Genomic DNA, 71,515 nt, shown 5'->3' with positions numbered 1-71,515 from the left:
AATTGCCAGAAAGCAACATCTCAACAGATTGAGAAAATGCTCCAAAGAATGGCTGGTTTGCAGCTTATTTTATACATTACAATCCAAGGAGGAGGCATAAAAAGGTTACATGAAATCCACTTCATGATAGATTATGGGGGCAGGAGAAAGCAGGAAAAGTATCTGGGCCTGGGTACAACATAAAATGAATAGACCCATACCTTTTTACATTATTGAATATGGGGCAGATAGCAGTTAACAATGAACATTATGACAACAAAAGGTGTTGTGGTCTCTGCTCTGATGCAGTGAGGGGTCTGGAAAAGAGGAAATCACCCTGACATTCCAAAAGTATGTTATGGTAGATGCAAAAAGATGGTAGAAGGCTCAGCTAAGTTGAAGACTGACTTTTGTCAGAGTAGATATTGACCTTAGACTTCTTTTAGTTAGAAAGTTTTAATTTTACACCAATTTATGTGGTTCCCTCAGGTCTCTGAGTTTGTAAGGCCCATCATGCAGGCCTCTCCTGAGCTTTCCAGGTTTAGTATGTGGCTATTTTTTCACTCACGGTGCCCAACTGCCCAACCTTCTAAAAATGAAGGAGAGCTAGAGATAATTACCAATGGCTAATTATTTAATTAATCACACCCACAGAAAGACACTTCCATAAGAAAAACCTAAACATGGGGTCTAGAGAGCTTTATGTTGAACACATGAGGTGCTGGGAGAATGGGCCCCCAGGGAGGGTATGGAAGCCCCTCCCCCCATGCCTTGCTTAGTGAGTCTCTTTTACTAGTGGTTCCTGAGTTGTAGCCTTAAAATAAACCAGTAATAATGAGTAAAGATCTTTTCTGAGTTCAGTGAATCATTCTAGATAATTATAAAACTAAAGGATGTCATGGGAGCCCCCAGTTGATCAGGCAGAAATATGAGTAGCCTGGGCTCCCCATTTGCAACTGGCATGTGAAGTAAAGCCATCTAGTGCTAATGAGATGTAAACCTAAGGAATCTGCACACACTCCTGAAAGTTAGTGTCAAAGCTGAACTGAATGGTAGGACACCCCATTGGAGAATTGGTTATTGATGGAAAAAAGGACACTTTATCTAATTTTTTTTTAATTGTCCATTGTGATGGTAGAAGTGATTATGATAATGTATGCAGTCTACCTATATTACATGCTCAGGGAGTTTGAGAAGGCTTTACTTTTACTCCCCTCTCCTGCTAAGACCACTCAAGCCTTAAGAGTTCATTTCATTGCTTTTCCTCCTCTTTGTTCTCTCAGAGCTACACCTAATGCAGTGTTTCCCATCTTAATGAGACAGGCCAGTAAGCCAGGACAAGTGGAACAGGAAAACTGAGTCAGATAACTAAACGAACTGGCTGAGCAATTTAAAGCCCTATGCAGAAGGTCACCTCCCTAGAGATAACATCAAAGCCTCAGTTTTATATCAGCTCCAGGTCCAGAAAAGCAGCAAAACCAGGTGGGCGATGTCACCACCAGCTATAATAACGAATGATCCCTGGTGCTGGCAAGCCGGTAAAGACCACGACCCCAAAAGAGCACACCTGGAAAACTGATGAATTTTGCTGAAACCCTCCTCTGAGACCTCCCCTAAGAGTCACACCTGCAAGAGTAAGATAAAACCCTCAAGACAAAGGGCCCAGTGTACTGTCCCTCTAGGGAGCACACCATTGCCATTCCCTTCCCTCTATTCTTCTCCAACTTCTTCCTCCACAGGCATGCATCAGCTAAAGCCTATGGGACCCAAAGAGACTTGCAAGCAGGAGAGCAAAGAGCAGTGGCAGCTTGGCCCAGGCAAACTTCCTGAATTTATCTCCAAGGCCTCCTTTTCTCTGACTTCCCTGTGAGCTAAGGCAGCCCAGCCAAGGGCTTTCCTGTTGCTTCTTCTATGCCAAGCCTTTCTTTGTTTCACTGTCATCAGCTTTAACAAACACACCTTGAAATCACCTGGGCTTATGTGGTGAAATCTTTCCTACACAAAGTCAAGAGCCCAAACACTACCATCTGACCCTAGGCAGACACACTCAGGGCCAGGTTCTCTGTCCCATAACATATGGTGACCCAGGTGGGACTTTATTTCCTAGTCTATGCAACCCAGCAGGCTCCTTGCAGTGACTCAAATGGTCTTATGGTGGAGTATAGTGGCAGAATTCCAGAGAAGAGCCCACACAGGACCACCTGGTAGCCCTAGGCCCATGTTAGATACCAGCAGGGACTCACTGTACCTTACCCACTCCATTTTTTGTATCAGTTGAGCTTGGGTGAGTCACCTTCAAACTTTGAACCCCCTTGTTTTAAGAGGGGCTGATGTTCTTTGATCTTTTTTTTTTAATCCTGGAGATAGAGCTGAAGGTTAAGTGTTGAAAGACCCAGGTTAAGGCAGGAAAATTATACTTGCAAGTACTTAACAAAAACAGGGAGATTTAACTAAAAGTGATATCAACTAAAAAAAGCCAAAATGTAGCTCTTTTGACGCCTAAATCAATTTTTGCATGTAAAATTAGAAAAGTTGGCTTCAAAATTGAACAAAATAAAAGGGAAGTTTATCTTAATTACAAATTAGAAGCTCCTAGGAGGAGCACAGGTCAATATACTAACAATAGAAAAACCAGAAAAACTGGTTTCAGGTAAAAGTAAACAGGGATTGTATACATTCCTTTTTCCCACACCCTGACTGATTTGCAAAAAAATTAAATTAAGTTTTAAAGGACATAGTGCTGGCTATTCTAACCTATTTAAATTAACATACCTACTGGTATTTTGGAGCCAAACAACAAAATTACTAAATAGGATTTTCTGGTAAACTCCTGTTTTACTGTAGAAAGCCAGGTCTCCTTCGCAAGAATTACAGGAAACTGAAACAGGATTTAGAAAGAGAAAAGAAACAGAAGTAAGCGTAGGGTTGCCCTCTGGATGTACTTCCCCCTCCTTACTAATAGTTTGGAAGAAGTTGAAATCATCATAAAAGAGGAAACTTCTAATGTTACAGAACAGGGGGGCCAAAGGGTAGATGTACTATTACCGAAAGGACCTCCCACTAGGTTCGCTTGTCCACTGCCAGAGGAAAGACGTCTCTCAATACCAGAGATTTGTGAAAAGGAAAGGAAATATTTATTTTAAGCTATACAGACTTAAAGTAGTGACTTAATGTCTTCATTAAAATATCACAGTCCTTTAGGATACCCACAGATGCACACAGTCCTTCCTTCTCCCTCTGCCCTAATTTGGGGAACCGTATCTCAGGAAAAGTAGAAGTCTGTGGCTCAGGTTCTCAGCACCATCGGCTGAGGCATCGGCCAGGATCTCCAGCTTAATCCAAAGTCATGTGGCACCTTCTCATGGCCCACCAGCAAGAGTTCTTTGTGTGGTACTCCCCTGGCAAAGCTGAAGGGATCCCCACTCTACCAAAACAGCATGGCTCTCTCTGTTCCACCAACGCTGCGGAGGTCCCCACTTTGGCAAAGCCGTGTGATCCCTCTGAAAGGCTGCCATTTCCAGGTTTAAATCCCCACACCAATCTTCCTCTGCATCCCCATTTCTGACTCCTCCCACAATCGGCTACACTTGCCAGCACTCCTATATCTTTCCAGTTTTACTGGGCAGCCATAGTGAGTCTGGGCAGGTGTGGCCCCATGTCATGGAACCAGTCTTCTCCAAGTTCCCACACAAACACTATAACCAGGGGGAATTGCCTCCCAGTTATGTCTTGGGTGGAAGTCACTTCCCTCCCCCTTGCTCAAAGCATGACCACAGCTTTTTAACATTTCTGTGAAACCGTTAAAGGTTATAGATATGTTAAATGACCATGCCAGAGGTTAGCTGCAAAGCTGTTGCTGTACAAAACAGCTCTCCATGTTCCTGCTCCATGTGTCCCTTCCCCCAACTCACACCTGTGGGGGGAAGGGGTGAGGACATCCTATATATCTTTCTAATATTTCCTGGACACCTTGAGTTCTGGACCCCATTCTAAATCCCTATTTGGAGCCCCCCTCTTGGCTGCATCCTGTTACACTGAGGTCCTTACACATTCTTTATCAGTTCTTTTAAAAAATTACAGTATACATTCAATATTATTTTGTATTAGTTTCAACATAGTGATTGAATGGTCATATACTTTATTAATTGATCCCCACCATAATTCAGTTACCTTCCTGGCACTGTCCATAGTCATTATAATATTATTGACTGTATTGCTCATGCTGCATGGTATATCCTTGTTGAAACAGAACCACTCTGGGTTCTGTTCCTCTGGGTTCTATTGCCAGCTGCCAAAAAAACTGTGACTCCCAATGCCAGTCTTATGAAAAGGAAAGAAACTATTTATTCAAAAGTTATACAGGTTTAGAACAGTAGCAGAATTCTGCATTAACTCTCACTCCCTTTAGAAACACAAAAACACCCATAATCACAGAGTCCTGCCTCACCTTGCCAAACCGGGCCAGTCAGGTGTCCCGTCTCTCAGAAAAAGAAGTAGAGTCTGTAGCTTAGCTAGACTCTACCAATATTCCGATTGCTAGATTCCTACCAATATTCTCGCTTCTTCCAGTCATTTGTGCTCAGCTAGGCTCCTGCTCTTAATCCAAAACCACATGGCTCCTCCTCATGGTGAGCCAGTGGGGGTCCTTCTGCATTCTTTCAAACCAGCCTAAATGGTCTTCTCAGCTCCCAAATAACATGGTTAAGAGACCATGGCTGCTCCACACTTGGGTTTAAATCCCAGTGTGGACTTCCTCTGTAACCCCATTTCTGACTTCTCCCACACAGTGTTACACCTGCCAGCACTCTGGTTTCTTCTGCCTTTCTCAGCTGTCATTGTTAGTCTGGGCAGGCTTGGTCCCATGAAGTGGGAACCACCTCCAAGCAGCTTGCACAGGCACAGTAACCTCCCAGGTCTATTACGGGTTAGAGTCATGCCCATGTCCCTGCCTCTGAGCTCAGCAAGCACAGCTATTAGCATTACTAAATCACTGGGAAAGTTCTTTAGATATGAAAAGTAACTGTCAATGGCCCTGCTATGCTTCTTCTTCTCCCAAGGCAGGTTAGTGGCAGATTTCTCATTTTGGGGACCTCTAGCTCAGCACCCCATTATAGTTCCCCCTTTCAGACTTTGGACTCTTTATAATCTTATAAAGGACAATGGAGAAAGTCCCATTATCTTCTTGTAGCTTCTTCCTGCTGAAAATGGCCACTGTCCTACCTACACTTGGGTCCAGGGATCCCTAAAGGAGTGGGGCGTGTGGAGCAGAGGGTGGCCTTCCTGCATGGGGAAGGGCCTTGCAGAGTCCAGGTCTACTGGCTGTTCCCCAGGGAGTGGCATGATTAATGCCCAAAGGCTGGCGCTACTAGACAGTTGTCACCCTAGTCATATTCTGGAGGTGACAGATTTGGCAAGAGGGTTAGAAGGCACAATGAAAACCACAACCACTAAATGACAAAGGCAGGGGACAGTCCTTCAATGTCCAATGTTAGGAAAAGAGTGGCTTTTCTGGGGGAAGGTGTGCAAGGCATGTCACACCTGCCCAAATCCCTTTTTGTCCACTATACTTAGCTTGGGCTGAGGGGAGCAGTTTTAGGAATTGCCCCCTTTCAGACTTCTGGGCCCTTTCTGTCCAAGCCATTAGGGCAGAAAAGGAAAGCAGTTTTCAAGTGAAACCCACAGACTGCCTCATACTTCACCAACTGAACCACTTAGTGCAACCAAACTGTGACTCTCAGAGGGTGGTGGGTTGGATGGGCTTCTTAAGTGAGGTCTACATCATGTAACCAATCACTTAGGTAATGAGGTCATAGGCTTATGCCCTATGAAAACAGAAGGAAGAACACACATGTTAATTCACACAACCACCCACAAACCAGTCTCTGAGTCTGCAAGACTGTCTTTTGGGAACACATCCAGTTGCAAGGACTTTGCTGGCATGACATGTAACAAGGCCATTTGACAGATCCTTTGTGACTGTTAATGAAGCATCTTTGATGATGTCACAAACCAGGTCTCAACTTCCAAATAAAAACAAGCTTTCAAGACAGTTAGCTGCACTAGTCTAATGTCCACCACTGAGCTCTGTGATTTCCCTTGAATCGTGACTTTTCTCTTTCAGATCATCCTCTCTGTTGTTAAATGGACCACATTAAGTCCAGTTTTAATTTGGCCTGTTTGTTTGCATAAACACACCAAGAGCAGCCATGGATCATACATGGTCTTTACATCTGCCTCGCTGGAACTCCCACAAGGAACCTTTAGACTGACTCTTTAATTCTCCCTTCACTGCACAGAAGCTGAGACACACACCTGCCATTTTTGGCCTCACCTGTACCACCTGCTTCTTTCAAGTCCTTGAGGTTTCTATTGTGTCTTAAGGTTCCTTGTAGCCGTCTTTCAAGAAAACAACCTTTGTTCCTTCCCTGGAAAGACTGCCACGAACCACACAACCAGTCAAAGCACCACACAATTTCTTGTGGGCTTTCATTATCTTTGCAAGTCAATCCCAGTTCCTTGAGGTTTTCTGGTGACATCCAGAGCCCAGACACATCTCCTTCAGGCATGACATTCCAGTCAAACTCTTGGCTGGCAAAACCACTGTTAATCACTGTATTTTATTGGTTTTATGCAAAGAAAGCTGACATCATCACTCACTTCTTTAGAATGCCAAATTCTGGAGGGATCAGGTAGGGAGAAAAAAAATAAAGCATGAAGAAAAATCCCTGTCTTTCTAATAACCACTACACTCCATCTCTGTGGCTTATACCTTCCATTACTATACACATATAATTTCTTTCCAGAGCTTTCACAGACTTTTATAAACTTCTGTATACCTTCTTCATTTCCATGCCCTATACTTCCCCTTGTTCACTTGCCTACATAGTGTGAAGTTTTAACTTTCCCTGGGAAACTTCAGTTTCTGTTCACAGCAGAATCAGAGCAAAATTCAGAACACAGAGCTCCCAGAAGAACAATACACAGATAGGGGTACTCCCTTGCACCGGTGCATTCACTGGCTTCCTGGCAGAGACATGCCCTTTCAGGCTTGGTGTCTTGGCAGAGACATGCTCTATTGCCTCAGGCTGACATACTCATCAGCCCTGAATGTCTCTTCCTGGGTTCGGGGTGGCAAAGACATTCTCCCCAACCTGTTACAGGCAACCTTTCTTAGGTCTTACTGGTTAAACAGGTACAGAGGATTTCTGATCAGAAACAGCAAAATTTAGACCAGTAAAATTCAAACCACATGCCCATAAAATCAGAAAACAACTAGTTGAGGTTCCCTTTCTTTCAGTTTTAAAACTTTCACAACCTTTCTATTTATTTATACAACTTTCCACAGACCTTCTACAATGCTCACAAACTTTCTAAATACATTTACCCATTCAGATTTAACCGTAATTCACTTTTCCACCCCTGATCTTTCCCACACTAGGAAGGATTATACTTAAACTCAGTATCTGGCAGCTAAAAGTCCCTGCTTTACGGGCACATGCCTCTTCCACTAAAAGCCCCTTGATTTGCATCCCCTAGATCCTGCAGCTTTTGGAGGCTTAGCTCTTGCAAGCCCCCTATAACTCAGATGGTCACCCTTGGACCCCAGTTCATGGCCTTCAAAACCAGAACCATCCAAATCAGAACCAGCTGCAGTGAGAACCCGACTGGTGTGCCCACACAGCAGCCATATACAGTACACAGTCTGAAGAGCACTCTTAGCCCACCACCTTGGCCAGTGCCAAGATGGCAGCACTCTCACATGATCCATCATCCAAGATGACAACACTCACACAGGACCCATCGTCCAAGATGGCGACACCCATACATGCTGGTTCCTCTGAGATGGCAGAGCCCATGCATGCCCCACATTCCACAGTGGAGCACTCACGTGACCTATCCTCTAAGGTGCACTCATGTAGTTTACTGTCTGAGCTCCAACATGCATGTGGGCTCTGCTCACAGAGCCTATGGGTTCTCTTCCTCCCCAAACCTGCTCCTCTACACCATTCTGGTGTTCTTGGTGACCAGCGCTCTGAGCTGGGGTGCAGGGCAGTTCCCTGGGACTGTCTCCACAGTCATGCTCCAGGGGTTGGTCTGTCCCACAGGACTGGATCCTGAGTCCAGGTTCCTTTAAACTCTTCTGGGCTCTCCAAGTCTGTAAGCGAGCAGACCAGGGTGACCTGGAATGGCATATGAACAAAACTAATACCCACAACTCCATTATTCTAGTACTCAGAAACAAATTTTCAGGAAAAATATCTCACTTGTCTGACCCCTTCCCAGATCCATTTCCTTTTCACCTTTCAGGTGTATTTAGGCAGCCAATGCCCTCTTGAAGGGTGCAGAGAAGTTCTCAGAGGCTGGGAAATTCCACAGCCTCACTCTCCTTCTCCTGAGGGGGTCTGTCTGCCACAGGCAATTATCACAACCACGCTGTGGGCACCTGAATGAAACAGAACCACCCTGTGTCCCATTCCTCTGTGTTCTATTGTTTGCCGCTGAAAAACCGTGACTCCTAATGCAAGAGTCTTACGAAAAGGAAAGAAACTACTTATTCAAAAGAAAAGGAACTATTTATTCAAAGGTTATACAGGTTTATGTTTGGGGCACTTAATCTATTTACATTTAAGGTTATTATCAATAGGTACTTATTCATTTTCCCCCTTTGTACCCCTTTGCCCCTCTCTCACTCTTTTTTTCCCTCTTCTTAAAGCAGTCCCTTTAGCATGTCTTGCTGTGCTGGTTTGGTGGAGGTGTATTCTTTGAGCTTTCTTTTGTTGGAAAACCCCTTATTTCACCAAACATTTTAATTGAGAGACTTGTTGGTAGATTAGTTTTGGTTGCAGGGCTTTGCTTTTCATTACCTGGAAGGGGAACCTAATCAACAAAACAAACAAGCAAGCAAAATATAACCAGAGACATTGAAATAAAGAACAAACTGACAGTAATCAGAGGGGAGGGGGGAGGGGGTGATGGAGAAAAAAGAGAGAAGGGTTGTCAAGGAACATGTATAAAGGACCCATGGACAAAGCCAAAGTGGGGTAGGATTGAGGGTGGGAATGGGATGTGGGGAGAGTGGTGTGGAGGGGAAATGGAGACAACTGTACTTGAACAACATTAAAAAAAGAAAATAAGTTATATAGGTTTACAATAAATAGCTCCTTTCCTTTTCATAAGACTCTGACATTGGGAGTCACAATGTTTTGGCAGTGGGGAATAGGATCCAGAGTGGTGGTGTTCCATTGTGACTATTTTGTGACTAACAATTTGTAATTCTTACTTCCTTCACCTTACTCACTCAGCACTCTAATGTTACAGGGTGCAGCCAAGAGGGGGGACCCCAAATGGGCATTTGAAATGGGGTCCAGAACTTAAGGTGTCCAGGAGATTTTAAGATGTCTCCATCCCCCCACCCAGGGTGTGGGTTGGGGGAGGGGACAAATGGAGCAAGGCCATTGAGATCTGTTTTGCATAGCAACAGCCTTGCAGCTAAGCTCTGGCATGGTCATTTAACATATCTATAGCCTTTGGCTGGTCGCTTAGATATGTTAAATAGCTGTGATCATCTCTGAGCTGAGGGAATGGAAGTAACTTCCCCACCAAGATGTGACTGGGGGCAGATCCCCCAAGCTACAGCGTCTGTGTCGGAGCTCGGAGAAGATTGGCTCCAGGACATGGGGCCACACCTGCCCAGACTCAAGATGGCAGCCCAGTAAAGCTGGAAGGATACGAGTTCTGGCATGTGAAGCTGAGTGTGGGAGGAGTCGGAAATGAGGCTGCAGAGGAAGATTGGCCGCGGGGATTTAAAACCCAGACTTGGCGGCCATTAGGGGGGAACCATGTGCAGCCCTGAGAAGGAGAGCCATGCGCATCCCTGAGAAGGAGAGAACCATGCTGCTTGGAGAGAACTATGCGTCTTTAACAGAGTGGAGAACCATGTGCAGCCCTGAGAAGGAGAGCCATGCGCAGCGCTGAGGAGGTGAACCATGTGCAGCCTTGAGAGGGAGAGAGCCATGCGCAGCCCTGAGAGAGAGAACCATGCGGCTTTAGCAGAATAGGGAGGACCTCAGCCATTGAGGGAGAACCGTGCTGCTTTAGGAGAGAGAGCCACACAGCTTTAGCAGAGTGGAGGCTCCCTCATCCCAGAGAGGGAGAACCACGCGGCTTTGGCAGAGTGGAGACTCCCGTGGCCCTGGGAGAGAGGACCATGTGCCTGTGCCAGAGTGGGGACCCCCACAGCTTTAGAAGGGGTACCACCACCTGGTTTTAGCAGAGATCCCGGTGACTCAGCCGAGGGTGCCGGGAATGCAGGGAGGTCTCCCAGTCGAGATGGAGGACTAACTAAGAACCAGAGGACTGTCTGAGCCATGGACTTCTATTTCCTTTCCTGAGATACGGTACTCTGGACTGGGCAAAGGGGGAAGGAAGGAAGGACTGCGTGTTTGTGGGTGTTTTTAGGGACTTTAGGATTTTTGATAAAGACATTAGGTCACTACTTTAAGTTAGTATAGCATTAAATAAACATTTCCTTTCCTTTTCACGAATCTCTGGCATTGAGAGACGTCTTTCCTCTGGCAGTGGACATAACGGACCCGGGGCCTTCTTTCAATAATAGCATATTGTCTCAGGCCCCCCTTGTTTGTGTTCTGTAACACTAAGGCCTCATTCACCCTTTATTCTTTTGGTAACTATCAGTCTGATTTCTGTATTTTTGAGTATATTTCCATTTTGTTTGCCTGTTTATTTTACTTTATCTGTTCTTTATTTTTATTTTTATTTCTTTAAAAATATTTTATTTATTTATTTTTAGAGAGGGGTGGGGAGGGAGAAAGAGAGGGAGAGAAACATCAATGTGTGGTAGTCTCTCATGTTCCCCCTACTGGGGACCTGGCCCACAACCCAGGCATGTGCTCTGACTGGGAATTGAACCAGCAATCCTTTGGTTCCCAGGCTGGTGCTCAATCCACTGAGCCATACCAGCTAGGGTTACTTTATCTGTTCTTAACTCTACAAAATTGAGTGTCACCCTCCCTCAGAGTAAGCTTCTGTACAAATGTGAGAAATATTCAATGTCTGAAAATCAGAACATGTTCCCTTCCACTTAGAAAGAGTCATGGGGCAACACATATTTTTACCAATCAAGTCTGCAATGATTCACCTAGTAGGGTGAGACTTTCTTGAAACCAGTAATGCCCAGATATCTTTTTTCCAGAAGGTTAAAATGTATTTAGAAATATATACCCAGATAGCAAAAATATTTCAAAAATGGGTGAATAAATTTGTCAGTCCATTGCCAATATTCATTGACAGACCAACTGTTCAGATATTAGAAGCAGTTATCCTTGCTTTGCAGATGAAGCCCTTACAGGGCCAGAGGTGTGGCTCCAGGACGTCAACCTCCACCAAACCTACTTACCTTCCTGGAACATCATTGTTCATTTAAAAAGGCTTACAGATAATGTACTTAATGAAACCAAAATTTCTCTAGGCAGGCTTATTTTTCTTTTTCTAAAGTATATTTTATTAATTATGCTATTACAGTTGTCCCATTTTTTCTCCCGTTTATTCCCCTCCATCCTGTATCACCCCTCCCACCACAATTCCCTCCCCTTAGTTCATATCCATGGGTCATTCATTTAAACCCTTTTGCTTCTCCATTTCCTATACTATTTTTAACTCCCCCCTGTCTATTTTGTACCTACCATTTATGTTTCTTGTATCCTATACCTTTTGCTCTATCCTCCCAGTCCCCCTCTCCACTGATAACCCTCCATGTGATCTCTATTTCTATGATTCTGTTCCTGTTCTAATTGTTTGCTTAGTCTGTTTTTTAAGGTTCTGTTGTTAATAACTGTGAGTTTGTTGTCATTTTACTGTTCATATTTTTTATCTTCTTTTTCTTAGATAAGCCCCTTTAACATTTCTTATAATAAGGGCTTGGTGATGATGAACTCCTTTAACTTGACCTTCTCTGGGAAACACTTTATCTGCCCTTCCATTCTCAATGATAGCTTTTCTGGATAAAGCAATCTTGGATGTACATCTTTGCCTTTCAAGACTTTGAATACTTCTTTCCAGCCCCTTCTTGCCTGTAAGCTTTCTTTTGAGAAATCAGCTGATAGTCTTATGGAAACTCCTTTGTAGGTAACTGTGTCCCTTTCTCTTGCTGCTTCTAGGATTCTCTCCTTATATTTAATCTTGGCTAATGTAATTATGATGTGATTTGGTGAGTGCTTCCTTGAGTCCAACCTCTTTAGGACTCTCTGAGTTTCCTGGAAGTCTATTTCCTTTGCCAGATTAGGGAAGTTCTCCTTCATTGTTTGTTCAAATGAGTTTTCAATTTCTTGCTGTTTCTCTTCTCTGTTCAGCACCCCTATGATTCAGATGTTGGAACATTTAAAGTTGTCCTGGAGATTCCTAAGCCTCTCCTCATTTTTTTGAATTCCTGTTTCTTCATTCTGTTCTGGTTGAATGTCTGTTTCTCCCTTCTGCTCCAAATAATTGATTTGAGCCCCACTCTCCTTCCTGTCACTGTTGACTCCCTGCATATTTTTATTTATTTCACTTTGCATAACCCTCATTTTTTCTTCTATTTTGTGGCCATATTCAGTCATTTCTATGAGCATCCTGATTACCAGTGTTTTAAACTGTGCATCTGATAGGTTGGCTCTCTCTTCATTGTTTAGTTTTATTTTTGGAGCTCTGATCTGTTCTTTTATTTGGGCCATATTTCTTTGTCTCAGTAGGCCTGTTACATTGTAAGGGGCAAAGCCTTAGGTGTTTGCCAGGGCGGGGCAACCCACATGCTGCATTGTGGTGCTGTATGTTGGGGAGGAGTCAGAGAGGATACAGTGCTGATTTCTTGGCTTCCTGCCAGATTTCAGCCACTTCCTCCACTACCCACGAGCAAACTGAACCCTTCTGGTGCTGATTCCCTGGTGGGTGGGTTTGTGTGCGTTCTAGGACCCTGTGGGTTTTTTCAACAAACACTCCTGTGAGGGTGGGGGTTTCTCCTGCCACTGCAACCTCCACAGGTTTCTACAGCCAAATATTTTGAGGCATTGTACTGGAATCCTGGGCTGCACGGGTAGTCTCGCTCCCCAGTTGTTCCTCCTCACTGATCCGTACACAAATGTACAACCACCAGCTGCTGTCTTGCCACACTTTCTCTCTGTCCTGGCTGCCCATCTCCACCCCTCCTACCAGTGTGGATGAGTGTTTCTTCTTTTAACTACTTTGTTGTTGGACTTCCATACAGTTCAATTTTCTGGCAGTTGTGTTTTTTTTTTTTTAAATTTATTGTTGTCCTTTTGGTTGTACAAGGAGGCAAAGTATATCTATCTACACCCCCATTTTGGCCGGAAGTGCTGTATTTTTCTTTTCCTATTCCTTTGAAATGCAGACATCTGGTCTTCAAAATTTGTTGTCTGGAGCATCTTCTTTTTTAAAGATTTTATTTATTTATTTTTAGAGAGAAGAAGGGAAGTTGAAAGAATGATAGAGGAACATTAATGTGTGGTTGCACCTCATGTGTCCCCTACTGGGGACCAGGCCTGCAACCCAGGCATGTGCCCTAGGCTGGGAATCCAACAAATAACCCTTTGGTTTTCAGGATGGCACATAATCCACTGAGCCACAGAAGCCAGGGCTGGGCATCTTTTAAAATACAAATTTTGGGGAAACAAATCTTATCAAAAGATGAAAAGCCTTAGCTGTACCTGAGCAAATCAATTTAATTTATATCAGCTATTTCTTTCTTTGGTTCACAGACCAGCACTCAATCCACTGAGCCACACCAGCCAGGGCTCTAGTTATTTCTTTCTAAGTGAATAAATTTTAATAAAACTTATTGAGTATCTAAATATTTTGAAAGAATATGAAATACTAAAACAATTATTGTTTGACGAATCTTAAGTTTGCCTTCTCTTTATCGAAGAAAGGCTGTATAGTGGATTTGAAACCATTGATAAATATCTTGCCCTTTCTTGGAGGTGTGTTTCCCGAAAGTGAAAGTGCGTTTGCCAATAGAGAAACCTGTTTTTAAAGGTCATGAAATGTGTTCATAAGAGTGTCAGTCTCTGAAATGCTTGTAGTTTATTTATTATTTTTTTGATTATCATTGGAAATTGAAGTTTATAAAAGTTAAAAATTGAAACTATATTGGAAAGGAATTGTCTGGTTTTGGTAAAAGAAGCTATAAAGAAAAGAGGATTGTGGTTTCATGCTTCAAGTGACAGGAAAGGCATTTAGGCAGAGATGCCAAAGCAAATGTTTGGTAAATAAGTGTTTTCTCAGCATCTTCCTGTGAATGTTCCTCTTGGAGGTGGAGGTCCTCCATCCAAATTCTTTCTAGGCAGTTAAGGGGGAGGTCAAAGGGGTTTATTCCTGAGTTTTTGTTTCCCAATAGTGTGGTCAGAATTAAAATCCGCAAAGGCAAACCTGGGACAGCATCTCTCTTTCCTTTCACAGCACAGCCATGGCTTTGGGGTTGGGTTAGCAAGTCTCACTGAAAGCTCAGTTCTACTACACCTAGTTGTTTAATTAAAGTCATTGATTGCTTAAAACATTACTGTAACATTGTTCTATCCATCTAAGTGCACTGACTATTAACTTCTTATCACATAAAAACTGAAAGATACATTTGAATGTGCTAATGAAAATGTACCATGCTTTGCAATGAGATACCACTTCATATTGGTCTCAATGGGCATCATAAACAAATCAATGAACAGTAAGTGCTGGCAAGGTTGTGGAGAAAAGGGAAGCCTAGTGTAGTGTTGGTGGCAATGCAGACTGGTGCGGCCACTGTGGAAAACAGTATGGAATTTCCTCAGAAAACTAAAAATGGAATTGCCCTTTGACTGGCAATTCCACTGCTGGGATTATACCCTAAGAACTCCAAAATACCAGTTCAAAAGACCTATGCACCCCAATGTTCATAACAGTGTTATTTACAATAGTCAAGTGCTGGAAGCAGCCTAAGTGAATCAGTAAATGAATGGATCAAAAAACTATGGTGCATTTACACAATGGAATTCTACACAGAAGAAATAAAGAAGGAACTCCTACCTTCCCCAATAACATGGATGGAACTGGAGAGCATCATGCTAAGTGAAATAAGCCAGGTGGTAAAAGACAAATACCTTATGATTAAGTGGAACTTAATTAACAAAACAAATAATCAAGCAAAATATAACCAGAGATGTGGAAATAAAGAACAAACTGACAGTGACCAGTGAGAGGAGGGGGTTAACAGGAGAAAGAAGGGGAAGGGTCCAGTTAAGGAACATGTATAAAGGACCCATGGACAAGGACAATGGGGTGGGGGAAGACTGAATGTGGGAAAGGTGGGTGGGCAGGGCAGAGGAGAGTAATGGGAGAAAAAGTAGGACAACTGTAATTGAGCAACAATAATAAAAAAGGCAATGAGATTTGACATGATAAAATAGAACAGTCATTATCAACAAAAAATAAAAAAATAAAAAAGGGAAGTAAAAACAAAGTTTTGTATTTTTTTGTCCACAACTTCCCTCTGATGAGGGTCTTAGTAACTGGAAAGCAATTCGACAAATGTGTTGTGGTATTACCCACAGCTGTTCAGGAAGAACTAGGAGTCCCGTGGCCCTGGCTCATGTCTCAGACTAGTGCTTATGCTATCAGTACTTATTGTTTTTTGCTTATTTTGTTGTGTTTTTACATATCCCTGATTTTAATTAGTATTTGCTGAGCTTGCTGCCTTCCTGAAGGACTCCAGTTATGCCTCTATTGTTGAGGAACTGGTGTGGGGGGGGGTCTCACAGAAAGGTGCCTGCTTTGTTTCAGTATCACCTGAGCACTTTCACGTTTAACTTAATTTAGTTCCAAAAACGGGTACAATGCATATGGTCCAAAAGGATACTGAAGAGACTCACAAAACAAGTGAGTTTATAAGGGCCCGTGCAACCATGGGAATGTTGTGGCATCTCTTTATTTTTTTAGTCAATAAGAAATATTGCGTATGGGTGTCCAGGAGATGTTCTGATTTTATATCTTTTATTTATTGATTATTCTGGAATAGTTTAATGTACTCCTACCATGTATCTAGCCAGCACCAATTGGGGCCCTGGGAATATGTCAGTGGATAAGAGACACATTGGTCATTGAAATGTCCAACTATTTACTTGACAACTAATATCTAAAAGGCACTTCAACATGCATTAAGATCCTTGATCCCAGTGAAATTCTGACTTAATGTGCTTCTTCAGTTTTCTTGGACCTATTTGTGTTTTCCCATCTTCTCTCTTTCTCTCACACCCCCACATCCAATCCCTCAACAAATCCTCTGGACTCCTTGCTCATAAAAACATGCAGAAACTGACCCCTTCTTCTCAGGCTGGTCTGATCACCCTCACCTGTTGCCTGGATGGCTGCACTTGACTCTTCACTGTGTTTTCAATGGAAAATGAGTTCTTGCATATCACAAGGAAGAGTTTCCTGAGACCCACACAGATGGGTCTCCATGGTGAGCTTTACTGATGGTGTAAAATTAAGGGGATTCCTTTCCTGACTTCCAAATATCCCATCTCCATCTGTCCTGCCATGAAAAAAGTCCAATCTTATTTTCAGCAAGGCTAAGACAAGAGCCAGTGACCAGAGTTTCTGCTCCATACTAAGGACAGTCCAGTTCAGCATCCAGCTAGCTTGGCATGTATTTCCAGCTGCAGTCCATTGCTGTGCTGCAGTATACATGGTTTGCCTGGAGCCTGCCCTTGCAGCCCCCACAGCCATGGGCCAGATGGCTGCTATGGCCACATTACTATGGAGAGAGGACATGCAAGTGCACTGTATGAGTGCAGGTAATAAACAAAAGAGAGAGAGAAAAAGGAGAGAGCATGCTTCTTTGTTTCCCTGGGATTATATTAGCTTGGATTCATGGTAGAGCAGGTGTTTATTCAAGAGAACCAATCAATTTCCCAAACTTTCACAGGCTTTGGTTGGGTTCCCACCTAGTTAGACTGACAGGTCTCTTTGATCAAGCACCTTCTCCTGTGTTCCTTAACAATCCAGTACCAAAGTGGGGAAGGCAGGAGTGTTAATCCCCTTGGTGAAGCAATGCTGTGATCCCCTGAGGTGTAAAACTGTAGCTTCCTGGGTAAGCAAGCAGGGTCATGCCCCAGTTTATTAAACTCAATGTCTAGGTACATTTGCTCTCCTTTCCTATCATTAATTAGTTAAACACAGATGGTAACAACTAAGCTTCTTGCTCTAAGCCCAGCAACCACATGGATTCTGACTAATGTGAAAGCTGAAAAAATTAGCTTTCACATTAATGAAATTAATGTGTAACAAATTAATTTGAAATAAAATTAATGTGAAACAAAATTAATTTTGTTTTTCCTGCCTCCTTAATTATTCTTGCTGGGCTAATAGTCAAATTAATAGAGACAGATTAGCAGGAGAAAATCAAGTTTTTAATACATGAGCATGGAGAATTCACATCAGCATGAAAATTCCCGAGAGTGAAGAAACATTGCATATATAAGACATTTTGAACAAAGAAAAAGAAGAGGAGAATGGGGTCTTAGATTTTAGAAGTGAGAAGGGGCTACTTATGGGGAGTTGAGCAGAGAGCAGAGCATACATGGCAGAATTCTTTCCAGGCAACTTGAACAGTGGGACTCGGGGTGTCTAGCCCAGGCAGTAGGCACCTTCCTGAAGCACTTCTCTTTGCCATACTTCATGAAATTAGGCTAAGATGAACATCCTGCTTCTCTTCCTAAAGCAAGGGTTTCTGTCTGAATCTCTTGGCAAGAAAGTCAGGAGAGTCAATATTTCTTGCTGAGTTTTTTTTCTTAATAAGCACCTTAAAATCAATATCCTATAAAAGAAACTTCAAGTTTGTAAATCTTTGGTTCCCTTCACTAAACACACATCAATCACATCCACTCCTGCTCAAAACCCACCAGTGGCTCCCCAGCTCACTCTGAGGAAAGCCAGCGTTCCAACTGAACGTTGGTTCCTCCCTCTTCAACTTTATCTCCTCTCACCTTTCACTCTGTCTTTTCCACCCAGTTCACCTCCTCCTTGATGCTCCAACATTTTTGTATTGAGAGAAAAAAAAACACCCCAAGCATGCCTTATTTCTTTGTAACATACCATAACTCATTATTATTGTTGTTGTTTGGTTTATTTTGCCACTCCCCAAAGGCATGTCAGGTCTATGAGGACTAGATTCTGTCATGTTTCACAGTCATTATTTCTAGTGCATAGAACAGTGTCAGGAAGATGGTGAGGACTTGGTTAATGTTTTTGATAAATGAGTATTAAAATCACACATGTGATGGTGGTTAAAAAGGTGAAATATGGAGTGTTATGACCTCACATAACTGGCATTCTGATCTAGCCTGAAGGACTAGGAAAAACTTTCCAGAAGAGGCACATCTAATCAAGAATGAGCCCAGGCTAACACAGAGCTCAGGAAGGGGCAGGAATAATTGATCCAAACAGAGGACACAGCACGTGTACAGTCTGGGAGGTGGGAAACTTGTGTGAAGTAAATACATTCACCTGACTCATTTGGGTGATTAAATGACCCAATACCCCGGAAGTGCCAAGTGCAGAGTGCATGCTAAAAAAATAAGTAAAGGCCAGGTGTTTTCTGTACCAGACTCCTGTGGGCACACATCCAGGGCCTGCCCACTTAGAAAAAGCAGTCGTAAAAGAACAGTATTCTCCCTTCTTTACCACACAAGCAACTCATGACATCAAGCCTTGATTACAGCTTGACTGAGGTATAAGTGATAGACAATCAACCACAGATATGTAAAGTGTACAACCTGATGAGTGTAGAGATGTAAACACACTCTATGTGTATCCATTCCACCCAAAAGTTTCTCACATACTGTTGTACTCCTTCCCTGTAAACTGCACCCTATCCTCACAGTCCTCAGGCAATCATTCATCTTTTGTCTTAATAGATTAGTTTGCATGTTTTAATTTTATATAAATGGAATTACATAGTACGTTTTCTTTTTATCTGGCTTATTTCATTCAGCATAATTATTTTATGAGGTAGCATTCATACAACAAAAAATATTCATTTTAAAGTGAACAATTCAGTGGCATTTAGTGTAGTCCTAATGTTGTGTAGCCACCACCTCTACCTGGTACTAAAACATTTTCATTACCCCAGATAAAATCCTGTACCCATGTAGGGGTTGCTCCCCATTTCCCCATCCCCTAACTACTGGTAATTACCAATCTGAATTCTGTCTTCTTATCCCCCATATCCACTGCTCTTGTACCTTGTCAGCTTGTACATCTGGAGCTCCCTCCTGTCCCGATGTAAAGGAGCTAATCTGAGTCTTCAAGAACCTTATCTTTTCCACCAACATTGTGTCTCACCCTCACACCCATCCGAGTCTGGGAGGATGGCACCCCACTTCACCACATCATCCAGTGGCTCTTCCCTCAACAGGTAGGTCAGCCCCTCACTCATATTCTTCACCTCAATCCTGAGATTCAAAAAAAGCCCTCCTTCATGGTACTTCTAGGTCCCCTGGAATCCATACAATGCCTACGCCCCTCCCCCAGATTTCCAGGCTTTACAATTTCTAATCCTGATTCTGAGAAGACCCCTTCTCTCCATGGTCCCACTCTATGCCCATCTCTGCTTACCCACAATTCCCCTGTGATGGAGACTCCAAGGATTTTAGCCAAATACCCCAGAGGTCACAAGGAGCAGGACAGGACTCGTACAAGAGGAGAGATTTATTTCTTGCTTCTCAGGTTCTGGCTGAGAGCTCTTTTAGGACAAGCATGTGGAACTTGTTAAAACAACAAAGAAAACAAAGAATGAGGAAAATGATGTCTGCCCTGAGCTTCAGGTCATAGGGGGACCAAAACAGAGTCAAGTGCAGGTCTTCAGGTAGCTGATGTGACAGGGACTAGTTTACTATACAAATCGAGCTTCATGGCAGAATATCTTCTATAATCTCAGTGTTCTTGTTCTTTGAAGGTGCAGTGAAAATGTATGTGGAATAAGAACACTGATCATAGTTAGGCCACTGCAGAGTGTGCCTTTTTACACTTGCACATCTCATATTCTAGGACTAAACCACTCAGAGGCAACCTGGGCCCCAGAGGGACCTGAGAAGTCATGTCATCTCCTGCTGTGGAATCCAAGTCAGAAGAGAAGCAGGAAAATTTAAGATGTATGCATTTATTTATTTGTAGAGAGGGGAGGGGAGAGAGAAAGAAAGGGAGAGAAACATCTAAGTGTGGGTGCCTCTCATGCATCCCCTACTGGTACCTGGCCTGCAACCCAGGCATGTGCTCTGACTGGGAATCGAACTGACAACACTTTGGAGAAGCAGGAAAATTTAAAAAGTTTATTTGGAGAATTGTAGCCAGATAAAAAAAGAAATTGGAAACTTTGAGAATCCGATAAGGATTGACTCTGTGAGCAAGATGACAGGTTCAGTTAATTACAGGTAGGAGATGTGGGTGATGTCATAGTAATGCATGAAATAGACAACTTGAAAGAGGAAAGAAAGACTTTTTTCAGTACCATGCAATAGGGCAGTGCGACTGAATTCAACACTCCTGAAACAAAAGATTGGAGAGATTTTAAGAACAGCAGAAGGAATCATAGGCATCTGTGTTTGCTTTTCACATACACACACAGTAAAAATTTTCATCAAATTCTAACAGGAAGCTGTTTTACATCTTTTTAATTTTTTTTCACCTGGAAAATAATTTTATTTTTGTTTAACCTTAAACTTGTCAATCATTTATGTCCTTGAACTGCTTTATCTTGTTTGATACCCAGCTACACACATTGGAAATAGTAAAAGCTACTTAGTGATTCCACCTGTAAGTTACAACCATACAGCTAAGGTGTTTTGAATGAAAGCCTATCCAGATGCCAAATAAACTTTAGGAAGTATTATTATCTCTTCTTTTACAGAAACTCTCTTCTCTGGTATGGTTTGATTAAGGGCCAGAAAGCTAATTCCTTAAACGATACAAAATTTTAAAAGCTTCCTCACTATGACTGTAAATAAGAAATCTTTCTTTCACATACAAAAATTTCCTCAACTCTACAGTGAATTGTAATTTAATGGTTTTTCTCTTACCACTGCACTTCAAACAGTGACCTGTATATTTGTTTAAGCAATATTACATTTCTTTCTGGTTTCTTCAGAACAAAAAACTCAAATGTGTTAGAGATATTACTAACAATATTTCACCTATCAAATATGGCCTGTGCATTGAAACATATAGAAATTTTTCCAAATCTTATAGAACCTCTATTTTATAAAATGTCACCTTTGAAATAATTTATCTTTGAAATAATATCATCTTTAAATGAATTAACAAAAACTGATTCATAAATCCATATTACCATAATTGTCAGTTTTAACAAGTCTTCTAAATATGTTATGTATCAGTTTTAGTTTTCTTGTTTGTTAGATGTCAATAATATGGAAATATTTTTGATAGAACATTTAATTACATCAGTTTTCCTACAACACACAAGTCGCTTGGTGATGATGATTATATTGGCCATTTCCATGCGTTGACAGGAGGCTCTTCCACTGAAGGCTCCCATGGTTTCAATTGTATTACTTTTCTTACCAGACTTAGTTCATTTTCAGCCTGAAGAATCACCTCTTCTATTTGACCACCCTGAAGTTGGTCTTCTAATTTTTTAACATCTGGTTTTGCTTTAACCATATCCAGCTTCTCATTTGTAATCTGTTCTGTGTACTTTCTATAAGCTGCATTTTTAGGGTTTTGCTCAAGAATATCAAGAATTTTTGTATACAATATTCTTAGCTTCCTGTGCAGACTCTCATATACCTCCAACCCCACAAGGCCACTAGTGTTCTTTAGCAAGCCTGCAAAGACCTACATCTTGGCTTTAAAGTTCCCCACCCAAGTGATGCTTTTACCCTCCCTCAGAGATGATGACACAGGGACACCATAAGGACTAAACTACAGAGAGATGGATAGGTCCAAGCCCTTAAGACAGATATTCTCTGGGTCATAACATTGGCAAGAAGCTTTCAAGAAGGCTTATGTATATTACAAAAAGGCAGAGGAAGAATCTGCATTACAAATTGCAACAACATATCTAAATTAAATGCTCTATAAAGTGGAAGTCAGAGAACCGTAATAAAAAATATCTCTAAAGATTAGTGATTCTGACTTAATATTAAGTACTTTAGGTCCTAACAAAAATGCTTTCTGCACAGTGGAAGGAAACACAACTGAATCCTAGCCAAGACCCAGACCGAATTTCCACTAGTTCCTGCATACTGTTTTTGTTCAACAGGCAACGTGTAAGGAAAGGGCTGCACCTCTTCTCTGGCCCCAGATCACTTCCAGGAGGACCCCTGACCTGTTTCCACAGACATCTCTTCAGTGTCAGCAGAGGGAAGCACTTCCCAGTCCATGTGTCCTATAACTTCACCATCAGGTAGAATTTTTCTCTCATGAGATTGTATTGATCCTTTCCTAGAACTTTCTTTGACTTCAAAAAATATCAGGTTCCCTTCTCATGGAAACTTCCATGTATGTTAAGCCTTCCATGCAGGCTTACCACCTCTATCTCTGGGGCCAAGGGAACTTTACAGTATGGTAGAAAGCCTTTTCCTCTTCTTAAATAACTCATTAGGTAATAAAGATGGCATATCCCAGTCTTCATGACATTGGACCTGGAAAAGTTCCATCTAAAATATTTCTTACTCTCTACAAAACTTTATTTCCTGCCTGTAGATTGAATGTTCTCATGAATTTAATCTTTAAAGAGAAGTGGTTATGTTTTTAACAATAGGCAGGGGCTGTAAGAATAGAAAAAAATGACTCAACAAGGAAAAGGCCATACTTGAAAACCCACTGCTAACATATTGCTCCATGGAGAAACACAAAAAACATTATTAAGGTCATGAACAATACAAAGGTGTTGCTTTCCCCATTTACTCAACATTGGACCAAAAGTTTGGCCAGAATAATTAGGCAAGAAGATGAAATAATAAGTATTCAAGTTGGAAAGGAAGAAGAAACATGATCTCTTTTAACAAACAACAGAATCTTGTACATAGAACACCCTAAACATTCTGCCTCTCACACAAAGAAAAATTGTTAGAACTAATAAATAAGGCCTATATGTAGAAGACATAATCAACACTCAGCATCACTTCCATTTCTTTGCAACAGCAGTGAACAATCCCAAAACTGAATTAAGAAAATTCCATTTACAACAGCAACAGAAAGAATAGAACACTCAGGAATAAACTTAACAAAAGAGGTGGAAGATGTATGTATAGAAAACTACCAAATATTTCTTAAAGGAAGTAAAAAAGAAACAAATAAATGGAAAGACATCCATGTTCATGGATTGGAAGAACCCCCGAACTATCTATACATTTGAAACAATCCCTATGACAATGTCAATGGCTTCTTTGTTGGAGAAATAAAAAAAAACCCTTAATTTCAAAGCTTGCTACAGAGCTAAAGTAACAAAAATAGTCTGACACTAGCATAAAACTTCTGTTCATTAAAAGACATGATCAAAGTGTTTTGACAAAGAAGCTAGGACTGTTCAATGGAGAATGGACAGTGTTTTCAACTTGGTGTTGAACAGCAATATCCACATGGAAACAAATGATGTGGACCATTGTGTTATACCATACACAAAAATTAAGTCTAAATGGACTGAGTCCTAAAGTTAAGACCTAAAACTATAAAAGTGTTAGAACAAAATGTAGGGGGAGACATTATAACATTAGATTTGACAATAATTTCTTGAATATTACACTAGGTATACATGTGAAAAAATAATTAGATAAATTGGATTTTGTCAAAGTGAAAAACTTCTGTTCATCAAAGTATACAGTCAGCAGAGCGAAATGTCCTCTACGGAATGGGAGAAAATACTTTGCAAATCATATAGAGGATGAGTCCAGGCTGACTGGCAGCAGAACCACGTGTTCTGCCTTTGGTCATAAAAGTCATTCTCCCTTGGCTGAGGACAGGTTAGGATGTGTGCAAAAGCAGAGGGGCCATGGACTTGCTGTAACTGTGGCCCTTGTGGGCCATGTGTGTTTGGTGGTTATGAGATAGAAATTTGAAAAAAAAATAAAAGTCTTGCATATGTAAAAATTATTATTAATTCCCCAGGGACTAAGACCAATTGCAGGAAGGAGTATTTCTCTAGACAGTAGCAAAGAGTCTGAGACATCGGTCTCAGACCCTGGAGGGACATGTAGATTGTCCCATGTGACCAGAATTCCAAAGACTCTGCACTCAGGTCCTAGTTTCTGAAGAGATTTTTGGATCATTCATTCATTCATTTGAACACCATTTATTTCTTCCTAATTCATCAAAAGCAACTGAGTGTTTATTATATGTGGTCCCTGAGCTGATTTCAGGGGTAGAGTGGGGAGTGAGAAGACAAAGCCCTTTTGTTTATATCTACTGGATGTGATACCAACAGATCATGAAACTAGTAAGTGATTTCAAGTCCAGGTCAAGGAGGTTGGATTGGCCACCTGAGGGGGAGGCCTGGGTGTTCTCAGCACTGACTCTGATGGTTACTGAAAGTAATTTTTTCTAGAGTGAAAACAGATGAAGTCTCCACTTCCTTTTACTTCCCAGACCAGAATTATTTCCTGTGAGCTGAGGATGCCTAAGAAGAAAGGATCTGAGCCCATGGTTGGTCTAAGGAACCACAGATACCTAGTAAGGCCCCTGGGCTGGAGGAGAGAATGAGGCTAAGGGTACAGACAGACTCTGAATGACTCTGACCAGTGAGTGACTCATGGTCTGTGTGACTCTGTTTTAGTGACTGAATCTCCCTGTGTCTCAGTTTACCCTCAGTGAAGGAGGATAAATATTTGGCTGCCATGTTGTCAGTGTATTAACTATAAGATATTCACAGTCTCTGACCTAAATCTTGTGATAAGGGAGCTGCTCAAATAAGAGGCACTTGTTATTGATCGATTCCAAGAGAGAATCCTCTGGGCTGATCCCTGGTGGATGAGGGGCTGCCAAGAGCATCTTTTCTCTTGTTTCTCTTTGGGGACACTGACTTTCTTCTGGACTCTCCTGTGACCCTCAGAATAGTCAGTTAATGATCCACTGTGGTGTAGCTGGTGTTGATAAAGAGGATTCTCCAAAAAAAGTGCAGGGACAGTATGTGCAAGGAAATGAAGAGTCCCCCTAATTGATGAGGACTATAACGTTCACACTGCCTCAATGGTTCACCCTAAGATTACCTATGAATTAGCCCAAAATGCAACCAAGTGACATTATGATCCCAATGTTAGGCACTGGGAAAGATAACACTGTTCCTGTAGAGTATTGTGAAAAAAAAATTTAAATGACCTCATCACATGGAAATACACAAACCCAGTTTGTAAGATATTCTAGAAAAGAAATGGAATGTGGCTCTTGCCAGTGTAGTCCAATTGGTTGGAACATCAACTTGTACACCAAGAGGTTAGGAGTTCGATTCCCTGTCATGACACATATCTAGGTTGCCGATTCCATCCCTGGTAGGGATATGTGTGGGAAGCAACCAATTGATCTATCTCTCTCATATTGATGTTTCTTCTCTCTCTCCCTTCCTCAATCCCTAAAATCAGTAAATATTTTTTTAAGATAAAAACATTTTAAAGTGGAATGGACTCTCACAGGGAACAAAAGAATGGGAACAGTTGTAGATTGAAGGAGGCCACACAGGCAAGATGAGCCAGTGAAAGCAGTGTGTTGCCTTGAATTGTCTTCCTGATCAAACACAAAACCAAGGTAAAGGATGCTACTGGTACAGTGGAGGAAAATTGAAAATGGACTAAATATTCGACAGTATTATACTAATGTAAAGTATAGGGGTAAGACACCAGTCTTGTGGTTACATAGCACAAGGGTCTTACTCCTAAGGGGCTGCTTGCTGAAGTACTCAGCGACGAGAGTCAAAATGTCTACAACTTATTTCTAAAATTTAAAAGTATTTTAAAATTGTATGTGAGAACAAATACAGCAAAATGAACAATTGGCAAATCTAGGGATATGAGTATCCTTGCACTTTTTTGTAGGTTAGAAATTTTTGTAAATAAAAGCACTAGGGGACAAAGAAATAATGTTTTGTAGACAAGTGGAGTTTCTGGACTCTCCATGGCCCTCCTGTGTGGACCGGGCCCTGTGTGGGGTCTCACTCAGGGCTTAGAGATGAGAAGACAGATGGGACCAGTCACTGCTCAGGGAGATTAGGGCAGTGACAGAGGTAGGGGCTGGACCTGAGGAAAGCCCAAGGGGAAGTGAAGTACTTGCTCTTTGAGTCACTATGGAAATCTCAGGGGGAAGTGTGTTTGCTGGAGGGAAGTATGGAGGCAGCCCCACAGAAATGCTAAAGGGTTTGGCTTTGTCATCTGTAGGTAAATCCTGAGAGCAAATTCTGGCCTGACCCAGCCTTCTGCTACCTGGTGAGCCCAGTGGCCAGTGAAGGAGGAGAAAGCAGAATGAGTTTACCAGAGTGTGAGCTGAGGGGCCCAGATCTGACTCTCCCTTGGACACAGCCTGACCTAGAGGCCTTGGCTGGCTTCTTTCCCTCTGTCAGTGTCTAGATCCTCTTCTCTATAGAACAGGGAGCTGTTGCCATTGTTGTACCCAATGAAAAGGAAAGAAAGGAAAGAAAGCTGTTCTGGCAGTGCTGGGTGAATTCATTAGAGTTCTTAACTATGGTACTCTATAGAGTTGGTAATGCAAGGTAGTGTTTGTCATTGTTTGTATTTATGTTCTTGTGATGAAGTTGGTATTACTAGAAATTCACAGAAGATCCCTTGCAGGTGTCATGGTTGGAAGCTGGCCCTTAGGGTCAAATTGTTCCCATCCCTGGAGTGGGTGCACCATGTCTCACCCACATGCTGTTGTCCAGCTGGCTTGGGCTGACAACACCTCAGAGCAGCTTCTTCTCTTGAGAATTGATCTCACTTGGTGGGAGCTAGTAACCACATACCCTTTACTGCCTTGACTTGGAGGCAGACCTTGGCCAATGGCTGACTGGAATGGGGTTGTAAAAGGATGGTATTCTTTCATGGCTGGTCCAGCTCTGTGGTGCCATGTGTGGGATTGAACTAAAGTGTGATTCCAGCCCAGACTCTGTCCTTAGTCTCCCTGCCTTCCCAGCCTGCTTCCCTCACTCCCCTTCCTTGATAATGCTCCCTCAGGAAAGTGCTTGAAGAAGAAGCTCTGTCTCTGACTCTGCTTCTAGAACATTTATCTCAAGGAAAGCAGTTCCTAGTGGTGTGTATTAGAAATTCTAGTTGACACAACAAATACATCATCAAATTAAGTTTTTCTGGTTTAACATAATAGATATTTCTTTCTCACTTGTAACATCTGTACTTGGTGGAATATTTAGGGAGAGAGAGGTATGCTCTGCCCTACTCACACCCTCAGAGACTGAAGCTGATTGATCTCTACTATCTTCTGAGTGTGGCTCCAAGGTCACCATTGATGGTCACATAGATGAGAGAAGAGTCACTCCTGCTTCTTAATCACTCAGGATAAGAACTGACACCAGTCATTTCTACCCACATTCCACTGGTAGAAACTAGCCACATGGTCCACCTACAGGAGAGGGTGGCTGGGAAGTGTAGTCCTGAGCTGGAGGTCATCACTTAGTAAGAGTGCTACACCTTGAAGAGGGCAAAGATCTTTTGTGGGTAGGTATCTCTGCCATACTCTGTGAACTTGAACAAGTTATGTTACTTTTCTGGAATTTAGTTTCATTACCTAAATAACTGGGCAATTAATAATGTCCTGCTCCTAGTTGTGAGTGTGAATCAATGAGTTGAAATACATGAAGGGCTTGGATGAAGGCTTGGACAGAGTAGGGCTCATAATATTAGCTTTTTTAAATCATGTGTTGAGAATCCACTTTGGGTTATGTATAGATCATCCAGGATGTGCAGATAATCATTACACCCACTTTGCAGAGGAGAAGGATGGAGTTCAGGAAGGGTTCTACAGTTAGGGAGCAACAGGATCAGGCCAGGTAGCCAACAGAATTTTACACCAAAGACTGTCAGGCTTTTTGCTAAGGAGCCCCACACCCAGCCTTTGCATTTGTCATTTGAAAGATGCAGGATCCCAAAAAGGTTGCCTTCATGTGCTGACTTAATCTACCTGGCCAGGCCCCTGCCAGCCTTACGCCTCCTGTCTTCCATCACTCCCCCTTTAGCCATGATGAGTCCAGACCTGCTTTCTTTCTAACCCTCACAAAATGCAAGCTTGATCCCATCTCAGGGCCTTGGCAAAGGCTCTCCCCTCTGCCTTGAATACTCTTCCCACCTCTCTTTCCATGGAATGCTCTTTCTTTTTACTCTTCCCTCAGCACAAAGTTCACCTCCTCAGGATGGCCCTCCTGAAGGCCATCCTTGCTGCCAATTCAGTCACTTACTTTCACATCACCTGCCCATCACCCAGGACCATCTAAGATTCTTTTGTTCTCATGTATTTGTTTACTACCTGTGTCTCTTGCTAGGCTGTGAGCTCAAGAAAAGCAGGGCCCTCATTCTTGTTGGTCTTCTTGTATCCCCAGCAACTGGGACAATGCCTGACACAAAGTTCAGCCTTAGTAAATATTTGTTTACTAAAACAAGATCTTAATGGATGACCTGTTACCCAGTGTTTCCCTTTGCTCACCTTCTTTCTCATCTTCCTCCAGGGACCCTGCTTCAGTCTACATACAACTTGTGAGGGTGCCATTCACACAGAGACAACATGAATTGTTGGGATAGGGATGTTTCAAAAGTGCACAACCTATATAAGTGTAGTGCCACCTTTCCTCCTCTCCATTCATTCATTCATTCATTCAGTCTCTCACTCAATCAGTAAATATCTACTGAGCACCCATGATATGCCAGTTAGTGGTGCAGACTCAGTGGGAGAAAAGAGGAACACTTGTGTCTGTGTGGCACATCTGAAAGTTGCAATCAAAATAAAAACAGAACGTATAAAAATGTGAAAAATATACATACCATTGTGAACTTCACATTCACTTGTCTTTCTCCTCCACTGTTGTTCTCACCCTTTCTTTTCTCCTTTTTTAGCCTCTGCACTCACTGACAGATGCTCCATATCCTTTCCAGCCTCCCTCCTACCCAGTGAGCTAGAACTGACTTGTACATGCTAGTGAAACCTATTGTTAATTATTTAGGATTTGGCAAGTTGCTTGTTAAATTGTTGGTGACTTCAAAATCAGATGTGGCAGGAATATTTGCACCTCAGTAATAGACCAACATTATGAGCCAGGATTTGTTGATGCTGGTTTTCTGAAAAGCTGCTTTTTTAGCACTTTGATGTTCCCATTTTTCTAGCAGTGAAACTTTGCTTTGTCAGGCAATATCCTAGTTCTTCCCTAGCTATTTACTCTTACCCCTGATACCTCAGCTCCCTCCTGGTGGCAGAAAGTGGGGACTCTAAGCCTGTGTTGTGCTGGGAAAGAACAGAAGAAGAAAAATAATCAGAATCAGAAGGAAAAGGAGAAGAAAAAGCACGAGGAGGGTCATGAAGAAGGAAATAAAAAGAAAAGCCATACTGGAAGGAAAGAGATAGAAAAGAGGGGTATAAATCTGGAGGGGAGATGTTAGGGTAGAAAAATCCATAGGGGCCAGCCAGGATCTATCTCTCATATCCTCACAGGCAGTTGGGCCATTTCCTCACCTGGGGCCAGAAGGTGGCCAGGTTGCTAGGAGAAATTAAGGAACTACCTTCAGAAACTACTCTGGAACAAAGTGGAGGTGGGGGCCTGTACTACTGGGCCCAGGAGGAAAGAGGGTTGGGGACCTGGACCAATGGAGCTGGGTGTCAGGGTGTCTCAATTTTTAACTGTGGAGTGAGTGTATGGGGTCTGGACTCTTGCATCTGAGTGAGGAGGAGGCTTGGACTTCTAGGGTCAGAGAGAGAAGGGGGCTGGGAGGTTGGACTCCTGGGTCATAAGGAAGAGGAAGGACTCATGTTTCTCCACCTTTAAGCTGGTGAGATTAGGAAAGAGGGCCCAGGACAAATTTGGTAAGGTCATTCACTCCCCACCCTTTCCTGGCTACCTTGGGTGAGGACAGGTATAAAAGGCTGAGTTTCCTGAGAGAAAGAGGAAGAGTGAGAGAGTTGTAGCAGCCTTGACCATGAGCCCTGCCCTGCTGCCAACCCTCCTGGGCCTTACCCTCTTGCTGTCCCGTGAGTGAAGACCCCAACTTGGGAGGGGATTTCCTGGGAGGATGGACTAAGATGGATTTTCTGTTCTCATCTCAGGAGCACAGGCCTTGACCTGCCAGTCAGGAAGCGCAGTGACTGTGAGGAATGCAACAGAGTTTCCCTTGAAGTGGACAGTTGGCGAAGAGATCTGCGATGAGGGCTGGGGTTGCCAAGACACGGTGCTGCTCCTTGAGAATGGTGAGAAGGGCCCTATAGACCCCAAGTGTGATTGCCACACTGACCTGTGCAGGGATCTCCCTCCTCCTGGCCAGTCCTACTTGTCTTCTGTGTACAGACTCAGGAGACCCCCTCCCTCATACCAGGAGCTGTGCCCTCTTCCTAGGCAGCCCAGGTGCCTCGTCTCCAGTCTCTCACCCCAGCCATGACACAGCTCTTCCTCTGGGACCCTGGGTTCCTGATCTTACCTGCCCCATCCTCTGACGTCTAGGACCCCAAGTGCTCCTAGTACTCACCAAGGGCTGTACCCAGAAGGAGAATCAAGAGGCCCATGTTACTGACCACCGGGCAGGCCCTGGCCTCTCCGTTGTCTCCTACACCAGTGTGTGTCGCCACAAGGACCTCTGCAATGACCTCTCCAGCACCCGTCCTCTTTGGAGCTTGTCCTCCCCTACAGGTGAGACAAGGAGGGAGAGGAGAAAGAGGAGAAGAGAGGGGTTGTGGAGAGGAAGGGAGCATAGAGAGAGTGTTTCCTTAGACCCCTCCTGGTCACCCAGCCTCTCCACACTCCCCAGGTTCCCTCCTCTGGCCTAGCTTCCTCTCACAGTCCTGGGGTAGCAAACCAGACTGCACGTCAGACTCTGGCAATGGCCCGAACCTGGGCCATGCTCCTTTTCTATACTGTTGGGCTTGGTTCACCCATGTTTCATTTAGGGTTTTGGTATTTCCTATTCCAAAGTAAACTTGGCCTGTATCTTTCCATTGTCCTTGTCTGTATCCTGAACTGGGTTTAGGTTGATGCTCTGCCTACTCTTACCTTTGTGGCATCCTGTTAGTTCAGACTGTGCAGTGAAGTTATGGGGAGCTCTCCCTTAGTTCCTCCCAGGGTATCTTTTTTGGGATCAGTCCCCAGTCCTTCTCCCAGATCTCATTACCCCCCACCTTGATCTCTCCCCAACTGCATAACCTCAACTTCCTACACCCAAGGCCTACATGAGAGAAACCTGAACTGGGCAAGCCTGGGGAGAATGAAGAGGTAGATTCCGGAGGCCAGAAAAGGAGGTTGGTAGAAGGCACCAGATCCAAATGCAGAGGCAGCTCAGTCTTCCCTTCTTCCCTCTCACCTCCCAGCCCCAGGGTCCATGCGGTGCCCAGTCTGCTTGTCTACAGAAGGCTGTGAATCTGCAACAGAGGTGACCTGCCCCGTCGGGCACTCACACTGCTACAATGGGGTCCTCAAGTTCAGGGGAGGTGAGCTGGGACATGGGGGTCCTATAGGCACTGAGGGCAGGGACACAGATAAGACTGGGACTTGGAGGAGGGTGGGTCTGGCTTCTCAGGGTTGGATGGTCCCAGTGGTGGCATATCATCCTCTCTCACTCTCCTGACCCCTTCCCACAGGGGGCATCAACAGCAAACTGAGAGTCCAGGGGTGCATGTCCCAAGCAACCTGCAACCTGCTTAATGAGACTCGGGAGATTGGGTCCTTGTCTGTGAGTGAAAACTGTGATGCTAATGGTGAGTCCCATGTCATAAAGACAAGGCTATGCCTGGCTCTTGGGATACAATGGCCAGCAGCATGGGATACAAAGACCCTTGTGAAAGTCCTGCAACCAACACATCCCACCAACAATAACACCCACAAGTAATTAAGAAGTTTATTCATCACTCAGGCAGTGTAATGTGAGTGATTATTGTAGTAGGTACTTTGGGGTGAGGATGCTGGTAGGAGGTATTTAGCTGAAGGGGGGAGAGGGGGAGGAGGGTGGTCCAGGGGACAGATGTAGGACAGGAACTTACTGGTAGGTATTTTAAATGACATCAGGTCTGGCCAACTGAGTGAGGGCAGACTGTCCATGTAGGAGGCAGTGGGGAGCAGGGAGAAAGGTCAAGAGGCACACAGGATTGGGTGCTTTGCATTCTTCTTTAATCCATAGATGCAGAAGAGAGTGCAGAGTGCCTGGTTTTCATGCTGAGAGTGACTCATTGCCTTCAGTTCTATGTCCCCATATTCTTGACTTTGGGTAGCCCTGGTGTCTCAACTCTTTACAACCACCCTTCTTACTTCATTCTTATCCATCCTCCACCAATGGTACTAGAGCTCCACCGCAGCTGGGCTATACAGGAAGGAAGGTCAGAGAGAAAACTGAGGGTGCTTCAGGTATGATAGAGACAGCAGGAGTCAAGCAGTTACATTGACAGTGTCCCCACTCACCCACACAAATGAAGCCGGACCATGCCCCAGGCAGATGCACAATGGCCTGGAGTGTCTCAGTGAGAAGCACAGGAAGCTGGGAGGGGAGTGGGGACTTAGCAGAATGGGAAGAGGATCTCCATTGTCTGAACCTCAGTTTTCACTTCTGTCCATGGCAAAAGGCTTTAAAGCTTCGAGGAGAACATTGAGTGGGTTCAGCAAACAGTCCTCTGTGCTTGGATCCCTCTGGCTAGACTGGGAACTGGGAGAACTTGGCCTGGATGTCACCGACACCAAGATTTACAGCCTGAGGCAACATGAGGGCTAGCTCAGGATGAAAAGTGAGTTTGTGCAGGTTCCAAGGTCTCCTGTGGAGATTGTAGAAGACTCAGACCCTGTCCCTGCCCTAAAGGGCATCCAGGACAAAGAAATGAGATATCACAGATGCAGATTGTCACAGGGCTGTGGTGAAAGGGCCTGGGGGAGCTGTGAGCAGGAAAATAGTAATGTCCTGGGGTTGGGTGTCAGGGAGGTCTTCACAGAGGAGGTACCCTTGAGCCATGTCTTAAAGATTAGCTGCAGTTTATTAGTAGAGTAGGAAGAGGACATGAACAAGCAGAGGAAACAGCATGTGCAAAGGCCTGGCAATGGGAATGAGCCTTCTGTTTTTCATAAAGTGCTCCTCAGCTCTGTCTGAGAAGTTCTTGTCAAGAGGATGGGTGCAGCTGGGACTGGGGGGTGATTTCCCATTTTTCAGGTAGACAAAGTGAGTATAGACAACCTCAGGAGAGCTGTTCCAAGTACTGATCAGTGGTGCAAGGCCAGGGAGGCCGGACATGACCTGGTGTATTTTAGGAATAGATATTGGTATGGGAGTGGGGAGGGAGGTTGGGGGCCTGGTGCTGGTCAAGTAGCCACAAAGCCCAATGTGAGAGTTTGGTGAAAGAGGCTCATAAGCCTTTCTGCTGTGGTCAAGGGAGCTATGGACAGGTCCTGGCCATGGAAGGACAGTCTGAATCTCTCTTTCTGATTATCTTGTTTAATTGTCTGGTTCTTATCTCTGAGACTAGGTAACATTCATAATCCAGAAGGCATTCCTGAAACAAATCCAATGTAATCCATGGGGCATACTGTACCACACAGACATGTAGCATGCAATACACACAACAGACATAAGTGGACTCACCATGCTGCATTCACACCATAGCACCACACATATGCCCCCTTACAGGTAACACATACCAAAAACTTCATATACCACACACCACACACAACACATAAGATGGCATAGCACACCACATATCACACACACCACGCATAAACCAAAGACACACAAAACTGATACCATGCCACATCTGTGCAACTACCACACATCACATATATCAATACACACATTACATATCACATATCACACATAATACACAAACAATACAGTCATATCATATACATGTTAGACTCCTCATATACCCACACACATACACTTCCCCACACACCATACAGACAGTACACAAACCACACACATGCCACATAAAGCTACAATGCCACAGATGCATATTCTTAAACTTATTCTGTTAGCTTTCAACATTGGAGTCAGATCTTGGGAGATGTGGTTGCCATTCCTGGTTTGGTTCAGTGCAGCAGTTTAACAAACATTTATTGAGCAACAGTAAGAAGAGGCATTAGAAGCTGAGGTACAACAAGATGTCATGGAGAGAGAAGGCCATTTCAGGGTGGCAGACAGCTCCTGTAAAGGCCTGGGGCTGGGGGAAGGCTGGGTGCAAGAGCACAGGTTGCCCAAAACATGTCATGGTTGCAGCCCATTGAAGGAGAACCAAGAGCTGGAATGTGAATGGCCTTGACTGCCCCCCTAAGGAACCAGGCTGTGGTGCCAGTGAGGGCAGTGTGTCTGCACTGTCAGGAGGAGCACAGTGGCTAAGAGCCTAGGTCTCAATCAGGGGGATGTGGGTTTCTGTCTGGGTTGTGTTGCTGAACCAGTTTGGGGGGGATCACCACCTTTATGAGCCTCTTTCACCAAACTCAAGGAGGAGTGGGTGATTCCAGACAGTCAGGAGAGAGGGGCACATGTGAAGGCCCTGGTGTGGGTGGGGGCCTGGTGGGTGTTCAAGAAAGAGCCCAGAGGCCAGTGTAGCCCCAGAAGTATGTTCAAAAGGGAGCAGAGCAGGGCATCTGGACAGAGAGGCAGGGCCTTTGGGGCCATTTTTAGGACATAAAATTTTATCCTGAATGGGGCTGGGATCTATCAAAATTCTCTGAGCAGAGGAGTTACATGAATCAATTTAATTTTTATGGGGATTCTTCTGGCTTCTGAGTAAGGAATAGAGTAAATGGGAGGTGGGTATGGGTGTGGGGATCCTGAGGGAGACTGAGGGTGAAGCAAGTCAGAGCCCACTGGGTCTCCAACACTGGTGGAAGCAGCAGAGGTGGTTTGAAATGGCCACGTTTCTGAGGTATCTGGCAGCTTAAGCCAACAGGATATCCTGATGGGTGCAACACAGGGTATAAGACATAGAGATTGTTAAGAATGACAGCAATGTTCTCAACTTGAGCAACTGCAAGTCAGGAGCTGCTGCTGACCAACACCTGGAAGGTGGGGAAGGAGAGAGTGGGGACCAGGCTGGGAGGAAGGCAGCAGGAGCCATGACATTGTTGTCTGTGAAGTGAGGGAATGAGTGGTCCTCCTTCATGAGGCTGCTGTGATGTTTGCACATGTTGGTGGATGCTGTGTCATCAGCCCAGGAATTCCTGTATCACGTGACACACCCCTGCTGGTGATACAATGGCTGTAAGTGAAGGTCTAGGCTCCTGGTTTTCAGGCTGGACTCCTGAGGACCTTAGAGGCCAAGGTAGCTCAGCATGGTCATCAAACCCTGTCTTCCCCATCACTAGTCCCAGAGAGCTCAGCTTGGCATTGTTAAAGGCAGGACACTGGGACATCTACTTCACAACTCCTCTGCCACTGTTTTCCATCTTGAAAATGGGGAATTGAAGGAAATAACACCACCTACTTTGGTGGTCACTATAAGAAAATGAGGTAACTCAGATGAGGGTTCCCAAGCTTCTTGGGAACCTTAAATGGGCTACTCCGTGGAAAGCAATGACCACAGTTGGGCACATAGTAAATGCTCAGTACACACACTAGGCATTGGAAGAACTTTGTTTGGAACAGTCATTTAATGATCTGGTATGGTGTAGTTGGTGTTGATAAAGATGGATTCTCTAAAAATGGTGCTGGGACAGTATGTGCAAAGAAATGAAAGGGTCCCTTTCATTGACAGGGACTAAAATGTTCACATGGCTTCAGTGGTTCATCCCAAAGATTACTTATGAATTAGCCCAAAATGCAACAGTGTGTGACATTATAATCCCAGTGCCTTGCACTGGAAAAGATGCAACGTTGCTCATGTAGAATATTGTCAAAAACAATTTAAGAGACTCATCATGTGGAAACACAAAAATCTTGTTGTTGGATATTCCAGAAGAGAAGTGAAATGTGGCTCTTGCTGGTGTGGCCCAGTTCCTTGAAGCATCATCTTGTATACCAAGAGATTGTGGGTTCGATTTGTAGTCAAAGCACATACCTAGATTGTAGGATCCACATCTATTAGGGCCATGCATGGGAGGCAACCTATTGAGGTTTCTCTCTATGTCATTGTTTCGCTTCTCTCTCTCCCTTCCTCTCTCTCAAATCAGTGTATACATTATACACACACACACACACACACATACACACCTATATACATATATATACATATACATATATGTAATATGAAATTATTGTTCTGTTATACTTGTCCCATTTTTGCATCCTAGATCTCCCCTGTCCTGCCAACCCTCTGCATACAATGAATCCCCAGAACGTTGTCAATGTCCATGTTTCATTCATACCTGTTCTTTGACTAGACCATTCCCCTTCATTCCTCCCTTGTCCCCCACCCCCTGGTTGCTGTCAGCCTGGTCCTTGTTTCCTTGACTTTGGTTCTATTTTGCTCATTTGTTTGTTTTGTTCATTAGGTTCCTGTCATTGGTGACATCATATAGTATTTGTTTTTTCCCACATGGCTTATTTGACTTAGCATAATACTCTTTAGTTCTATTCATGTTGTCATGGAAGGTAGGAGTTTGTTCTATCTCTCTAATGTGTAGTATTCCATTGTGTAAATACACCACAGTTTATGAATCCATTCATTTACTGATGGGCATTTAGGCTGCTTCCAGCACTTGGCTATTGTAAATAATACTGCTATGAACATAGGGGTGCATAGGTTCTTTTGAATTGGTGCTTCAGGGTTCTTAGGGTATAATCCTAGGGAATTGCTGGGTCCAAAGGCAGTTCTATTTTTACTTTTTTGAGGAAATTCCATACTGTTTTTCACAGTGGTTGCACCAGCCTGCACTCCCACCAATAGTGCTCTAGGGTTTCCTTTTCTCCACATTCTTACCAGCGCTTGATTGCTGATTTGTTGCTGATGTCCATTCAGATCTGGGTGAAGTGTTTTCAGTTTTGATCTGTCTGATGTCTAGTGATGCTGAGCATCCTTTCATATGCCATGGGCCCTCTACATCCTCCTTGGAGAAGTTTGTTCAGGTCCTTTGACCACTTTTTATTTGGATTGTGTGTCTTCCTGGTGTTGAGTAGTAGGAGTTCTTTATGTATTTTGGAGTGTCTGAGGTATCATTGGAAAATATGTTTTCTCATACAGTTTACTCCCTTTTCATTTTGATAATATTTTCTTTAACCATGCAGAAGCTTTTAAATTTGATATAGTCCCATTTGTTTATTTTTTTCCTTTATTTCTCCTGCCCTAGAGGGTATATCAGTGAAAATATTGCTGTGTGGTATATCTGAAATTTTACTGCCTATGCCTTCCTCTAAGCCTTTTGTGGTGTCACGGGTTACATTTAAACCTTTTATCCATTTTGAGTTTATTCTCATGTATGGTGTAAGTTGGTGGTCTAGTTTCATTTTTTTTGCATGTACCATTTCAGTTCTCTCAACACCATTTGTTGAAGAGGCAATTTTTACTCCCTTTTATGCTCCTTCCCCCTTTGTCAAATATTAATTGACCATAGAGACACGGGCTTATTTCTGGGCTCTCTTTCTGTTCCATTGATCTATGCATCTGTTCTTATGTCAGTACCAGACTATTTTGATTACACTGGTCTTGTAGTATACTTGATATCAGGTGTTGTGATACCTCTTACTTTGCTCTTCTTCCCCAAGATTGCTGAAGCTAACTTGTGTTCATTTTTGATTACATAAAAGTTTTTAAATATTTCTTCTAAATTTATGAAATATGTCATTGGCATTTTAATAGGGATTGCATTGAATCTATAGATTACTTTGGGTAGTATGGACAGCTTAATGATGTTGAATCTTACAATCCATGAACATGGTACATGCTTCCATTTATTTGAATCTTCCTTAATTTTTTTCTTCAGTATGCTGTAGTTTTCCGAGTATAGGTCTTTTACCTCCTTGGTTAAGTTTATTCCTAGATACTTTATTTTTCTTGTTGCTATAGTAAGTTGGAATTTTTTCTAGTTTCTGTTTCTGATATTTCCTTGTTGGTGTACAAAAATGCCTTCAACTTCTGAACATTGACTTTGTATCCCATTATTTTGCCAAATTCACTTACTAGGTTGAGTAGTTTTTTGGTGGAGCCTGTAGGGTTTTCTATGTGCTCTATCATGTCATCTGCAAACAATGACAGTTTTACTTCTTCATTTCTAATTTGGAGGTCTTTTATTTCTTTGTCTTATCTGATTGCTGTGGCTAGAACTACCAACACAATGTTGAATAGAAGTGGTGAAAGTGGACACCTTTGTCTTTTGCCTGATCTTAAGGGGAAAGTTTTAGTTTTTCCCCATTGAGTATTGTGCTGACTGTAGGTTTCTCATTTATGGCCATTATTATGTTGAGGTATGCTCCCTCTATTCCCACTTTGTTGAGCATTTTTATAATATATGGGTTCTGTATAATAATATCAATAAGTGCTTTTTTCAGCACCTATTGATATGACCTTGTGATTTGTTTTTCATTTTAGGTGGTGTATTACATGTATTGATTTGCAAATATTATACCATCCTTGCACCCCTGGGATGCATCCTACTTGATTGTGATGTATGATCTTTTTAATGTGTTGGTGGATCCACTTTGCCAATATTTTGTTGAGGATTTTAGCATCTATGTTCTTCAGCGATATTGGGCTGTAGTTTTCTTTCTTTGTTGTGTCTTTGTCTGGTCTTGAAGTTAGGGTAATACTGGCCTCATAAAAAGAGTTCAGGAGTCTTCCCTCTTCCTGAATTTTTTGGAATAGTTTGAGAATAATAGGAGTTAGTTATCACTTAATGTTTGGTAGAATTTGTCTGTGAAGCTGTCTGGTCCAGGCCTTTTGTGCACCAGGAATTTTTTGATTAGCATTTCAGTTTCACTAGCTGTTATGAGTCTGTTCAGTCTTTCTGCTTCTCCTTGATTCCGTTTTGGGGGACAACATGTTTCTAGAACTTTGTCCATTTCACCCAGGTGGTCAAATTTTCTTGGTGTATATTTCTTCATATTAATGTCTTACAATCCTTTGTATCTCTCTGGTTTCAGTTATAATTTCTCTTCTTTTGTTATTGATTTTATTTATTTGGTTCCTTTCTCTTTTTTTTTCTTGATGATCTTTGTTAAAAGGTTGTAAATTTTGTTTATATTTTCAAAGAACCAGCTCCTGGATTTATTGATCCTTTGAATTATTCTTTTAGTCTCTATGTAATTTAATTCTGCTCTGATCTTGATGATTTTCTTCCTTTTACTCACTCTGGGCTTTCTTTGTTGTTCCTGCAGTTCATGTAGATGTAGGGTTAGGTTGTTTGAGATTTTTCTGTGTTTTTCAGGTAGGCCTGTATTGCTATGGACTTTTCTTTCAGGACGGCCTTCACTGTGTCTCAAGGGTTATGGGCTGTTGCATGTTCATTTTCATTTGATTCCAGAACATTTTTTATTTCTTCCTTGATCTCATTGTTATCCCATTCATAATTTAATAGCATGTTATTCATTCTCCATGAACTTGAATGTTTTTGAGTTTTTTCCTTGAGGTTGATTTCTAGTTTAAAGCCATTGTGATCCAAGAAGATGCTTGATATGATTTAATTTCCTTGAATTTGTTGAGGCTTGTTTTGTGTCCTACCATGTGGTCTATCTTCAAAAATGTTCCATGTGCATTTGAAAAGAATGTACTTTTTGCTCTTTGGGGTGAAATGCTGTGTATATATCAATTAAGTGCATTTGATTGAGGCTGTTGTTCAATGCCACAATATCCTTTTTGATTTTTTGCTTGAAAGATCTATCCATTGTTGACAAAGGGGTGTTAAAATCCCCTACTATAAGGTATTGCTGTTGATATCTTTCTTGAAGTCCTCTAAGGTTTTCTGTACATATTTGGGAGCTTCTACATTGTGTGCATGTATGTTTACAAGAGTTATATCTTCTTGATGGGTTATTCTCTTAAGTATTATGTAATTTCCTCTTTGTCTCTTTCCATGGCCTTTGTTTTAAAATCTATTTTGCCTGTTATAAGTATTGCTACCCCAGCTTATCTATCATGTTCATTAGCTTGGAATATTTTTTCCATGTTCATTAGCTTGGAATAATTTTTTCCATCCCTTTACTTTTAATCTGGGTACATCTTTTTGTCTGTGGTGGGTCTCTTGTAGATAGGTTATGTGTGGGTCATGTTTTCTTATACATTCAGCTAACCTATGCATTTTGATTGGAACATTTAATTCATTTACAAATAAGGTTATTATTGATAGGTACTTATTCATTGTCATTTTCCCCTTTGTACCTGTATTCCTCTCAGTCTCTCTCTTGTTCCCCATCTTCTTTTTGTAAAAGATTTTATTTATTTATTTTTAGAGAGAGGATGGAGGGAGAATGAGAGAGAGAGAAACATTAACTGGTTTCATCCTGCACACCCCTGACTGGGGACTTGATTTGCAACTGAGGCATGTGTCCTGATCAGGAATCAAACCAGTAAGCTTTTATTTACAGGAAAACACTCAATGCACTGAGCCACACCAGCCAGGGCTCTTTTTCCTCACCTTCTTAAAGCAGTCCCTTTAGCATCTCTTGCAATGTTGGTTTGGTGGAGATGTATTCTTTTAACTTTTTTTTTTTTTTGTCTGGGAAACTCCTTATTTCATCTTGCATTTTAATTGAATGGTTTGCTGGGTAGAGTAATTTTGGTTGCAGGTCTTTGCTTTTCATTACTTGGAAAATTTCTTGCCAGTCCTTTCTGGCTTTTAGTGTTTCTGTTGAGTAATCAGCTGATAGATTTATCGGGGTTCCCCTTTATGTTACCAGTTGTTTCTCCCTTCCTGCCTTTATGATTCTCTGTTTGGGTTTGAATTTTGACATTTAATTATGATGTTCCTTGGTGTGGACCTCTTTGGATTTATCTTGATCGAGACCCTCCATGCTTCCTGGACTTGCGTGACTTTTTCTCTCACCATGTTAAAAGTTTTCTGTCATTACTTTTTCAAACAGGTTTTCTATCCCTTCCTCCTCTTTTTCTACTTCTGGCATCCCCATGATATGAATATCATTACATTTCATGTTATCCTGCAGCTCCCTTAAATCCTCTTAATTCCTTTTGAGTCTTTTTTCATTTTGTTGCTTTGTCTGGGCATTTCTTTTGACCTTGTTTCCAGCTCACTCATCCAGTCTTCTGCTTCATCTAGCATGCTTTTAATTCTCTATATTGTGTTCTTAATTTCAGGAATTGTATTCTTAATATTCTCCTGGCTCTTTCTGAGAGTTTTTATGTTCTTTTTTTATAACTGGTGTAGTTTGCAGTAAGTTCCTTATAGCTTACTTGGAATTCTTTGTATTTGTCACTGAGCTCATTGAGCATCCTATAACCATTATTTTGAATGCAGTGTATGAGAGTTTGCCTGTCCCTGTCTCATTTCACACTCTTTCTGGGGATTCATCCTTTCCTTTTGATTGGGGGCTGTTTCCTTGTGTCCCGAGTGACTCTTAGGTGACTCTTCTTGTTTGTTTCTGATTCTTAAATTGATCTGCTTTGACTCCCCATGTTCACGGTGTGACCTTCTGTGGTAGGAAACCTGTGTGATTCAGTGGTGCAGTTTCCTTGATCTTCTGAACTTGATGCTCTTGGGATGCTGTTTATGCCATTTATGTCAGCTCTCTGGTTTGGTTGAGTTTTGGTTGTTGTTGGGTCATCGTTTGGTGGGTCCTTCCGTCTGTCTGGATGGCTGATAGTCACTTTGCTCACCAAGTCTTGTATGCTGTTGCACAGGTGTTGCAGGAATAAAAAGAAACCACCCAGTAATCAAACCCACACCCTCAAAAATAACCCCCACCCACAATCACACTATCAACAGCAAATGAGCCAGTATTAATATATGTGTAAAGAGATTAAGACTATTATAAGAAAGGAAAAATAAATGTGAAATGACTAACTGAAAGAATAATGATTTTGAGAGGGTAGAGGGAGGAGCAATAATAAGGATAGAGAATAGGGACATGGCAAAATGAGGAAGACAGTAAAATTTGCATCATAAATAAAAATGGGAGGGCAGAAAGAGGAATGGAGTAGTAGAAGGGAAGCAGAACTGGTTCCTTTCCAGCTCTGGTGTTGTAGACTGGGGAGCCCAGATTGAAGTTTTGACCCCAACTTCTCAGGGCACTTAAGCTACCACCCATGGGAGCTCAGCCAGCCATCTTGCTTGTCCTCCAAACTCCTTACCAGTCATGTTCAGGTGATGTGGTTTCTTCTGTGTGTTCATGGTTATAAGGCTTCTCCTCAGCTATTGTTCACTTGGTTATTTCAGATGCTTTCTCTACCATATAGTAGTATTTACAGATTGGTCCTGGGATGTTAGTGTAGCTTACTCCTCCACCATCTTGGATCACCAGTAAATATATTTAAAACATTATTTTTTAAAATGGATGTAACTTTCACAGGGAGCAAAAGGCTGGGGACAGTTCTAGATTGAACGAGGTCACAAGGACAATAAGAGCCAGTGGAGTCAGTGCAGTACCCCGAATTGCCTGTCTGATTGAAAACAAAAACAATGTAATGGATGTTAATGGTACAGTGGAGGAAAATTAAATATGGACAAAATATTTGATAGTACTGTACTAATGTAAATTATAGGGGTAAGAACTACTCTTGTGGTTACATAGCACAAGGGTTTTATTGTTAAGAGGGTATAGGATAAAGCACTTAGCAATGAGGCACGCTGTCTACAACTTATTTTTAAAATTCAAAAATATTTTAAAATTGTGTGTGGGAACAAATACAGCCAAATGTGAACAATCGGTGAATCTAAGGATATGAACATCCTTCACCTTCTTGGTAGGGTGGGTATTTTTGTAAATAAAAACATTAGGGAACAAAAAGAAATATCCCTTTGAAGAGAGGTGGACCTTCTGGACCTTCCATAGCCCTCCTGTGTGGACTGGGCCTTGTGTGGGGTCTCACTCAAGGCTTAGAGATGAGAAGACAGATGGGACCAGTCACTGCTCAGGAAGATTAGGGCAGTGACAGAGGTAGGGGCTGGACCTACAAGGAGCAAGAAGTACTTGCTCCTTGAGTCACTAAGGGAATCTCAGGGAGAAGTGTGTTTGCTGGATAAAAGTATGGAGGCAGCCCCACAGAAATGCTAAAGGGTTTGGCTTTGTCATCTGTAGGTAAATCCTGAGAGCAAATTCTGGCCTGACCCAGCCTTCTGCTACCTGGTGAGCCCAGTGGCCAGTGAAGGAGGAGAAAGCAGAATGAGTTTACCAGAGTGTGAGCTGAGGGGCCCAGATCTGACTCTCCCTTGGACACAGCCTGACCTAGAGGCCTTGGCTGGCTTCTTTCCCTCTGTCAGTGTCTAGATCCTCTTCTCTATAGAACAGGGAGCTGTTGCCATTGTTGTACCCAATGAAAAGGAAAGAAAGGAAAGAAAGCTGTTCTGGCAGTGCTGGGTGAATTCATTAGAGTTCTTAACTATGGTACTCTATGGAGTTGGTAATATAAGGTAGTGTTTGTCATTGTTTGTATTTATGTTCTTGTGATGAAGTTGGTATTACTAGAAATTCACAGAAGATCCCTTGCAGGTGTCATGGTTAGGAGCTGGCCCTTAGGGTCAAATTGTTCCCATCCCTGGAGTGGGTGCACCATGTCTCACCCACATGCTGTTGTCCAGCTGGCTTGGGCTGACAACACCTCAGAGCAGCTTCTTCTCTTGAGAATTGATCTCACTTGGTGGGAGCTAGTAACCACATACCCTTTACTGCCTTGACTTGGAGGCAGACCTTGGCCAATGGCTGACTGGAATGGGGTTGTAAAAGGATGGTATTCTTTCATGGCTGGTCCAGCTCTGTGATGCCATGTGTGGGATTGAACTAAAGTGTGATTCCAGACCAGATCCCTCTGTTCTTAGTCTCCCTGTCCTCCCAGCCTGCTTCCCTCACTCTCCTTCCTTGATCATGCTTCTTCAGGAAAGCATCTGGAGAAGAAGCTCTGTCTCTGACTCTGCTTCTGGATCATTTATCTCAAGGAAAGCACTTCCTAGCAGTGCGTAACATACTAGAAATTTTAGTTGCCACAACAAATACATCATCAAATTAAATATTTCTCGTTTAACATACTAGATATTTTTCACTCACAGCATGTGTAGTTGGTGGAGTGTTTGGGGGGAGGGAGGAATGCTCTGCTCTACTCAGACTCTCAGGGACTGAGGCCTATGGAGGCTGTGCCATAGTCTGAGTGTGGCTCCAAGGTCACCCTTGACAACCACACGGAGGTGGGAAGATGGCACTCCTGCTTTTTAATTTATCATGATCAGAAGTGACACCAGTCATTTCTGCTCATGTTCCATTGGTAGACACTAGTCACATGGTCCACCTACAAGAGACCATGGCTGGGAACTGCAGTCCTTACCTGGCCAGTCTTCACTTAGTAAGAGAGCTACACCATGAAGGGAATAAATATCTTGGATGGGTAGTTATCTTTACCATATTCTGAACTTGAACAAGTTATATTACTTTTCTGAATTCAGTTTCTTTACCTATATAACTGGGCAATTCATAGGATGCCCCTCATAGTTGTTGGCATGAATGAATGAGTTGAAATATATAAAGTGCTTGGACTACAGCTTGGACTGTGTAAGGACTCATAATATTACCTATATTTTTATCATGTGTTGTGAATCCACTTTGGGTTATCTATAGATAACCCTCCATCCTTGATGTTCAGATAGTCATTACACACACTTTACAGAGGAGAAGGATGAAGTTCAGAAAGGGAAAGGAAAGTGCTGAGATTCTGCAGTTAGGGAAGCAACAGTATCAGGCCAGGTAGCCAACAGAATTTTACAACAAGAACTGTCAGACTTTTTGCTTAAGGGCCCCACACCCAGCCTTTGCATTTGCCATTTGAATGGTGCAGGATCCCAGGAAGGTTGCCTTCTTGTCCTGACTTAGTCTATCTGGCCGGGCCCCTGCCGGCCTTTCCCCTCCTGTCTTCCATCACTCCCTCTGTAGCCATGATGAGTCCAGCCCTGCTTTCTTTCTAACTCTCACATAAGGCAAGTTTGATCCCACCTGAGGACATTTGCAAATGTTCTCCCCTCTTCCTGGAACACTCTTTCCACGTGTCTTTCCATGGCAGGCTCTTTCTTTTTACTCTTCCCTCAGCACAAAGGTCACCTCCTCAGGATGGCCCTCCTGAAGGCCATCCGCACTCCCAATTTAGTCACTTACTTTCACATCACCTGCCCATCACCCAGGACCATCTAAGATTCTTTTGTTCTCATGTATTTGTTTACTACCTGTGTCTCTTGCTAGGCTGTGAGCTCAAGAAAAGCAGGGCCCTCATTCTTGTTGGTCTTCTTGTATCCCCAGCAACTGGGACAATGCCTGACACAAAGTTCAGCCTTAGTAAATATTTGTTTACTAAAACAAGATCTTAATGGATGACCTGTTACCCAGTGTTTCCCTTTGCTCACCTTCTTTCTCATCTTCCTCCAGGGACCCTGCTTCAGTCCACACACAACTTGTGAGGGTGCCATTCACACAGAGACAACATGAATTGTTGGGAAAGGGATGTTTCAAAAGTGCACAACCTATATAAGTGTAGTGCCATCTTAACCTCCTCTTAATTCTTTCATTCATTCACTCAGTCTCTCACTCAGTCAGTAAGTATCTACTGAGCAACCACAATATGCCAGTTAGTGGTGCAGACTCAGTGGGAGATAGGAGTAACATATATGTCTGTGTGGTACATCTGAAAGTTGCAAACAAAATAAAAACAGAATGTATAAAAATGTCAAAAATACACATACCATTGAAAGTTATACATTCACTTATCTTTCTCCTCTACTGTTGTTCTCACCCTTCCTTTTCTTGCCTCTGCATTCACTGACAGGTGCTCTGTGTTTTTTCCGGTCTCCCTCCTACCCAGTGGGGTGGAACTGATTTGTATACGCTAGTGAAACTTATTAATTATTTAGGATATGGCAAGCTCCTTGTTAATCTGTTGGTGACTTCAAAATAGGTGTGGTGGTATTTGCACTACAGTTATAGGCCATCATTATGAGCAGGGTTTGTTGTTTTTGTATTTCTGAAAAGGTGTGTTTCTAGCACACTGCTGCTCCCATCTTTTTCTAGCAGAGAAATTTTGCTTTGTGAGGGTATATTGTAGTTCTTCACTAGCTATTTACTCTCCCCTTGCTGTACCTCAGTTTCCTCCTAGCCAGCAGGAACTGATGATTATATGCCTGTGTTGTGTTGGGAGCAGAGAGAACAATAGAAGAAAAAGACTCAGAATGAGAAGGAGAAGGATAGGAAAGAGAATGAGGAAGGTTATGAAAGGGGAAATAAAAAGGAAAGCCATACTGGAAGGAAAGAGATGAAAAAGAGTGGTATAAGCCTGTGGGTGGCAGAGGTTAAGGTAGAAAAACTATAGAGACAAGTGAAGACCGACCATTCCATGTCCTCACAGCAGTTGGGTCCCACCTGGCACCAGAGGTTGGCCAGGTTGCCAGAAGAAATGAGGAAACTGCTCTCACAAACTACCCTGGAACAGTATAAGCATAGGGACCTACATAGCTGGGCTCAGGAAGAAAGAGGGCTGGAGATCTGGACCAATTGAGGCTGGGGGTCAGAATGCCACAGTATTTATCTGCTGAGGGGTCTGTGGTAAACTTCTGGGTCTCAGGGAGGAGGAACAACTCAGGTTACTCAACCTTTAAGCTGGTGAGAGTGAGAGATGGGTCCACACCTCCTTTAGCAAGGTCCTCCACTCCCCACCCATTCCTGGCTGCCTCAAGTGAGGAGCAAGATATAAAAGGGATATTTCCTAGGAGAAAGAGCAGAAGTGAGAAAGTTATAGCAGCCTTGACCATGAGCCCAGCCCTGCTGTCAGCCCCCCTGGGCCTCCCTCTTGTGCTGCCCTGTGGGTGAAGACTCCAGCTTGGGATAAGATTTCCAGGGAGGATGAGCTAAATAGATATATTGTCCTCATCTCAGGAATGGAGGCCCTTACCTGTCAGTCTGGAGCACTGGGGAGAGTGATAAATGTAACAGAACTGCCCTGGGAGTGGACTGCTGGAGAGGAGGACTGCAGAGAGGGCTGGGGTTGCCAAGACACCCTGATGTTACTTGAGAATGGTAAGAAGGACCCTGGGTACCTCAAGTGTGACTGCCATCCTCACGTTGCAGGGATCTCCCTCCTCCTGACCAGTCCTGCCTGCCTTCTGTGTGAACACCCAGGAGACACCCTCCCTCATACCAGTAGCTGTCCCCTCCTCTAGGAGGAGGCCTTGGGAATCCAGGTGCCTCCTCCCCAGCCTCTCACCCCAGCCACAGACCCCCACTCTAGGACTCTAGTGTCTTGATCCTCACCTGGCCTCCCCCATCTGACATCCAGGACCCCAAGTGCTCCTAGTACTCACCAAGGGCTGTACCCAGGAGAAGGATCAAGAGGCCCGTGTTACTGAGCACCGGGCAGGCCCTGGCCTCTCCATTGTCTCCTACACCCATGTGTGTCGCCACAAGGACCTCTGCAATGACCTCCCAAACACCATCCCTCTCTGGACACTGCAGCCCCCTGCAGGTGAGACAAAGAGGGAGAAGAGCAGGAAGAGAGAAGAGGGACTGTGGGGAGTAGGGGAGCACAGAGGGAGTGTTTGCTTAGACACTTCCCAGGCACCCAGCCTGTCCACAGTCCCCAGGACAAAGCAGATTGCACCTTAGACTCTGGCGATGGTCCAAACCTGGCTTGTGCTCCCTTTTCTATACTGGTTAGGCTTGGTTTACTCATATTTCATTTAGGGGTTTTTTTTTAAAAGATTTTATTCATTTATTTTTAGAGAGAAGGAAAGGGAGGGAGAAAGGGAGAGAGAAACATCAATGAGTGGTTGCCTCTTACATAGCCACCACTGGGGACTTGGCTCAGAACTCAGGCATGTGCCCTGACTGGGAATTGAACTGGCGACCCTTTGGTTCCCAGTCTGTGCTCAATCCACTGAGCTACACCAACTGGGGCATCATTTAGGGTTTTGATATTTCCTCTTTTGTGTGAACCTGGCCTGTAACTTTTCACTGTCTTTGTCTGTATCCCAACCTGGGTTTGGGGAGATGCACTGCATCTCTTTTCTTTGTGGCATCCTGTCTGCTGGGACTGCATAGGAGAAGTATGGATTAACTCTGCCCTGTTTCCTCCCAGGGTACCCCCCAACCCTGTCTCAGTCACTGGTGCCCCTCCCCAATCTCATGTCCCCCTTGCTCTCTCAGAAAATACATGAATCCAATTTCCTGCACCCAGGGCTACCTGAGAGAAACCTGAACTGGGCAAGTCTGGGGAGAATGAGGAGGCTGTTTGAGGGGGCAGCAAAGGGACCAGGTAGAAGGCATCAGATCCAAATGCAGAGGCAGCTCAGTCTTCCCTTCTTCCCTCTCACCTCCCAGCCCCAGGGTCTGTGCGGTGCCCAGTCTGCTTGTCTACAGAAGGCTGTGAATCTGCAACAGAGGTGACCTGCCCTGTCGGGCATTCGCATTGCTACAATGGGATCTTCACCCTCAGGGGAGGTAAGCTGGGGCCTGGGGTTCCTGTAGGCACTGAGGGTATGGAGGGCAGGTAAGACCTGGGACTTGGAGGAGGGAGGCCTGGCTTCTCAGGGTTGGATGGTCTCAGCAATGGCATCTCACCCTCTCTCACTCTGCCTGGGCCCTTCCCACAGGGGGTATCAGTGGCAAACTGAGAGTCCAAGGATGCATGTCCCAAGAAGCCTGCAACCTGCTTAATGAGACTCGGCAAATTGGGTCCTTGTCTGTGAGCGAAAACTGTGATACTGACGGTGAGTTCCATGCCCTGAAGACAAAACTGTGACTGGCCCTGGAGAATGGGATACAATGACCCTTGTTAAAGTCCTGCATCCAACACATCCCACCAACACTAGCACCCACAAGTAATTATGAAGTTTATTACTCACTCAGGCATTGCCCTGGCAGGTGGTTAGGGTTGAGGATGCTGGTAGGAGGGGTTTCCCTGAAGGGAAGAACAGGGCACACTTTTTCAGGGAGAAATATAAGAGAGAGGCTCACTGGTGGGTGATTTAAGTGACATGGGGACTGACAAACCAAGTAAGGGTAGACTTTCCACGTGGGAGGGAGTGGGGAGTGGGTAGAGAGGTCAAGTGGAATGCAGGGCTGGGTCCTTTGCAATCTGCTTTATCCATTGGATGCAGAAGTGAGTGCAGAGTGCCTGGTTCTCCTGCTGGGAATGACTCATTGCCTTCAGTTCTGTGTCCCCACACTCTTGCCCTTGTGTAGTCTTGGGTGTCTCACCTCTTCTCAACCACCTTACCTCTCCCAGCTCATCCATCTCCTGCCCATGGCACTACAACACCCAGGCAGCTGTTATAGAGGAAGGATGTCAGAGAAAACCAAGGATGCTTCAGCTGTGAAAGGGAAAGCAAGAACCAAGCAGGGACATTGAAAGTGTCTTTACACACCCACACAAAGGCAGCCTGACTGTACACTGGGCAGACTGACAATGGCCTGGAGTGTCTCAGTGAGAAGCACAGGAGACTGGGAGAGGAGTGGGGACTTAGCAGAATGGGAAGAGGACCTTTCTTGTTTGAACCTCAGTTTCCTCATCTGCCCATGGCACCCAGCCCTTAAAGCTTCAAGGAGAATGTTGAGTGGATTCAGCAAACAGTCGTCTGTGCTTGGATCCCTCTGGCTAGTCTGGGAGCCTTGAGGACAGGGCCTGGGTGTCACCAATGCCAAGGTTTCCAGCCTGAGGCAGCAAAAGGGCTAGCACAGGATGAAAAGTCAGTTTGTGTAGGATTCCAAGGTCTCCTGTGGGGACTGCAGAGGACTCAGACCCTGTCCCTGCCCTAAAGGGCATCCAGGACAAGGAGATGAGACAGCACAGATGCAGATTGTCACAGGGCTGTGGTGAAGGGACCTTGGGGACCTGTGAGCAGGAAAATAGTAATGTCCTGGAGGTGGGGTGTCAGGGATGTCTTCACAGAGGAGGTACCCTTGAGCCATGTCTTAAAGGTTAGCTGCAGTTTATTAGTAGAAGAGGAAGAGGACATGAATAAGCAGAGGAAACAGCATGTGTATAGGCCTGGAGATGGGAATAAGCCTGCTGTTTTTCATAAAGTGCTCCTCAGCTCTGTCTGAGAAGTTCTTGTCAAGAGGATGGGTGCAGCTGGGACTGGTTGATTACCCATTTTTCAGGTAGACAAAGTGGGTGTAGACAACCTCAGGAGAGCTGTTCCAAGCAGAAGAATCAGTGGTGCAAAGCCAGGGAGGTTGGATATCACCTGGTGTGTCTTGGGAATAGATATTGGTATGGGAGTGGGGAGGGAAGTTGGGGGTCTGGTGCTGGTCAAATAGCCACAAAGCCTGACATAAATGTTAGCCTTTCTGCTATGTGCAAAGGAGCCATGGACAGGTCTTGGCCATGGAAGGATGGTCTGAATCTCTCCTTCTGATTATGCTGTTTAATTGTCTGGCCTTCATTTTTTGGGACTAGGTAACATTTGTAATCCAGAAGGCATTCCTGAAACATACCCAATGTAATCCATGTGACATACTGTACCACACAGACATGTAGAACCCAATACACACAATGGACATAAGCAGACTCACCACGCTGCAGGCACAGCACACCACCACACACATGCCTCCTTATACCTCACACATACCACATACCTCAGCACCACATACCACATACAACACACAAACCATACAACATATCACATGCCATATATAAATCAAACACAGAAACTGATATCATGTCACACTTATGTAACTAACACACAGCACACATCATACATACATACCACTTACTACACACTCCAGGCACACCACACAAACATATCATGTACATGTCACATACCTCATACACCCACACACATACACTTTCCCAGATGCCTTACACAGTAGATATACAAACTACACACTTGCCACCTAAAATATAGCTACTGTTCCACAGATGAATATTCCTAATATGTAAACTTATTCTCTTAGCTTTTAACATTGGAGTTAGATCTTGGGACATGTGGTTGCCATTCCTGGTTCAGTTCAGTGAAGCAGTTTAACAAACATTTATTGAACAACCGTAAGAAGAGGCATCAGAAGCTGAGGTACAACAAGATGTCATGGAAGGAAAAGGCCATTCCAACATGACAGACAGCTCCCAGGAAGACCTGAGGCTGGGGGAAGGCTGGGTGCAAGAGCACAGGTTGCCCACAAAACAGGCCGTGGCAGGGGCCTATTGAAGGAGAACCAAGAGCTGGAATGTGAATGGCCTTGACTGCCCCCCTAAGGAACCAGGCTGTGGTGCCAGTGAGGGCAGTGTGTCTGCACTGTCAGGAGGAGCACAGTGGCTAAGAGCCTAGGTCTCAATCAGGGGGATGTGGGTTTCCATCTGGGTTGTGCCATGGAACCAGTTTGGGGGGGATCACCACCTTTATGAGCCTCTTTCACCAAACTCAAGGAGGAGTGGGTGATTTCAGACAGTCAGGGGCAGAGGGGCACATGTGAACGCCCTGGTGTGGGTGGGGGCCTGCTGGGTGTGCAAGAATAAGCCCAGAGGCCAGTGTGGCTCCAGAAGTGTGTTCAAAAGAGAACAGAGCAGGGCATGTGGACAGAGAGGCAGGGCCTTTGGGGCCATTTTTAGGACATAAAATTTTATCCTGAATGGGGCTGGGATCTATCAAAATTCTCTGAGCAGAGGAGTTATGTGAATCAACTTACTTTTTATGGAGGTTCTTCTGGCTTCTGAGTAAGGAATAGAGTAAGTGGGAGGTGAGCATGGGGGAGAGGATCCATGGGAAGTTTCAGAACAAAGAAGGTGGGAGCCACTTGGTTGTGGTGGAAGAGGTAGAGGTGGCAAGAAATGGCTAGGGTCTGGAGTCATTCTGCAGCTTAAGCCAACAGGATATCCTGATGGATGCAACACAGGGTATAAGACATAGAGATTGTTAAGAATGACAGCAATGTTCTCAATGCAAGAAACTGCAAATCAGGAGCTGCTGTTGACCAACATGTGTGAGGTGATTTTGGGAGAACTGTGGCCAGGCTGGGAGGAGGGCAGCAGGAGCCACAGTGTTGTAGTCTGTGAAGTGAGGGAATGAGTGGTCCTCCTTCATGAGGCTGCTGTGAAGGTTGCACATGTTGGTGGATGCTGTGTCATCAGTCCAGGAGTTCCTGCATCATGTGACACATCCCAGCTGGTGATGCAGTGGCTGTAAGTGAAGGCCTAGGCTCCTGGGTTTCACACTGGAGTTCTGAGAACCTCAGAGGCCAAGGTAGCTGAGCAAGGTCTTCAAACACTGTTCTCCCTATCGCTTGCCCCAGGGAGTATAGCTTGGCTAATTATTAGTGGTGGAACACTGAGAAATTGACTTCACTACTCCTCTGCCTTTGTTTTGGGTGTTGAAAATGGGAAGAAGGAGGAAAATAACACCACCTACTTTGGTGGTCACTGTGAGAAAATGAGGTAACCCAGGTGAGAGAGAGCCTTGGGAAACTTAAATGTAGCCCATTTAATGTACTCCATGGAAAGCAGTTACCACAGCGAGGCACATAGTAAATTCTCAGTACACACACTAGGCATTGGAGGAACTTTGTTTGAGACATAAGGTTTCTCAAAACCCTATGTTAAAAGAATATAGGGTGTCAGTCTATACTCCTCATTATCCCAATGAGGACCTTGAGCCCCAGTGAGGGAAGCAGAGATGGCTCAGGTTAAGAAAGATCCAGTTTCTGTGCCACACCCCAGGGGAGGTGCAGCCTTCATGGGTGTTGAGCAAGGTCCCTGCAGTTGCTGGAGCAGAAGTGGTGGTGTGTAATGAATGGGGGTGGGCACAAACATCAAAGGTCCCTTTTCCACCTGAGATGAAATGACTGTGTCCAGGTTACCTGAGTGTGACTGAAGAATGTGATCACCTTCCCAAACATGGGATCTGGAGGGGGAGACATGGCTTGTTCCTGGGCTGACAAATGCTGATGATTTCTTCTTTCCAGCTTCTCAGACTTGTGAAAAGGGAATCATGTTGCAGTTTAAAAGAAATCTGGCTAAGGAACCTGTGGAATGGAATGTGTTTACAACTGTGAAATGTGATTTGGCAGAGGTGTGCCAGGAGACTCTTCTGCTCATAGATGTAGGTGCGTGGGCTGTGCATCAGGGTGGAATTGCTACACAGCGTCCTGGGTCTCCTGTCCTGGATTCTGTTCCCTGAACTTCCTGCCTGATTCCAAGGCCTGAAATTCTATGCCTCACTCTTCATCTTTTTGCACCTTGCTGTCCCTTTCTGAAAGCTGGGGGCTAGGTACTGGCAGTAACATTTCCTACTGTGCTAGGACATCATGAGGATATATGTGATGGTCCATGCAGGTCTGAGAACAGAGCTGGTGCACAGTAACTTCAGTGACTTTGAGCCTTACTGAGCACTTGTTCAGGGCCAGGCTATGTAGATCTCATTGGGTCTGCTTTCCTTCAGCTTTATGTGCCAGTGGGGAAAAAGAAAATCCAGAAGAGAAAGGAAATAGGGAGAGTAGGTGAAGATTGCAATTTGAAAATTAAGAAATCAGGGAAAGCTCTACTGAGGTGATATTTGAGCAAGAACTGAGAGGGGACAAAGCTGGGGCGAGGACCCAGGCTCAGGCTCCAGTCTTGGCCCTGCCTGCAACCACCCATGCTCTTGTACTCAGGGAACCTACATTCACCCTCTGCCAATTAAGCATCCAGGAATCCATGGCTCCAGCCTTCCTCAGAGCCTTACCTACCACCATCCAGCTGTCACTTTTCCCCCTCAGGATCCACATCAGTCATTGTGGGGAGCAAAGGCTGCATCAAGACTGAGACACAGAATTCCCAGGCTGTCTCCATCCACTCGAGGCCCCCTGGAATTCTCATCGCCTCCTACACCCATTTCTGCTCCTCCAACGGGTGCAACAATGCCCGCAGTACCAGTGTCCTGCTGAACTCCCTCCGTGATCTAGGTAGTGGAGCCAGGGGAAGGGGAAGAAAAGGGACATGGGGAGATGGGGCCCCAGAGACAAGAATATTTGGGTTCAAGGAGGGTGGGTACAGCTTAGAGCAGAACTGTGCACCCCAACCTTCCCTTTGCTCCCCAGCTGCCCCTGTCCCAGGAGACTTGCAGTGTCCCACATGTGTGCAACTTAGTGGATCCTGTACAGGCTCTGGAACTGTCACGTGCCCTAAGGGAACCACTGGTTGTTATAAAGGTTACATCAATATCAAAGGAGGTGAGTGCTGAAGGCCAGGTCCCAAGAATGAAGGGGCTGAGGTCCTGGATTCACTGCTACAGTAGTGAGAGTGCGCTTGAGACCCTGGCTCATGGGTTTGAGGGTGAGGGTCTGGGACCCAGATTTTTATATCTGAAGGCAGGGAGGCCTAAGAGCCTGATCTCCTGGTCTGAGGGGGAAATGTTAGAGTCTGGGACTCTCGGGTCTTAGGAATTTAAGTGTGCACCACTTTGAGACCCTTCTGACTCAGTCTTCACTTTCTAGGTGGGCTGACCTCCCCACTTAGCATTCAGGGCTGCATGGCCCAACCTTCCAACTACTTGTTGAACCACATCAACATGATTGGGCCGTTCCACATAGTCGAGTTCCCTGAGGATGTGAATAAAGATCTCCAAAGTGGGGCTGCTCCTGCCCCCTACCTGGCTTGGGTGGTAGGGCTGGGACTGTCTCTAGCCCTTTGGTGTGGGATGACTACCTTGTTCACTCTATTTCCCTGTGATTCTTAGCCTCAGCTGACCCCTAAACCAAACCCTCCTCTGATCTCATAACCAAACACTGGGTTATTTTACCATCTTCTCCATGAATTCTCAACCATACATGCTGTGACCTGGTAGCAACATATGGAAGGTCCTTGGAGCAGATGAACTGGCCCTGTGGGAGCTGAACACTCAAACAGTGGCCACATGTGTCTGAGGAATAAAGGCATTGTCTTTTTTCCCAGTGCTGGGATTTCTCTATGGGAGGGGAGGGCAGGGCTCACAGAGATCTGGGATGGGAAGGAAAGGAATCCAGAGATTCACCATGTCAAGCCCATCACTGGTATGGTACATGTCTCCTTCCCAGCTGAGGAGGTAGCAGAGCCTTCAGGGTTCTGCAGCTGCAGGTCATCACCATGACCTGGGAGGTGAAAGTGCACTTTGGCCAATGAGGCTACTACTTAGGAGTCAGGTTTCCTGCACAGACAGGGGCCTCATCCCACCTGAATCACTTGACATACGTGTTTGTATGAAGTAGAAAAACAAGAAGGGGTGTACAGTTTCCAGAAGCTGATGTCACAGGGTCTGTTACCGTCCTACACTTGAAAGGCAGAAGAGAAGTCCTTGCTGTCACTAGGTTCCCAAGGTGGGGGAGGAGATTAGAGAGGGCTGCCTGGCAGGAGCTCTGGCCTCAGACTGAGAAATCTGACCAGCGTACAGCAACAAGAGAGGCAGGGAGCTGCAGAATGGGTGACCAAACCCCACTCAGTGTCCGCCCTCTGGTCTCCTGTTGGTGCTCCCATTGACTGCATACACCTGGAAGGCAGGATTTCCCATTGACACAGTCCCAAGAGATCTGTCCCCAGGAGTGAAGAACAGCAGGGAAGAGGAAAGAGAGTGAATCTGGAAAAGGAAATGGAGTGTCCATCACCATCCACCCTTCTCCTTTTCACATTCTCTCCTTCATTTGTTTGGGTGGAAATCAGTCTTCAACACAGAAGATAAACAATTCCTCTCCATTACTTAATTGTGATAACATGGTGTGCTAATGTCAATTTGAGGACCAGTTCTTTACCTACAATGATGAGAGGAAGGTGGGGGTGGAAAGCTGGACATGTCCTGGAGGTGTAATCAGAGATGCCTTCTTCCATCACCCATTCCATATTCTCTCCCCACCAGCCAGCACCGACTCTGGACAATTTTCTGAGGCAAATCTTCATTCTTATGGGAAGTGCGTGCTTGATGGTCCTGTCTCCACTGGGTTTCTGTTGTTTTCCCCTGAACAGGGCCTCTGGCCAGAGAAATATGAAGATGTTCTCCCAACAACTCTCCTGACTCCCAAACATAGATTTCCTTGACCCAGCAACCCAGCCTCCCTCTGCTAGTCAAGTGCTGTCTGTCAATCAGCAGAGCGACCCTCTTCTTATGCCCTATCAGTGGCAAGAGGAGCATAGAATGGCCAGGGGGCAGTTGAGGCTTCCAAGTGACTAGAAGTGTGGTGGGATTCCTCATCCACACTAACATAAACCTGGTATGCACTCTCTCCCCTCTAGTATTAGACCATCGGAGATCCCCAGGAGCCCATGGGCATGGGTGGAGAAAGGGGCAGGAGGGACAGGTGCCATGGGTGTCTGAGCCACCTGCTGGGGTGTTCCTATGTGTCCTCCATTCCTCTCTGAGCCGCATCCCATACTCACTTTCTTCATGGATATGGGCACTGATGAGCATGTGTAATGTTATGCTGTGGTGGCTCAGACAGCACCCAGTGTTTGCAATTCAATCACAATGCCCTTGAGGTCCTGCGGTCAGGAGTCCATTCTCTACTGGGATCCTGTAATGAGTTAGGAGCTGCTCCCCTAAGGGAAAGATAGTTATCTGCAGAAGAGACATTCCTATTCTTCTAGCCCTAAAATTCTACAGTGTGATTATCCCTATTATTTCTTAATCTCACAGAAACTTTTAATGGCATTGATGTGTTGCATCCTATGGCCTGAGATTAAGGACACTTGCATTTCCAGCCTCCACTTTTATCAGAGCCCTTTTCTGCTGTAGGATTTAGAAAAAAAAATCTTATAGCTTCTTTCACAAATGAGCAGGAGCAGTGTGCCAAAATGTACTAAATCCCACAACTCCTCCTCCCCAATTCTAAGAGACATATCTCTTTGCTACAAGCAGCTGAGTAACGTAGCAAATTGTCTCTCAATTTGGAAGGAAGAGCCTGATGCCCAGAGCTATAGCATTTACACCATGGAAATGGGTGCTGGACAGTTCACTGTTTCTGTCCACCTGCTGTCGCCATCTCAATTCTGAATCACCAAAGGTGCTTGCTACATCTTGCTCACTGTGTCTGATTAAAACACATAAATTCATCAATGAGGTGGCCCAGTGCGATGCCCTGGAGAAAACCAGATGATCAGGGTTTCTCTGGAGCACATGATAGGAGAGAGCAAGTGAGAGGACCAAGAAAAGTGGCCAGAAACTTAAGGTATATTCTTGTCCCTGAAATGTGAGCATAAATGATTATCTCTGCCCAAAACCAGAAAAATGAATTGCTTGATCTGTGGCTGCAAATCCAGGGTCTGTGAGAAACCACATCCCAAACAGCAGCTGCAGTTGTCATCACCACTTCACATTTGCCATAACTTGTTGTCATTGCCCAGACCCTCTGCTGTGACCAAAGAGGAGCAACAAATAGAGGTGGAGTAACATTCTACACCCCTCCACTTCTTATGGAGGGTGTGGGCGCTATTCTCAGAAATTCCACCAGACATCCATTATTGCTTTTGATTTGCAGTCTTGGTGGGATGGTGGTAGGATCAGAAGCATCATTTGGCTTTTCCTACCATAATAGCCCTCTCTCCACAGGTCAGGTGATGTGTTTGTGGTTTTTCCAGTTACCAATAGTTATAATATGTTCTGGGATGACATAAACAAGAAGATGAGCCTGGGGGTCCCACTGGGCCCTCAGGGAAAGTGACTTCACCAAAAGTCCATCTGTGACCTGACCTGGTTCACACTGGGCATCAGCACCCATTCATAACCACCATCCCCCCCAAAAAAATCCTGAAAGGACTGAGCATTTATTATCCTTTGACCTGTGTCCAACATCCCCAGATCGATGGTCCCTAATCTCTCTGCTGTGGGGGAAGATTCACTGTCTACATCCATGGTGACAGGGTCCTTACCAAATGGACCCAGCCTCCCTTTTCATTCATGGGCTTCCAGGGTTATGAGCTGGCTTAGTCTGGGATAAGAAGTTATAAATCTTTGTCATGGAGGTCCAGGTCCTATTTCTTCCCATCAGAACTAGAAAATTAGCACCTATATCATGCAGCACTTCAGTAGGTTTTCCACTGACCTCACTTTTAGTGCTTGCCTGGTCATTTAGCTTCACCACAGATCCCAGCCCATCAGAATTCCTCAGTGACCTTTGTGTTTCATGGCTTGGTTCAGTGACTGGGATACTTTGTTCTGCCTGACCAGAGTCACTTCTGGGCCCCTCCAGGACCCTCTTTTCCAGAAGTTCCCATCAGCCTCTTCTGCCTCAGAGGTGGGCCACCACACAGCTCTTGGTTTCCCCTCCTCTTGGTTGTTTCTTTTTTTTTTTGACATGTGAAATGTTTACAATGAGGAAAAGTCATTTTAAGTTGGAATGCTGATTGTGTTGTGGGGATCTTTGAGAAAGGCAGGGGTTCTAGGGAAGAAGAATTTAAGAAACAATACACTACATTGTTTTAACCATGTCAGCAAACATACCACATCTATTTCCAGAGAGTCCTCATGGCTTGCATGGGACAAGGGACATCCTTATCCCTGTGACAGACTGGGTGGGTATCATTTTCAGACTGCAGTGATGCTGACTTCAACAACCCTCAGGCTGTCTTTCACAAGCTCTGGCATGTGAACATGCTCCAATTAGAGGGCAATGGGGCACACATTATGAAAAGCATCCTCCTACCTAACCCCTGCCTTTTATGACTTCAGGTATCACAAAAGCAGCTATAATCCAAGGTTGAACCTCTGGAGTGTACTTGGCTCTTTTTGTTGTTACTGATTGCCTAGGTCTGGTCATCCTGTGAACTCTCACTGCTAAAAACATCTCTCCCCATGTTGTCTTGGTGTGTAAACAAAGTTCCAAGACACTCAGAAAGCCCTCAGAACAACTTTACAGGGCAGTGGCTCCTTAAGATTTGACTGCATAAGAACAGCCTTCTAAATTCATAATTCTACTGTTACTATAAGCTTTACAGTCTCAGGAAAGGCATCACTTTAGAAAAAGTATTATGTGTGATCACTAAGAAACTAAGAGGTTTGTTTCTTTTTTATAGAGTTTTTTCTTTTACTGATATTTTTTTGGATGACACTGGTTAACAAAATTATAAGGGTGTCAGGTGAATATATCCATATTATGTCATCTGTACATTTAATTGTGTATTCACCACCTCCAGCCAAATATCCCTCCTTCACCATTTATACACCATACCCTTTTTCAACTCCCTCCACCCCCACAGTGGGTTCACCTTGAGTATCCAACTTAAATAATAAAGGAGGCTGTGCCACTGGGCTAAACAGGACACATACAACATTACACCACTCTACTAAGCCTGACAGCCATTGTAGCTCTACCTGAGATATAGAAACAAATACAAGGAGGATGTCTAAATGAGGAGACAAAGAAACATGGCTCCAATGGAAGAACAGAAGAAAACTCTAGAAAAATAACTAAAAAAGTGACATCAGCAATCTAGGATATGAGGAGTTCAAAACACTGGTTATCAGGATACTCAAGGAACTTAGGAAGGACCTCAACAGCATAAAAAATACAGTCAGAAATGAAGGATACTCTAATAGAAATAAAGAATAATTTACATGGAATCATGTAAATTAGATGTACATTGGATGAAGGTGAGAATCAAATGAGTAATTTGGAATATAAGGAAGCAAAAAACAAGCAATCAGAGCACCAAGAAGAAAAAAGAATCCAAAAACATGAGGATAGTGTAAAATATCTCTGGGACAACTTCAAGCATTCCAACATTAACATCTTGGGCTTGCCAGAAGGAGGAAATTGGAAACCTATTTCAAAAAATAATGAGAGGAAAATCCTTAACATGATGAATGAAATAGACATACAAGTCCAGGAAGTGCAGAGAGTTCCAAACAAGATGAACCCAAAGAGGACAACTCTAAGACACATTATAATTAAAATGCCAAAGTTTAAAGACAGAGAGAGAATATTAAAAGTAGCAAGAGAAAAGCGGTTAGTTACTTAGAGTGGAGCTTCTGTAAGACTGTCAGTTGATTTCTCAAAAGAAACTTTGTAGGCCAGAGGGGATTGGCAAGAAGTATTCAAAATGATGAAAAGAACTTATAGCCAAAATTACTCTACCCAGCAAGTTTATCATTTAGAATCAAAGGAAAGATAAAGAGCTTTCCAAGCAAGACAAAGCTAAAGCAGTTCACCACCACCAAATCAGGGTTACATGATGAGTTAAGGGAACTTCTTTGAGAAGAGGATGATCAAATATTTGAACAATAAAATGGCAATAAAAACATATCTATCAACAATTGAATGTAGAAAACAGTAAGACAGTCAGGAGTACAGAAACAGGGTCACATGTATAGAGAATGTTTTCATTGTTGCCCTGTGGGAGTGGGGTCAGTGGGACAGGTGAAAATGTGAAGGGATTAAGAAGTACAAGTTGGTAGTTCCAGAATAGTCATGAGGATGTAAATACAGCATAGTAAATAGAGTAGACAAATAACATGTTGCATGACCCATGGACAAGGAAACAGTATGGGAATTGCCCAAGAGAGTGGAGGCAAGTTGGGCAGAGGAAGACTTAAATGAGAAAAACAGGGACACCTGTATTGCCTAGAAAATATAGTGTAATTTTTATATTTTAAGTTTGGTCAAAGTGCCAAGAAGGTGGAAACCCTCCCTGAGCAGGTGATCCCTGCGTCCCAGAATCCCATCCAGTTACTGCAAGACTTGGCATCTCTACAGGCCAAACTCATCCATGAGAAAGGTAACTGCTGCCACCCCAAGCTCTGTGATAGCGGCGACCCCTCTGAGCAGCTGGAGCTCTGACAGTGCATCACAAGGGCCCAGCTCATGCACTGCCATGTCAGTGCAGGCATGCAACACAAGGTCCTTCTTATTAGCCTCCTTCTCTGATGGGAACACATTGGCCAACAGCTGGGGCATTGACACCTGCTCTTCCACCAATGACCCCAGGTACAAACCTCGGGACAGTCACATCCTCCACGCTGTCAAGTACTGCTGGCAGAATTTTGTCCAGAACTTCAAGGAGAGCAAAATGAATGTATCAGGTCCGACATGCACCAATGCCCACAACGTGGTGCAGGAGAGCTGGATTCCCAAGTGGAAGCCACCTAGGGGTGATACTGACACCATGGTTATTAGTGACAGGTGTACACTGGAGCTGGATGTGATGGTCGTGGAGCACAGCTTGGAAACTGCCAGCCTCGGTGGCGAGGTTGATCCATTAGATGAGGACCTTGAGTAACATCCACCAAACTACCCAGAAGGCCAACATGCCCCACTTCTGTCACCCCTCAACTGCCATCTTGGTCACTAGCTACTTCCTGTTCCTCCCCAGGACCTGTGGGGTTTGCTGCATGCTCCCAGCCCCTCGGCCTCCTGTCCCACCCCTTACCCCATCTGAGTGGGCTGGAAGAGGTTGGTGAATGGTGCGAGCTCTGTGTGGCTTCTCTCTCTCTCTCTGTCTGTCTCATACACACTCACACACACATGTGCAGGGTGGAGGAATACTTACTCCCCCTCTCCTAACCCCTAACAATTGTTTCTCCATTCCATTCAATGAGGCCTGGCAGGGAGGGGCTGGTCTGGAGACTGTCCTCTGCTCCACCTCTCATTGCATCCCCTTGGGACTGGAGAAGCCCCAGAAAGCTCAGGACCCATGATGCTACCTCTGTCCGTGCTTCCAGTTTTCCCAAATGGCCTTCCTGCTTCTCTTGCTTATCCCTGTGCCTGGGGCTGGTGTAGGTAAGGCTGTGAGGATTGACCCTGTGAGAACTGTGGACAAGTGAGACCTAGAGCAATCTGGAGACTGACCTGAGGGGGCCAGGCAATAGTGGGCTCAGTGTGCTTCTCTCCACCCAGTGCTCAGCCTCTCTTGCCCCTGTCACTGCCCTGGGGCCTCAGCGGGGCAGGTCCTGAGTGAAGGGTGCAGACAGGGACCCTGAGGATAGGATGTGAAGTTTCTGGGGTTCATAGGTGCATGTGCACGTATGTATGCGGAAGTTTTGATTTTAAACAAATGAGGATATGAGAGGCAGTAGGACCAGTCTTGAAACCAAGGAAGCAGGCTGGCAGGCTGCTGCCCTTCCTTCCCTCTCCCACTGCATACTATGAAAGGGCTCATAGCATCCCAGGCCCTGTACATACTTAAAAAAATTTTTAGCTAATGAAATAGTAAAATATAAGGTTTCTTTTCTTTTTCAAAAACAGTGGAAGTGTGTCTGATATTCCCTTTGGTCCTAGGGACCATAGAAGGCAAGATAGGGTCAGGAGTGGGGGGCAGGCTGAGTGTGTGCCTGTGTGTGGATTGTGGGTCCATGTTTCCGAGGTGGGACCCTGGGCCCAGCCACTGCTGGGACTCTACTGGGTGCAGCCAGATCCCCACAGGGCTCTGCTTGAAGGGTTCCCTTGTGGTGGCCTGTTGGCAGAGCCCACTGCATGGGGACAGGGTGGGACCCACTCCACTGTGAGCAGGTGTTCGCTAAATTTTCACCCTAACTGCTCCTCTCTTTCTAGCCTCACATGGTGATAGTGGTTTTGAATGTTTTGAGTTTTACCTGCAAACCAGAGGGTCCTTTTTGTTTTCATTTTTACCCACGATCCCCCATGTTGATTGTCATTGGAACTTTTTCGTCCCTAGTGCTTTTCCTCACCACCTTAGCCCTCACCTCTTCCCCATGTCTGACAGCCCATTGCTTCTAGAGGCAAGGCTAGTGGAGGGTGGGGACCACTGCTGTGGACCCTTGGAATCTGACTTGGGGGCCAGTGCCCACCCCAGCAGCCCCCACAAGCCGTTGGGGATGGGTTCCCTGCAGCATCTGCTTGTGGCCATGGAGGACTGTCCATTGTAGCTGGGATCCTGGCACTTGTCTTACTGACTGAAGTGTGTGAGAGAGTGGGGGGTGGGACTAGTGAATAGAGCCTGCTGACACTCCCTGCTAAAGCACAATCACTTTAGTCTCAGCTCCCCCACTGCATCCTGGCCTTGACACACTACTCCAGCGTCATCACAAAGCACAATGTCCTGGTCACATGATGGGTCCATGAGGCCAACAGAAGGTTGGACAGTGCCTCTAACCAGTTCCACGATGAAAGCAGAAGTCTCCAGGGTCTCCACCTTCCAGGCTATAGCTGGAGGCCAGCTCCTGGGACTGCTGTCCTCTCCCTCCCCAACCTTTTTCTGGGCAGGCCCCTTCCCAGCCCCTCCCTGTCTTGTCCCCATAGAGGGCTTGTCCCTGCCCTTCCTCCATATCCCTGCTGCACTTGGTTTGGTGTCAGGCACCCTTGTTTCAGGCACCATAAGAGGCACCCCTGGCTCCAGGGACACTGTATTGGTCTAGAGGGTTGGGGAGAGAGGCAGACCAGGAGAAATCTCCTCACCAGAAGAACCAAAGACAGGGTGCTGTCTGACCCCTGGAGCCACAACTGTGCCCATTCACTCTGTTCTGTCAGGGTGGCCTGCTGGTCTTTATTCTTCCCACTGTCCTGCCTGCTCTGGCCTGCATCCCCATCCCACCCAGGGCAGCCAGGAAGAAGCAGTAATGCAGATCACAGACCAATGCAGAGAAGACTTGGGTCCACTCCGCCTCCTGTGACTGCCCGACCCTCCCCCCATCACCCATAGGATGTGCCATCTGCCTTGTCCTCCTGGGCTTCCCACAGCCACCCTCCTGCAAGTGACATTTCACTCTACCTACTGTTAGGAGAGGCACACACAGGGAAACATGAACAGGAGGACATGAGTGAAATGGATGAGAATAAACTTATTCCCTTTGTACAAAAATAATAACAAACAAAACAAACAAAATCCAGTATAAACACATTCACAAACAGAGTCAGACACACAGATACAGAGAACAGTCAGATGGTGGCCAGAGGGGAGGGTGCCTGGGAGACTGGGGGGAAAGTGAAGGGACCAGAGTACAGATGGGCAGTGACAAAACAGTCACGGGGATGGAGAGCACAGCACAGGGACATGGTCAGTAGCACTGCAGCAGCTGCGCATGTGGCTGCGTGTGTACTGGGACACTGTGTAAAGTGTGTGTGTCCAACCACTGTGCTGTCCACCTGGAACTAACACAAAATAATATTGAAGGTCAACTGTACTGACAGTCAGGGAAAGACCTGTCTACTCATCTCTACAGGGCACACAGCTGTGCTTTGGGCGGGGCTTCCAGGTCTTTGTCTATAATTCTCTGCTTCTGAGGTCACAATGACCAGGGTAGTTACGTGACCCCCGGGTGCGGTGCAGCTCTCACTCTGTGTATTGGCAGTGATGAAGAAAAAGCCCTGCTTTTTCCCTCCTGTCCCCACTCGCCTCTCTCCCAGTCCTACTTCCCCTGCCTCTACCTCCTCATGTGGTATCCCCCATGGCCATTGGAAGGGCCCCATTCCTGTTGCTCCTCCACCTTGCCAAACCAAGTTCCCATCTCTCACCAGCAAGCTCCCTCCTCACTTGAGAACCTGCAAGGCCAATGGCCTCCAAGTGATCGTTGAGGTCTCCAGCTCCCCGAGCCCTGTCATTCCCTCTTCCCCTCCAGACCTCCACCCTGTCCTCCAGGAATCTGTCCCTAATTATCAGTCTCCCTATGCCCCACTACCCCCTTCTCACCTTTCTCTGGCCTCAGGCCACCCTTGCAGAAGGCGCACCAGAGTCTGCACTCCACCTGCCCAGTCTCCTCCGCCCACCATCTCGCCTGTCTTGGGTCAACCTGCAAACTCTTCCTGGGATTTGGAGTCCCAGCCAGTGGGGACACAGACCTCTCAAAGATTCATGAATCGGGCACCTGCTGGGCTCAGGGAGCACAATAGGCTGGGCGGCCACTACAGGTAACCTGGTGGGCCCTCCAGTGCTCCAGGAAGCCCCCTTCTCCACAATGAGTTCTCAGCCATCTCACTGTCTGGCTCTTGTCACCTGCTGGATGGCCTTCATGGAGACTGGTCCACCAGCTAAAGAAAATGTAACAAGTTCCTGTGTGCCCAGACTTGGCCCTGCCAGTCTCTCCCAGTGGCCATTAGAAGAGGGTGTCTGGGTTTCGGGGACTCGGGGCAGTTTTCCCTGCAGGCCCCTTCCCCTCCACATGACCAAGCACAGTACCTTCCTTAAGAAGAGGAGTGATGTCACCTTGTGTCTGGCACATACCCCACTCCCCAAAGCAGCCTCCCCAGGGACAGTGACTCGGGCCCTTTAGCAAAGCAAGGACTGCCTGGGTAGGTGAGACAGTGGCAGGGGGAGGAGAAGTGAAGCCCTGCCTGAGATACTGGAGCCTGGAGGCTGGGGAAGGGCTGAGTACCTTCTGGGGCAGAGCATCCTGTTCACAGTGCCCCCATGTACTCAGGGACAGTGTTGGCTCTGCAGTGGAGCTGGCCCTCAGCTTCCCCTGAGTCAGGAATGTGTTCTCGAAGCGTTACTGCTGGCAGCATTAGTGAGTTGGGGAGAAAGTTGTAGGTGGAGGTGGAGGCTGTCTGGAGGGGACTCTCTGAGGCCTCCAAACCCACACACCCTCTTTCCTTTCCTTTCCTTTCCTTTCCTTTCCTTTCCTTTCCTTTCCTTTCCTTTCCTTTCCTTTCCTTTCCTTTCCTTTCCTTTCCTTCCCTTCCCTTCCCTTCCCTTCCCTTTCCCTTTTCCCTTTTCCCTTTTCCCTTTTCCCTTTTCCCTTTTCCCTTTTCCCTTTTCCCTTTTCCCTTTTCCCTTTTCCCTTTTCCCTTTTCCCTTTTCCCTTTTCCCTTTTCCCTTTTCCCTTTCCTTTCCTTTCCTTTCCTTTCCTTTCCTTTCCTTTCCTTTCCTTTCCTTTCCTTTCCTTTCCTTTCCTTTCCATTCCTTTCCCTTTCTTTCCTTTCCTTTCCTGCAGGCCCAAGGGCACTCATGGCTACTCCCGTTTCCCACCCTTGTCAGAAGCAAGGACAGGCCAAACTGGCCAGAAATCGAGGAACTCATGTTTAAACTCTTCTGTCTTTCGATCTGGGGCAGACATTTCAAGAATGGACAGCCAAAAATCTGCAGCACGTCCTTCTTGTAGGGTGAGTCCTGGGTTGCTGACTGAGTGAGGGGAGGAGCCCCTGAAAACTCACACACTACAATGCTGCTGCCCCTTCCAAGGGCCACATCCTGGGTTGGTTTTTCTGACCACAGCCTAGGGTGCTCAGGGTCTAAAATTATACTTTCTTTTGGCCCCTGTAGAATTCTCAGTCTTAATAACTACTTTCCTGCGGGTGAAGTCAGGCGCTGAAGACACACCGTGCAACTGGCACCCCCTTCTCCAAAATCTGCAGGGTTTGAAGAGCTGGGGAGCATGATCCTTATGGCTGCTGATGTGGAGTTTGCAAATGATTATTAAGTGAATGCAGTCTGCCCAGAAATGCCAACCTTGAGCTCTTAGCTCTAGTGTCTAGTGCAGTCAGAGAGCCAGACAGAGGAAGAGTTGAGGACCCAGCTCCACAAGACACTTACTCAGCAGATAGCTCCCATTCTCCGTCCCTCCATCTGCTCTGGGAGCTAGGTTCTACTTCAAGAGAAGTCCCTTCCCTTAGCCTGTGGTCCCCCAGGCACCAGCATCTCAGACAGGACTGATCAAAGACAGAGCTGTGCAGTGTCCAGCAAAGGAAGGAAACTGATGACCCAGCTTCTTGGGGCCATGGACTACAGGCCATCCCCTAGAGTTCCCCAGTCTCCTGCTGGGGACAAAGGTGTGGCTAGATCCTCAGAGCCTCAGCTCAGACCCTCAGATCCAACCCCAGAGACCTGGGGAAGAAGCTTGCCCAGTTCAGTAAATCAATTTAAAATTTGTTCAATTTGTGTTGAATTTGCTATCACATTCTGTAAAAATTGATCAATTAACTTAGGAGACTAGGGAGACAAAAGACTAGGAAGCACTTTCTGGCATAGGACAGCTTGCTCAGTGTACACCAAAAAAGTCATCACTTCTAACTTTTTACAGAGAAGCATCAGAGGATTCATAAATATTGATGATTTGCCAGTTAGCCTCCATCCAAACCACTTAATAAGTCTTGAGTGATGCCTTGAGTGATAACTCAATAGGATTCTAGGAATTTATTATGGTAAAATGAGAAATTCATCTGTAGGCATTGCCCTGGAATCAAAGTGTGTTACAGACACCTGGTTTCTGTGAGCTGAGGTTACCACTTTGAAGTGCCTCTGGCCCTCTGAACCTCTCCTTCAGGTAGGATCTGTGCAGCCCTGCTGCTGCCTACAGGATGTCCCTTTCCAGGACAGTCTTGGCCACCAGCTCACCTTAAAGTCTCCTTCACTTATTGACTTGACCTTCCATTGGCTTTTGGGACTTTCTCTTCTGCTTCCTCTCACCAGTTCCTTTCTGTCTTCATGGGTTCCAGTCTCTGTGTCACTCATTTCCATAGTGCTCTTCCCAGGGTTACCTGCTTGCTCATTCCATCACACAGGGCATGGTCTCACACAGACCCACCAACTTCTTCCTCCTCTGTCCTTACAATGAAGACTTCACACTCAGCATCTCCCTCCTCGGCATCTTTGTAGAAGCAGAATAAAAATTTTTAGAAGTGGATTGATTTGGGTTTAGTGAGTATAACTCGGGGGTGGGCCATCTCCTTTGGGACTCCAAACCCGTAGGTCCCAAATGCAACCACCTTTCTCCTAGCCCAATCCTGGAGCCCCACTCATGTTGCATCTGCTTTTGACTTTTCCCAATGGTCCATCTGGTCCCACTTCCAGAAACAACAGAGTCACACTTGACTTCACATCATTCTTCTTCTCACCCACTTCATTAGCTCCCCTGGCCCATTGATTTTCCTGTGAACACTCCTGGAATCAGCATTTCCTTCTTTATGTCTCCTCCACCCTCATTTCAGGCAGCATCTTCTCCAAGAACTATAAAAAATGTCTTATTCATCTTTGTTTACCAATTGCTATGCACATAATGGGTCCTCAGTCAATGTTTTTTATTAGTGAAATGGAATATAGAATTTAAAGGAGGGCTTTTCTGAAATGACAAGTTAGTGAGAGTGTGTTCTCAGGGTCAAACTCATCAAACTCTACTTGCTCTGCTTTAACAAAATTTTATTCTGTTTCTACAAAGAACCTATTAATAGCTTAGAACAGTCACCTATGAGGCTGTATCTTATTTTTGTTTGCCCACTTTATAGAAGTATTGAAAATCAAATTCCCCACAATGCCATCTTCCTCACAGTTGCAATCATAGTAAAAAAATTCCATCCAAATTAATTTTGTCCAAGTTATATTATAGCTTATGTTTAATTCCACGGAGCTAATAGCCCTATACCATTTTTAATACCAGATACACTACAATTTACCTTACTTTTCACTTCTTTATATTTTGTTGATCATGCTATTACAGTTGTCCCATTTATTTCTCCCCTCTGTCCTGCAAAGCCCCTTCCTCCAGCGTTCACCCCCACCCTTAGTTCAAGTCTAAGGGTTGTACATAAAAGTTCTTTGGCTTTTTCATTTCCTATACTATTTTTATTTTTATTTTTAAAGATATTATGTATTTTTTATTAGGGGAGTAGTGGGTGGGGGAGAGAGAAACATCAATATGTGGTTGCCTCTCATGTTCCCACTACTGAGGACCTTGCACACAAACCAGGTATATTCCCTGACTTGAAATTGAACTGCTAAACCTTTGGTTCACAGACTGGCACTCAATCCACTGAGCCACATCATCCAGGGCTCCTACACTATTTTTAACCTTCCCCTGTCTACTTTGTGCCTACCAATTATTTCTTATTCCATGTATCTTTTTCCCCCATTCTACTTCAACCCCATCTCTGCTGAAAACTGTCCATGTGATTTCTACTTCTGTGATTCCATTTCTGTGATCCTGTTTTCTTAGCTTTTTTTTTTTTTAAAGTTCAGGTATTGATAGTTGTGAGTTTGCTGTCATTTTACTGTTCATAGTTTTGATATTTTTTTTTCTTAGATAAGTCCCTTTAACATTTCACATAGTAAGGGCTTGGTAGTGATGAATTCCTTTAACTTGACCTTATCTGAGAAGCACTTTATCTGCTCTTCCATTTTAAATGAGAGCTTTGCTGGATAGAGCAATATTGGATGTAGGTCTTTGCTTTTCGTGACTTTGAATACTTCTTTCCAGCCCCTTCTTGCCTGTAAGGTTTCTTTTGAGAAGTCAGCTGAGAGTCTTATAGGACTCCTTTGTAGGTAAGTGACACCTCTTTCTCTTGCTGCTTTTAAGATTCTCTCCTTATCTTTAATCTTAGGTAATGTAATTATGATGTGCCTTGGTGTGTGCATCCCTGGGTCCAACCTCTTTGGGACTCTTTGAGCTTCCTGGACTTCCTGAAAGTTTATTTCCTTTGCAAATTGGGGAAGATCTCCTTCATCATTTTTTCAAATGAGTTTTCAATTTCTTGGTCTTCTTCTTCTCCTTCTAGCATACCTATTATTTGGATGTTGGAATGTTTAAAGTTGTCCCAGGGGTTCCCAAGCCTCTCCTCACTTTTTCTGAATTCTTGTTTCTTTATTCTGTTCTGGTTGTATGTCTACTTTTTAAAAAATATTTTATTGTTGTTCAATTACAGTTGTCTTCATTTATCCCCCCCTACCACTCCCCCCATACCAGGCAAACCCACCTTCCTCTCTTGCTTCCACCCCCACCTTGGATTTGTCCATGTGTCCTTTATAGTTGTTCCTGAAAACACTTCCCCCCATTATCCGCTCCCAACTCCCATCTGGTTACTCCAGATTGTTCTTAATTTCAATGTCTCTGGTTATATTTTGCTTGCTTGTTTGTTTTGTTAATTAGGTTCCCATTAAAGGTGAGATCATATGGTAATTGTCTTTCACCACTTGGCTTACTTCACTTAGCAAAATGTTCTCCAGATCCATCCATGCTGTCAGAAAGGGTGGGGGTCCTTCTTTCTTCCAGCTGCATAGTATTCCATTATGTAAATGTACCACAGATTTTTGATCCACTCATTTACTGATGGGCATTTACACTGTTTTCAGCACTTGGCTATTGTAAATAAACCTGCTATGAACATTGGGGTGCGTAGTTTCTTTTGGATTGGTGTTTTAGGGTTCTTAGGATATAATCCTAGCAGTGGAGTTGCTGGGTCAAAAGGCAGATCCATTTTTAGTTTTCTGAGAAAATTCCATACTGTTTTCCATTGTGGTTGTACCAATCTGAATTCCCACCAACAGTGCACTAGGGTCCCCTTTTCTCCACAACCTCTCCAACACTTGTTGTTTGTTGCTTTGTTTATGATGGCCATTCTGACTGGTGTGAAGTGGTATCTCATTGTGGTTTTAATTTGCATCTCTCTGATAGCTAGCGATATTGAACATTGTTTCATGTGTCTTTGGATCTTCTGTATGTCCTCCTTGGAGAAGTGTCTGTTCAAGTCCTTTGCCCATTTTTTTAATTGGGTTGCTTGTCTTCTTAGAGTGGAGTTGTGTAAGTTCTTTATATATTTTGGAGATTAAACCCTTGTCTGAGGTATCATTGGCAAATATGTTTTCCTATACGGTTGGCTCTCTTTTTATTTTAATCCTGTTTTCTTTAGCAGTGCAGAAGCTTTTTATTTTGATGAGGCCCCATTTGTTTATTTTTTCCTTTATGTCCCTTGCTCTGGAGGACATATCAGTAAAAATGTTGCTGTGTGAAATATCTGAGATTTTCCTGCCTATGTTCTTCTCTAGGACTTTAATGGTGACACGGCTTATATTTAAAGTTTTTTATCCACCTTGAATTTATTTTTGTGTATGGTGTAAGTTAATGCTTGAGTTTCTTTTTTTTTTGCACATAGCTGTCTAGTTCTCCCAACACATTTTTTTGAAGAGGCTATTTTTACTCCATTTTATGTTGCTGCCCCCATTGTTGAATATTAATTGACTGTAGAGACTTAGGTTTATTTCTGAGCTATGTTCTGTTCCACTGGTCCAAGTGCCTGTTTTTATGTCAGTACCAGGCTGTTTTGATTACAGTGGCCTTGTAGTACAGTTTGGTATGAGGTATTATGATCCCTCCTACTTTGCTCTTCCTTCTCAAAATTGCAGCAGCTATTCGGGGTCATTTATGGTTCCATATAAATTTTTGAAGTGTTTGCTCGATGTCTGTGAAATATGCCATTGGTACTTTAATAGGCATTGCATTGAATCTGTAAATTGCTTTGGGTAGTAGGACATTTTGATGATGTTAATTCTTCTGATCCATGAACATGATATATGTTTCCATTTGCTTGTGATTTCCTTGATTTTTTTTTCTTCAGTGTTGTGTAGTTTTCTGCATATAGATCTTTTACCTTCTTGGTTAGGTTTATTCCTGGATATTTTATTTTTCTTGTTGCTATATCAAATGGGATTTTCCCCCTGATTTCTG

The 71,515-nt window shown here is 44.4% G+C and overlaps 2 protein-coding genes across 2 annotated transcripts; one reads left to right on the top strand and one right to left on the bottom strand.

Annotated features, from left to right (window-relative positions):
- Positions 1 to 21,516: 21,516 nt before the first annotated feature.
- LOC123822907 (NADH dehydrogenase [ubiquinone] 1 alpha subcomplex subunit 5-like) lies at positions 21,517 to 22,418 on the bottom strand. The gene is made up of 2 exons (XM_045845081.1): positions 22,364 to 22,418; positions 21,517 to 21,860 (listed from the first exon to the last, which is right to left on the bottom strand). Exons 1-2 carry the CDS (start codon positions 22,416 to 22,418, stop codon positions 21,517 to 21,519), a joined length of 399 nt encoding a protein of 132 aa, XP_045701037.1.
- Positions 22,419 to 30,126: 7,708 nt separating this feature from the next.
- On the top strand, positions 30,127 to 55,103 carry LOC123823032 (CD177 antigen-like). Its single transcript, XM_045845335.1, has 13 exons — positions 30,127 to 30,204; positions 30,280 to 30,420; positions 30,671 to 30,856; positions 31,531 to 31,650; positions 31,801 to 31,917; positions 47,142 to 47,282; positions 47,542 to 47,727; positions 48,582 to 48,701; positions 48,854 to 48,970; positions 53,160 to 53,300; positions 53,952 to 54,137; positions 54,273 to 54,404; positions 54,669 to 55,103. The coding sequence occupies exons 1-13, from the start codon at positions 30,153 to 30,155 to the stop codon at positions 54,908 to 54,910; spliced, it is 1,881 nt and encodes a 626-aa protein (XP_045701291.1). The 5' UTR covers positions 30,127 to 30,152; the 3' UTR covers positions 54,911 to 55,103.
- Positions 55,104 to 71,515: the final 16,412 nt, after the last annotated feature.

This window comes from Phyllostomus hastatus, unplaced genomic scaffold (assembly GCF_019186645.2).
Source record: "Phyllostomus hastatus isolate PE091 unplaced genomic scaffold, TTU_PhHast_1.1 phas_contig_468, whole genome shotgun sequence".
NCBI lineage: Eukaryota > Metazoa > Chordata > Mammalia > Chiroptera > Phyllostomidae > Phyllostomus > Phyllostomus hastatus.
Note: the sequence above shows the minus strand (reverse complement) of the source record. Positions and strands in the feature narration are given on the sequence as shown.

Bases quoted from the DNA above. Each gene is read 5' to 3' on its own strand.
- LOC123822907 (XM_045845081.1), bottom strand. From the start codon at position 22,418: ATGGACTGGGAAGTGCTTCCCTCTGCTGACACTGAAGAGATGTCTGTG. The intron at 21,861-22,363 runs GTCAGGGGTCCT...AGGTCTTTGCAG, and splicing joins AGAGATGTCTGTGGAAACAG to GCTTGCTAAAGAACACTAGT.
- LOC123823032 (XM_045845335.1), top strand. From the start codon at position 30,153: ATGAGCCCTGCCCTGCTGCCAACCCTCCTGGGCCTTACCCTCTTGCTG. The intron at 31,651-31,800 runs GTGAGCTGGGAC...CCCTTCCCACAG, and splicing joins GGTCCTCAAGTTCAGGGGAG to GGGGCATCAACAGCAAACTG. The intron at 47,728-48,581 runs GTGAGACAAAGA...CTCACCTCCCAG, and splicing joins GACACTGCAGCCCCCTGCAG to CCCCAGGGTCTGTGCGGTGC.